Consider the following 71,557-nt stretch of genomic DNA (forward strand, 5'->3'; position numbering starts at 1 on the left):
CAAAGATGAAGGCACTTAAACGCCATCCACGTGCCTTGCGAACCGTCAGACACTGAATGCGACGCACGCTAGCCTGAATCTGAGAGCCAGCAAACCATGCTCAGTGCCGCGCAGCTGAAGTCCGGCGAAGCCGGTGATGTCTTCGGCTTTTCACCGGGTATATTCAGCGCTTGGCTTCCTTTTTTGCGTAGTATGGCATGAATAATAACGTTACCGCTGTATTCTGCATCGAAAGGTTGGTGAAGCAGCTTCGTACTACTGCGCAGGCAGTGCGCGAGACGCTGCCATGTGCCGGGCGGGCGTGCAGCTGCCGCGAGTTAGGAAGTTCATGGCGGACAGCGCTAGCAGACGACTCGAGAGGAGCGGGAGAGGGGTGGAGAGGAGGAACTTGTCGCTACTAAAGTCCCTTGATCGGCGTCTGCCCTAAGCTCCGAATGCCTCTGGCGACCAGCGAGGCCTGAGACTCTCCTAGTTCCAGTGCTCTTGCGCTTGGTATCGACTGTACAGTTTGGTACGCTCTTGCGGCCGCGTATGAGCTTTCACGTTTCCTGTATATTGTTCTGGTTTGGCGCATGACACCCTGCGTGCCGCATGTAGTTCTTGGACGCTTCTTTCTCGGCTGCGAACGTTGTTTTCGTGCTCACAAGCGACACATCATCATGGTGCTCTTTACTGTTCGAATTTTTAGGGGCGAAGCTCCTAAAGCCATGGGTCTGTCCATCCCTTGTGTCTCGTGGTACGTGACCGCCGCATGCTTTCGGAGATGTCGCAAAGTGGGCCGCGTTGCACGAGCAAGAACCGGCTGCAACCGGCAGCGCAAACTCGGCACCGGGAGCGCGAGCTTGTCTGTGTTCGCCAACGGAGGCGCGAGCGCACGTGCACTGCGAGGGGGAGATCACGCAAGAGATCACACCACGAACGCAGGCAGTCGTTCTCGGAGATCGAACGAGACGCAAGGACCTTTGCTCATTTCCACTCGTCTTGTTCGGGCACAAGTTCGCCCCAAATAAAAGTTCTTTCTTTACCGTTGTGTCCCATCCTAGGTGACAAATTGTGGTGTAGGTGCGGGGTAGTCCTCGATGGCGCGGGGTCTTTCACCAGGTCTGGGCCTGGGAGCATTGACTCCGAAAATAAAAGTTGATTTGTACAATGTACGCACACAGTCTTACGTCTTTCTTAATGATGTAATGGGCGAACTTTCACGGGAGAGGTACGGTTACCGATGATCTCCCCCTCTCGAGCTTCGCCCCACTTATCATCATTCATTCCGTGGATATGGCGTGATTTTTTTATCGATGCCTAATTCACTTAAAAGAACGGTGTTCGTGTATTCATGATTTGCACCCCAGTGAGCGTCTGGGGTTCTCTAAACCAAGCTCGTGTAGGTATTATGTTTTGGCTTGTATAAATAACATACGGCTTTTATATCTTGCTGCTTACTTTTCTGATATATTGCCGGTTGTTTATAAATAACTATTCACCACGAATTATCTTGACTTGATTTCGCATCGCATGTTGTACATTATGCATGCTTGTACAGACATTTCGAGGCCAACGCATTCAGTATCTCTGTAAAGCCTTTTGTACATTGCTCTGGTCGTCCGACGGGAGCGATGCCGAGCGAGAAGAGCGAATGAAATCACTTTTGGTTGCTCCAGTCGTAAGTGTGAATGAGCCTTAATATGGTAACAAAATAAGGCATTATTTTAGTACTAATAAGAATAATAATAGTTTTATGATTATAAATTGCTTTGTATATGTGAGGGGTGACAAATTTTCTGGGCCCCGGGTGCAATTGTCGCCACTGTTTGGTACGCCCCTCTCTTCTTTTGGACGCGAGGCTGCGATAGCAAGTGTTCGTCTTTAAGCATTCGCCGAGCACAAATGCCAACAATGGGCGCGCGTTGAGAATGCTGAGCTGAATACAAGCTCGGAACTGAGAATACGAAAATCGGCCAAACACGAATGGGCTACGAAAAATAAAAAAAGAGCACAGTAGACGAGGGCAGAGAAACGCAGTACTAAGTAGACTGGACGAGCGCTCGTCGAGTCCACTGCGTTTTTCTGTCTTCGTACATCGCGCTCTTTACTTTGAAGCCCTGAACCAACTCGCGCAACAAAGCCTTCCATTACAAATGGGCTAATTTGCTCCCAATTTTCGCTCGGCAAGATGAGACTGCCTCTGCGGCGGTGCTGTACCGAGGCGACGACGGTTGGCCAGGAAGAGCCTGGGACAACGGACGCATCACAACGCGCGCGAGAGAGAAACTGCGCCTAACGATGCGGAACACGCGAGCGTTGTAACGAATTCGCGCCAAGGACGACCGGAAGTTGCGTATATAACGCGCGGGTAGAATTACGCGCACCGTCCTCACCCTTTCGGGCTCGCACTGGACACAGCGCGACAGCGCGGCTAGGACGCCCCAGAAGAGGAAAAAAATGTGAATGGACCCCGTCGGGCTCGCAATAGGGTCACACACGACCGGCCGTCGTCGCTGTCGGTTTCGCGAGGCCGCCGGCCCTGCGCGGGAGCTTTGGCGATCGAGGAAGCGCGCGGTGTCCGAGTGACGCAGCCGACCGCGTGCCGCTGAATGGCTTCCCGCGAGTACGCGTTCATTGACGCAGCGGGGCTCGGCGTCACTCCATTGATTGGCAGCGCCGCCACGCGGAGGCACCGACGCCCACGCCTCCTCACTCGGCCGCCGGGGAAACGCGGGGGCAGCGGAGACCCAAGCCGCTCCCCGCCAGCAACGCGCCGTGAGCGAAGAAAACGAGCGCGTGGGCCGCAGCAAGCGCCCGCGCACCACCTACGCGCTCTGCGCGGACGCCATTTTGAGTTTCCGTTGAAGAAGAGGGCGGGGCGTGGCCTTTCTCTGCTTCCGCAGTCGTGACGTCGGCCGCTCTCGCTGGGCGCCCATAGGCCGGCGCGCCCGTGTCGTCAGCAGGAGCGGTCGAGGCAGCATCCGGCCGGCACGCCTAGCAGCGGCCGCAGCAATGGCGGCGGCGCGTTGAGGAGCGCGTCGCTTCGGCGTACCGTGTTCGTGTCTGCTGTGTTCGTCGCCGGCCCATGCCGTCGCGTGGTGGTCGGCCCCCGGCATGCCTTCCCGCGAGCTCTCGACGAGCGCCATGAGCGGCCCGACGGTGGGGCCCGACTGGGTGGCGGCCCGGGTGCGCGAGCCGGCCGATTCCTGCGCGTTGCTGCTGCTCGACTGCCGTCCGCCCGATCAGTTCGGCCGGTGCCGGGTGCGCGGCGCCCTGGGCGTCAGCCTGCCGGCCTCGCTGATCGTGCTGCGGCGCCTGTCCAACGGCAAGCTGTGCGTCTCCAGCGTGCTCAGGGACGCGCGGCAGCGCGAGGCCTTCGAGGCCTGCTACCGGCGGCTGCCCGTGGTGCTGTACGACGCGGACGGCAGCTACGCCGACGCGCACGTCACCGGGGTGCTCGTGCAGCGGCTCCGCCAAGATGGCTGTCAGGTGTACTGCCTCCAAGGTGAGGACACTGTTTCCCAGGCGCCGCGATCCTGCGCGCGTGCTCACGCGGGGGCGGCCAGCGTAGCGCGTTCCATTAATGAATCCGGCGGCCTTGGGCCGTCCGTCCTTGCCGCCTGTAAACAGTGCGTGGGTTGTTCCGCCTTTCCGCGCCTCGCTCACCTGCTGCTTGCTTGCGCACCCAGCGCGCTCGTTCGAGTGTGCGCCCAATCGCTGGCGCACCGAGATCGGAAGACCGAGTGGTGTGCGAATGAGACGTGCCAGAGGCTGTGTAGCAGCACACGCGGCGCAGCGCACTGTGCCGCACATTAAAAGGAGAAGAACGTAAACACGGGCCGGTTGCGTCACGGAGGAGTAGCAGGAGCTTCTAAAACAAGCTGGCGAAAACATCGGCGGCCGGAGGGGCGGCGAAAAACGGGGTGCGTGGGTTCTCGCATGGCCGCCTCCTCCTTCCGCGGCACCCACTCGTTCTCCGAGCGCTCCTTCCTGCCGCAGCCGGGGTGAACGGTCCCGCGGCAGCGCCGGTTTTTTTAGCCGGCCCTCCCCGGCGCTGTTCAGTCGGCGACCCGATGTTCGGCCACCTTTTAGACACCAGCCCGCTTCGCTCCCCCTCTTTTTTTTTTTTTTTTCTGTGCGCGAAACGGCACCGTTCAGGCCCCGAGCAGTTTTTCATTTTGTCACGCGGGCTACATTTCGCTACTTTCTAGGCTGCAGAAGCGGTGTTTTTGCGGCCCCTCTTGGAGTGTTTGGCTGAAACAAGTGTTTCCTGCTGATGCGCGCACGCCACACGTGACGCCACAACTGGTCACCCGTTCTTCGGTGGTTGTGCAGTTGGTGGTTGTCTGCTGTCAGAGGCTGCACTCCGGTTGGTGGCGGGAAACAGAGGGTGTGGATGTTGTGCCGGCAGCCAGGGATGATCCCGCGCCTGGCAGAGGCAGACGTAGCAGTCGCGATGAAGTAGGCGTGAACAGCCAATCACGAGACAGTGCTGGCAAAATATCCCTACCGGCTAATCTGCCGGCCACTTGCAACAAAAAGGTGTGCCTCAGTTCAGACAAACAGCTCCCTCCTCCTTAAACATAGCTGTTGGGCAAGTTGGTGCATTATGATTGAAAAAATAGAGAGCGACATTAAAGAGGGACGACGGGACAAGCGCTCTTGTCCCATCGGCCTTCTTTAGTGTCGTTGTCCCAGCTCACTCCTCCCCGTCCTGGCCAGTGCGGCTGGTCTTGCAGGGCCTATGCAAAGGGTCCTGCAACGTCCGGCTGTAGTTTGAGGGAAGTGGCCTTCAGGAAGCAAGAGCATGCCACTAAGTGGGGGAAATCACGCCTCATTGCTTTCTTCAAAAGGGAAGGGCGTTCCACCCCTTTGCGGCTGAAGGGAATGACGCCGCACGGGGGCTTTGTCCTTCGCACGCAGACAAAGTGCAAGTTTGGTTTATTTGAAAGATTGCCTCGTTAGTCGTACTGACACCACTTTCAACACGCACTTCGCTCGAATAAGCTATATAGTAAGCAAAAAAGGGAATGGCCACACGACCCACTAGCCCATTTCCCGCAACAGAACCTACGATGTCACATGCGCGGCTGTGCGATTGGCTGAGGCTGGCAAATGCAAATTAGGCAGGGCTTACGAACGAACACGTAAACACCGAAGCGCGGCACTTTGGCGGCTGACACTGCCTAACACATCCTCGGATGAATTGGACTTGTCTGACACAACAGTGACCAACTGATGTAAGCGGCACTTACATGACCATGTTTGCCGTGCATTTAGGGAGCGATTAGTATTACGTTTTAGGAAGCGATTAATATGAACCCTAATGAAAAAAATGGAGGGTATAGAATTGGGGCCAGAAGCTAAGTGCAAACACTGGCACTTCAGCGATACTGCAGCCATCTATGAAAGAAGTGTGCGATAAACAAGATAACCAAATGGCCGTCTGCTAGGTGGTAGCAGCCCTGGTCATTTTAAGGCCCTGCTCTGGATACGTCGTTGTAGACGCCATGAAAATATGTGATGTAGCGGGAGAATTGAAATTTAGGCTTAAAATGTTTAATTTCTCAGTTTGCTGCCGGACAAGCACTGAAGGCACTAAAAACACTGTCTTTCAAATAAAACAAACTTGTATTTTCTCTGCGTGGCCCCTTGAACTCGCCTCATCATATTTTTATGGGACTTACGAAATCATGACCCACAGGCTTAAAAGAAGCGCGTACCAATGCGGAAATACTTGCAAGTAATTTCAAATGGCCTAGTCTGTGTTTTTTAGAGTATATTACTTTAATGCAATAAACAAACACGAAACACATTTTGGTTTGTCTAGTTTTCTCTAAATGGTGCTAGCCATCCCGAAACCATCAAAGCATATCAGGCCATTGTGAAGATGTATAGACCGTATTTACTCGCGTAATGATCACACTTTTTCCCAAAAGGGGTGCGTTCATTACGCAGGGTAAATTTTCCGCCAAGAAAGTTTCCGCAGAAAACGCAAGCAGGTTGCAGCTCAGAATTTTCACGATAGTTCTCGTGACCATAATAAACGTATTACAATAAATAAAAGCACAATGCTCCACAGACCACCGCCAGCCGCGTTGCAAAGTGACGCAAAATGCGGTGTTTTCAGGAATTGCGGAACGCACTGGAAGGAGTTTGCTGCGAGGTGAGAAAAGGTCGACCAATAGTGGCTGCTGCTCTCACAGTGAGGGACATCAAAACAAGACACGGCTGCCGACGCAGCAAGTCTCGTTAGTACATCATGTGCATTTAGTGAGAGTTTCTTCCGTACCAATGACGAACTCATGCTTTCCGATATCGCTAATACCAGAGTCCTTCAATGCTTTTCTGGTCACGAAACTGCGCTGTAACGCTATGGGAGCAGTTTGCTATGTCGCCGAAGCCGCCGCGGGGCGGCGCTGAGTGCATAGTGGGGGACAGACGTATCCTGCGCGTTGCGTCGGCGAGGCTGCACTCCCACGGAATCCGGTAGTATGGGCGCGTGGTTTTCTGAGTTTTAAGTTACCAGTTGATGTGACGCCTTTGGTGATATTGTGCGAGGACACTGGGCGGAAATGCCCAAGACTTGTTGCGTACCGGGATGCCGCTCTGGCTACAGAGGTACGAGCGAAAAGGTCTCGTTGTTTTGCTTGCCAAGTAGCGCCGATAAGCGCGAGCAGTGGAAACGTGCAATACCGCGACAGGAAGCCGCCGGCTTTTCGTTTGACTCGCACCATGTCCGTGTCTGCGAAAAACATTTTGACACTGCAGACGTTGTTTGGAACGACACTTTTTTGGTGAAAGGAGACGTCGTCTCTTTGCGACGTGAGAAACCCAAGCTGCGGCCCGACGCCATTCCAAGGCGCTTCGACTGGCTGCCGGCGTATTTGCGCAAGCCGAAGCCGCGATCCCGTTCAACGAGGGTCCAGCCAGCAACAAAGATACGTCGTTTGTCGTCGCCTGATGCTATCGCAGAAGAAATTCTGCCGTGTTCAAGCACGGAAGCATCCCAAACAGCAGTGATGTTCGTTCTGTGCTATGTAACGTTCGTTCCTCGTTCTGTGCCTATGTAACGTTACTCTGTTGAATGAACCAACTAGCCCAACAGCAAGTTTTATTACCCTGTTGAAGTTCCATGAAAACGAACACAAGGTAGCTGCGAACTCGAACTTAAACTTGGTTAGAATCCTAGAGATGGGCAATTAATGCGACGAAAGCTTCATCGCTCGCACTTTGAAGCTTTGCTGAAGCTTTGCTGAATGAGCGCACATGAATGAGGTCAACTGTAACAAACTAAACAGACGAAATTTATAGCTTTAGCTTCGGTACCGCAGCCGCGGCGATCATCGGCGGCGTAGACGGTCGGATTGCATAGCGCGATCGGCGTCGCCGCGGGGTCTCACTGCGCGTATCATGTTTGCGAATTTCTAAATCTGAGGCTTCGCCAGAGTCGCAAGCCCAACTAGATAACCTTCGCTTAAACAAAGCACAATTTTACGCTGCCTTGCACGAGATGAAAGGACTGCTGCAACAACACGTAAATTCATACCTGCTGCGGCACGACTGGCTCCATCAAAGCGTTGCTATTGTGCAAAGGTAAGCGAAGAAAACCTTTTTACAGGCGAGTGCAGCAACCACATTGTACGTCAAGCTAAATATGAATGATAGCAGAATATTTTATGAGCTATCAACAACTGCCTCATACGGGTACCAGCTTCGGCAGAATGCTTGCGCGCGGGTGGCGCGGGCATGAAATGCCCCCGCGCTGACAGCGGCGACCCTAGCGGCAACTTTTGTCCCTGTATGAAATGGGAGCCGGAGTTGCGTGACCAGAAAAGCATTGAAGGACTCTGCTAATACTGACAAGTCTGCGGCAATAATGTAGCCATGTCCGCGTTGAAAGAGGAGGAAACAGGTAAGCACGACCATCGTCAGCTAGATTTGGCAGGCATACGACCGCGGCAAGTTAAAGGTGCGATCATTGTGCGGGAAATAAAAAAAAAAGTATTTTGACGACAAACTTCAGGGGTGCGATCATTATGCGGTGGGTATTTGTAAAAGCTTTTGCATTGGTGCCTGATCGTTCTTGAGCCCGTGGGTCATGAAGTAGCAAGTTCCTTAAGAATGCCAGCACACGAGTCCCCCTTACGTTGAGACGGACGGCATTTCAGGGGCTGTGCTAGGTTTTTTCGTGCTCGTACAAGCTTTTCCGTGTCTGTGCAACTTGCGGGCTTCTTCATATTGCATCCTGGCCTGACGGGCTGCCGTTGGTGGTGCTCGTAAGGGCGGCCAGGAAGCGTGCAAAGCCATGTCCCTGGGTAGCTTCTGTTGCCACCTGGCCAGCCCTAGGCGTAGTGAGCCTGCAGGGGGTGTGAGCACGATATGGCTGAAGCTGGGCTGTAGCTGTGAAGTTTGTGGGCCTACCCGGGTGGGTTCTGTTTCATTGCAGTGTGGCAGCCCTTGTTGCCTCTTGGCTGCATGGGTGCAGCTACATAGCAGCTGAATCGAGGGGTGTCTCACTTTTTTCAACTGCACTGCGGTTTAAGCTGACACAAATCCGTCCGGCGTCCCCAACAAAAATGTGGCTACAAAACCGAAAGCTTCCGGGAATCGAACCCGGGATCTTTACGCCGTGAAACCAGCAACCTGCAACCACCGGGCCAGCCCAAAGGCCCGAGTGATATGGTGGGGAAGAACAACACGTGCAGCCTATTGGAAAGAAAAAACAAATGCTTCCCGTGGTCCGAATTGAACCGAGGTCCCTCGTGTTATGCAACCACAGCTTTCCTTTGGGTTTGTTGCGCGGGCGTCGGCTTTGGTCTTGGCTGTGGGTTCTGGCATGTGCGAACGTGCTCCGCTAGGGGAGAGGTGTGGAAGCCTGCGGGTGGAACGATCCAGGCCTGCCAGTCCTGGAGAACTCTCAGCAGCCAGTCTAGAGATGACATGTGGAGCAGAAACTTGGCATCTTACTGAAAGCGTACTCGGGTCAGCTCAACAGGCCACGCAAGGAATCCAATGGTCGGAGTAACATTTAGAGGCGGGGGACGAGCTCCCTGGATGAGAGAGCAAGCGAGAGCAGAAGGCACAGCTTGAATAGCACAACTTGGGCTACGAGGGTGACAGAGTGGAGACAGGTCAAGGCAAGCTGCTCGATGGAGGGAATTGTTCGAGGTTGGTGGGAGAGGCCTTCGTTCTGCAGGGGGCTGAGGATGCAACAGCCAGGTCTCCAACGAAGGGACAGGGGCTGCCAGCTCAGCGGTTTCTTGTCGGCAGGCTTTTCCTGAGAAGCAATTTTCAGTCACGCGTGCGGCATGCAAGGCCATGAAACGGTCACGACCGTTTCTGACGTTACTGGCCGCCCTATTATTTATAGGTTTTCGGAACCTGTAAACAGTGCGGTGGCCAGTCTGCCCTATACTGCTTACCACGTGAGAGGGGTATCCGATAGAAGGCATTTTCTGTGCAATGGATGGAAGGATCTTTTTATTCTTGGGACAGCTTCAATGTGTATGTGTGTCTGAAACTGTCATTTTGTACAGGTTGACCTTTTTCTTTTCGACATCATCTTTTGCTGGATTTACTGGCAGCCTCAAAGCGTGAGCATTTTCTGTTGTTCACGTCGGGTCTGTACAGTGCTGTCGATGCTTTGTCTTCTTTCTTTTCCCACGTGTCAGTTTAAGTGCGCATAGTGATCGGATGATTCGCATATGCAAGAGCATCTGTCGCCCATTGAGCGGCCTCCGCCGGCGGATTTACTGGGAAGGCGAGAACAAGTGGCATCACGCACGAGGCTGCAAAAGCTAAGGCTGAAGAACTCAGTAGCATTAAGACGCAAATACGAAACTAACCAAACCTTCCGAATTTCTTCTATTCAAGTGAAACTGCACTTGGAACCTCCAGAACTTCATGTAGTTGAATCAAAGCGTACGTGCAGTAAGCGGAATTACTCCCAATGTTCTGTTGTTCTGTGCAGCAGAGGTGAAAAGTTTTCATTTTCACAGTCTTCAAGGCGACAAGCTTTCCAAATTGCTCCCATATATCTGTCTGCCTGTCTCCCTGTGTGTGTGTGGGGGGAGAGAAAGACAGAGGGATTCTTTAATAACAGTTGCACGTGAAGAAATTTCACGTGACCTTGAAAAGTTGTTCACTGTGGTGTAGACCTTGTGCGAGCACTTACAAGACCGCGTAATACGAAGCAGTTCGATTTCACGTGCGTCCCATCTCGTCACCACATGACAAAGGTATTCAGTTATGTTGAATTCCAGTGGCAGATCGGCAACGGTCACCGAGCTTTGCCGCAGAGCACACTGCTCCCTGGAAGGGCAGGTGCCCTGAAAGTACCTTTGGATCATTGGAAACCGCGATCATCATGTCGGCCTTTTACGAACGTTGTCGTTGGATAATTTTTCATGAAAAAAGAAATTCCCTGTAATGGTATTTAAAGTGTTACTGTTACTGTGTAAAAAGTACCAGTGTTACAGTTACAAGTTTCAGAAACTAGTTACCGCTAACGCATTACTGCTCAAGGCTGCATGCCGGCCCAGTCGTCGTTTGAGCTGGGCTGCTTGTAACTTGGTTCCGAGTTTTGGCGTCGCGCTCACTTTCCTTGTGTAGCGATCACAAGCGCGACGCAGCGTGCAGCATGTTTTAGTGAGTCAGCAATTTGGTGGTCGCTACTGTGGGACAGGCTCGGCGAAGACGGAAAGAAAACGGTGGAGCGAAGTGTGAGGGGGAGGGCGGCATGCGCCGCTATGGCTTCATGCCCCTCACACTTGCACTAGACGCTACTCCTCTGTGCGTGGGAACCACATGACGTTTGTCCGCAGGTTCAAACACGGTTTGTTATGACCTGGTGGCGGTGACGCGCTCCGTGGTAACAGCACAATAGCGTGCCGCCTTGCGTTTGCTCATCGTGCAGTCACTTCCGGAGACGCAGCAGATCTGCACCGCAACCGAGAAGACTGCAGTTCACTGTGCTCACAAATTTCGCATTAGGGAGTATAGGCATTTTTTCACTTCGTGTTGGATTCGCTGAGTGGGCGCTACAGGGGTTGGAAAAGGGGAAAATACCGGAAGCAGACAGCGACACGAGTGCCCCGCGGGTTCTGGCAGACTCGGCCGGCTTCGGGGGAGCAAATTTTCTTGCTCCACAGAGAGACCATGGCTCGGTTGGCACTCGCAATCTGCTTGTGCCAGGTCTGTCATTGGAATGCGTTTGCTCGAAATGGAGCAAAAAAAGTTGCCATTGGAATTCAACATTTAACCCGTCAATGGCACACCAATAAAAAAGCCATGTAACACTTGGGAAGGTTTCGTATACAAAAGTACAATCAAGAAATACTTTCTTGGTGAAAAGTCAATTGAGAGAATTTGAAATATTAACATCTATAAAATTTACACAATATTTCCACGGTTCGGCTCTCACAATTAACTAAACTGTAGTATATGAAGAGGGACGTCAGCATTTGATTTTTCACCAATGTAAACATACATTCGCACGTCTAAGTAAAGAAGAAAGCTTAAATAATTTGTGTGCATGTCGATCACACTCAAAATAAAAAATGGAGTACCGTATTTTCCGGACTATAAGTCGCACCTTTGCATAAGTCGCACCCCCCTCAAAATGACAGTTTTTCCGAACAAAAATGTATATAAGTCGCACCGGTGTATAAGACGCACCGGTATATAAGACACACTTGTTATTTAGGTAAACTCGTAATACCGTCCAAAGTCTAGACAGAACTAGCTTCTCAAAAATGGTTTATTGATACACTCAGATGGCATGTACTTACAGACAGCGTTTAGGCAAATTATCTTCTTCCTCCGACTCGCTAACAAACAATTCAGAAACTTCAAGTGGGAGTTCCTTCGCCACTTCGCTGTCGTCCTCCGACTCACTGACGTCTTCTTCGCCAATAACGTCGCCACTCGCGGACCGGATCACTCCGGCCTTTATGAACCCGGCTACAACTCTTTCTGTAGAAATGGAGTGCCATTTGGCCACCTCTCCAAACGTCGCGCGTCTCTTGCGTGCTGTCATCGCTTTCGTAAATCAGCGCAATAAAGGTGTCATGGCGGACGGAAGTGACGCAACCGGAAGCGGCCCGAAAATCTAAACTTATCAGCAAGCTGTCATTTTCAAAATTAGCAGCACGTTTACCTCCTCCACAGTAACTCACTGTAATAATTTTTAAGCTGCATTTTGTTTTTGCAACCTAGTTTGATATTACTTTGAATTTATTCTGAACTGAACTTACTGCGCGCGCGGTTGTCGGAGTCCATTATCATTGTTTTTGACTAGAAAAAGCTGCAAATTCTTTGGGTTAACGTCCAGAAGCGATAAATGGGCTATGCGAAACACCATAGCGGTGCGATTCTGATTCATTTAGACCATAGAGCTGTGTCTCTTAGCGTGCGCTGGCCATGCGCGGCCGCCGCGGACCGGATTTATTCCATACATAAGTCGCACCGGTGGATAAGACGCACCAACGAAAATTTCAGAAAAAAACCGCGACTTATACACCGGAAAATACGGTAATATTATAGGGGTGACGAAACCGCCACTGGTGCTCCCAGTGCGCTTGTCCTTTTATGGTCAGGATTTGAAGAAATGAATAATGCCTGTGCTTCCGAAGGTCGTTGAACCAACTGTCTATCGAGTGCCCCATTGTAAGTACCTAGGGTGCAGTTGTGGGCGAGAGTCAATTCGAAGTTACCGTGTAGCACAGGCGTAAGAAGTATGAATTGAAGGCCAAGTACGTTCGCACCAGCAGTGATGCAGTAAGCTTTTAGCTGCCATGAAATTTTTGAGTGGGAAGGTTGAGGTGGCTCAAAATAAACCCCGAGTGATGTAGGTAACAGAACTGTGGCAAGGACACTTTATTTTGGCCAGTGCAGCATCAGCATGGGAAACAGCCGTGGGCCTTGGAGCCCCCGCTTATCGGTGCTGACGCCGTGCATTAAAATTTATCGTTTCCAAAGGTCCTCGAAAGCCCTTGAATTTCCTTTTGTGAACCTGTACAACCACAGTGTCTCTCCCTGCAGGCAGTCTTCAAAAGTTTAGCAGCGTTCATAAAATTGTGGCTGCAGATGTGAAGCAGTTGGGCAGCTTTTCCTTTTCGCACTGCACGAAGAGTTCTCAGATTCACTCTTGGAGACAAACGACTCAAAGGCAGGACATTGTCATTTTTGAAAACTGTGTTTTAATGAAGCTAATACTCGTCGGCGACAAACGATTCTTTTTACAATGGTGTCCTGACTTAGTGTTAACTTGTGCAGGGTGTTTAAGTTGCTTCGCACATGAGAAACATTTTATCTGAAAGCAGTCGTAGTGCACATCGATACAGGGCCACAATTTCGTGGCAACCAGGTCCAGCAGTAAATATGTACATTTTATTCACGTTTTGGTGTGGATATATATGGTTTCAGTGGGATTTTACAATTTGATCCCCGATGTGGTGTGAGGGAAGGTTAGCTCTTCCTTAACAGTGCCAAGGATTTTTATTGCTCTGGAAGGTATTCTGGCATAAAATAACTACAGCACTGTGTGATTTGTTCTGCCCTGTTTTAATTGTTAGAAATGTGGTGTCGTGGTTTTCAGCACACTAATTCCTTGAGCTGGAGCGAGGCATTAATTATTTGATTTATTTATAAATACCGCAGTCCCTGTTTAGGAATTTTCGCAGAGTGTAAAGTTACAAGGCAAACAAAAACATTTCATGCAAGCTAACAATAAAACAAGCCAGTATATAGACACAAAAATATTCACCGCAACTCCAAGCAGTATGAAGCACTTACATTCCAGAGTGCAAAATGAAAACATATACGAGGTTACGCAGCTTATTTGGCTTATATATTTATACACTCTTGTTGAGACTAGACAAAAGTAGTGCTAAGGATGGCTGCGAAACTTTGGTGTTGCTTAGTTTGCTCCAATCATAGATAGTTCACAGTAACAATGAATATTTAAAGCAGTTGTTACGGATTACACAGGGCATTATTGGGAGGTCATGCCTTCGCCGAGCAGCATATCTGCAGAAAAATGTGAGTTCTGTAAAGTCAGTCTTGTGCTGTGCTTTTATTAGTTGATACAGAAATTTCTATTCTGGTAGTGTTAATAGATTTGTTCGAGCAGTAAGTTCTGTAATTGATGTGTATCTGAAGCTGGTGTAAATAAAACGAATGGCCCTTTTTTTTTGCACTCTCTCAATTTCATTGATATTAGTAGAGGATACCTACAATGGGTTCACAGCTACCATTGTCCTGCATAAGGAGAGCAGTGAAATACCTACAAGGAAGGGCGTCAGACAGGGAGACACAATCTCTCAATGTTATTCACAGCATGTTTACAAGTGGTATTCAGAACATTGGATTGGGAACAGGTGGGCGTAAAGGCACATTCCCACTGGCGATTCGCCTCGTCGCGCGACGAAAAGCGACGAGCCGGCCGTCGCTTTGCGACGGCGGAGCAGATCGCTCTCGGTTCGAATTCTCTCGTCGCGCGACAGCCCCGAAAAACCGGATAGCCAATCATGGCCGCGGAGTAGGCCGACGTAGCCGGAAACAAAACGTTTCTTTACATCCGGTAATGCAAACGGCTGCCGCCGCCACAGCCGGGCTCGCTCGGCCAGCGCTTGGCCCGCTTTCGCAGTACGCGCCTGGTCGGCCGGCAAGCAAATTCCTGTGCGCTTCGGTTCTTTGGTCAGTGGCTTCAGCGTACGCGTGCACTAATCAACGAATAACGTGGAACTGATCGGTGTGGAGAAGCGTGTATGGATTGTAAAAGCAAGTAATCATCGTATTGGCGGTGAGCGCGAACACGGGCGGCGCTACGAAGTGCGCCTCTGTGACGTCAGCTTAGGGATTCTCGCATTTGTCGTCTGCTTCACTCAGGATCGCTCTCCCTGCTGTTTCTTTGAGCTCGGTCAACTTCTGATGCTTGTCCGCACCAGAATTGGCGTGTGGGTATCTTTTTATCATAACAATAGGCTTAAAATCGCATACACTAGCTCATGGTGTGAGGTAAAGTTTACTTTTGGATACCGCTACGGAAGAAACATTGCCGGCATCGCCCCCTTCCTTGCGAAGCCAGTCCTGTGCGGAGCGCGAAGAGTCGGAGCTAGGCGTACGCTTCTGTATTAAGCAATCTTTCGAACAAAGGGAACAGTCAGCTGCTCATGACCGACAACAAAAAAAATATGGAAGACCAAAACGAAATCTAGGCCTTTAGGGCTGCCGGCTTTGGCAGAAAGCATTACGATTCCCGGTAATCATATGTTAGGTAAAACAGTTTTCGCAACCTTGCCGAACGCTCCAAAGTATTGTATCGCATCGCTATACGTTGTCATGGCATGAAAGTATGCCGGCATACACTATGGGCTGCAAAAACTGTAGGTTATTGAGTTCCAAATAACCCAGTGTGTGTATAGGCGCGTGCTAGTTTTATACCAAGCTTCTAACCAGTAGGAGGTTTATTGAGCAAAACGAGTCACGTCTACGTTAAAGATACAATGGCACTATGTTTGTTCAGACCTGGAGGGATATTTCGGTACAGTTTCCATGGCCATAGATCTTCCCGATATTCGGATATGTGTTATAGGAAAACTGCATTCAAAAGGAGGAGGAGTAGGGGGAGGAGTAGAAAACTTTATTTAACAATGAAATCGAGCTGGTTAGTGGGCCGGGTCCTCAGACCAAGACAAGAGAGTAAAAGTAATTTTCTTCAAATGATAGAACGCCATCCTGTGTGGAATAGGATTTGTTCTTTGCACCTGAAAGGGTTGGAAAGCAATAAAGACCTGCTTGGAAATATTCATAGGTTTCGATCCTTGTAATATATGCAGGTATACTATGTATTGCGTTAGTTAGCGAGTATTTAAGGCCTTCAACACCGTAATCATGTCATCATTGTTCGGGTTGATAGTCAGTTCGTTATGACAACGATGGTTACGATAGAAAGTCGGAGCACAAAAGCCGCATTCGTTGTTTGGGGCGCGATCGCGGTGGCGTAGCACAAACTTTCTCATTGTATTTTCATGTGAATAAACAAAGCACGCTGCGGATATGCACCTTCTTACACGCAGCCGTAATGAAAGCCACTTTGTGAAGATGGTGATGTATGCCATACAACCTGAACAAAATATCCACAATGTGAGACTCCCAAACACCCCCAAACCTCCTAATAAGACGTTTGCGACGCTGCAGAAAAATTAATTCGTTGGGAAGAAGAAACAAACCAGAAACATTCATCTGATACAGGACAACGAAAGAAATAGAAGACAGCCGTTTTATTTCCTGCTGGGCGATGTGCGTGTAGGGGCTCGCTGCTTGGTACGTAGCATTAGACTGTTGAGTCTTCATAAGAACATCTCAAAAATACTGCAGGAAAGCCTACGCATTTTGGATACTTATCGAGGAGCTCTGAGCGCTGATCCTTGCGCGAATAAGCTAGAAAGGACAAGGTACTCACGATCTTCTGACCGATGCTCTGAAGAAAGTTGTTCTCTATTTCGTCGTTTGTTGCAAACTTGTGGGGGATGCAGCTACAAATTATTCAGATGCGTCAGAAGCTGGCAAAATAACTGAATCACTAGAAATACGCTTGTTAATGCACTACAGCAACAAAGCGGGCGATTTCTAGCACAGACACTGCTGCCCCTCACAAGCGGAGTGTAGCAGACGACAGGCGCGAGTCCTTAAGCCGACGTCAGAGCCAGGGGGCGCCACTCAAACATCTCACCGCCAATAGAGCTAGGTGGACAGCGAGACGGTAGGTTGACTTGCAGCCTCTTCGTGCTTCTATTGACGACTGGTAAACACGCGTAGAGTTCGGAGGCGTCAGAGCTTTGCGCCTGTGAAAAGAAGCGAAATTTGTGGGCCTCGATGCGGGTGTTGTGGCGTGAAAGCAAGCGTGTGCATTTCTTCGTGCAATAATATATGTTGAAAAGAGCCTTCTTGAGTTTGTTATTTTCTGCTCCTCCCGCAAATGCTTTCGGCATTTTTCTAGGTTAGTAGCATGTGTTTTAGTTTGATCTCTACCTCATTTTGTCGCGTAGCATTATTTTCTTTGACTGCGAATGGTTGACGCACCGACGAGGTCGTACAAGTCGGGAAGCGACTGTGCTGAATGCAGTAGCATCATCGCTTATCGCAAGTGCGAACACCGCCTCATGGCCTCATCGCGCGACGTGAGCCGTCGCGCGACGAGGCAAATCGCCAGTGGGAATGTGCCTTAAGGGTTAATGGAGAATACCTCAGATTTGCTGATGACGCTGCCCTGCTAAGTAACTCGGGGGACGAATTGCAAAGCATGCTTTCCGCACTGGGCGAACAGAGTAGAACCGTCGGCCTGAAAATTAATATGCACAAGACTAAAGTAATGCTTAATAACCATGGAAGAGCACAGTGGTTTGAGATAGGTGGCGAGGCAGTGGAAGTAGTATGCGAATATATCTACTTAGGCCAAGTAGTGACCCCGGATCCCAACCGTGAGGCAGAGATATTTAGAAGGATAAGAATGGGGTGGGGGGCATTCGGCAGGCATTCTCAGATAATGGATGGCAGCCTACCATTGTCACTGAAGGAGAAAGTGTATGACAGCTGCATGTTACCGGTACTCACCTACAGGGCAGAAACTTGGAGGCTCACTAAGAAGGTTCAACTTAAATTGAGGACGACTCGGCGAGCAATGGAACGGAAGATGATATGTGTAACGTTGAGGGACAAGAAGAGAGCGGGGAACAATTAAGGCATAAAGTTCGGCTAGTTGGTTATCTGACTGCATTTTACTAGCGAAAAATAGACGCGAGTGGCCTGTGTAATTCTTCTTCGTCCGCGTCTATTTTTCGCTAGTAAAATGCAAGCAGGGAACAAACGCGTGTTAAGGACGTATTAGTAGAAATTAAGAAGAAACGGGTGTGGGCAGGGCATGAATGCGAAGGCATGATAACCGTTGGTCATTAAGGGCAACAGAGTGGATCCTTAGAGAAGGCAAGCGGGGCAGGGGGCAGCAGAAAGTTAGATGGGCAGATGAGATCAAGAAGTTTGCGGGGATAAATTGGTTGCAGTTGGCACAGTACGGTATTATTGGAGATCCATGGGAGAGCCTTTGCCCTGCAGTTGGCGTAGATTGGCTGATGATGATATTAGTCTCAGAGAGGAGATCACACATAAGACACAATCCAAGGTCGGTATAATGACAGATTGTTATTGCTGCGGCTTCCTCTCGTGACCTCATATCTACACCAAACTTAGCGGAGAAATTTGGCAGTATTGTTAGCTCCAAACTTTCAGCACCTCAAGCCCAAGAACTACGCGAGCTTCTCCTATCGTATTGGGGCATTTCTGACCTCCAGAACTGCCCCTTGGGTCAAAGCATACCTCGGCAAAGTTGGCGCGGCTCACTCAAACTCACTCACAAATTCTTTTTTCGAATCGCCACTTACTCAAACTCAGACTCAATGCTGAGCAGCACATCTGCGCTCACGCAAACTAAAATTCACATTGAGCGCAAAACTAGGAACTCACTCGGACTCAAAATGTACCCAGAACTCAAAATGTACTCAGAACTCAAAATGTACTCAAAACTCAAAATGTACCCAGAACTCAAAATGTACTCAGAACTCAAAATGTACTCAAACTCAAAATGTACTCAAAACTCAAAATGTACTCAAAACTCAAAATGTGCTCAAAACTCAAAATGGTCTCAAAACTCAAAACATACTCAAAACTCAAAATGTGCTCAAAACTCAAAATGTACTCAAAACTCAAAATGTAGTCAAACTCGAAATGGACTCAAAACTCATAATGAACTCAGAACTCAAAAAGGGCTGAGAACTCAAAATGAATTCAGAACTCAAATGGCCTCACAACTCTCTCGTGCAAGGAATTTACTCGGGCTCAGATTGACTCTGATTTCATTAGCATTCAGTGTTTTCAAGTTCATGCGTGGTAAAAATATTACGGGTGCAAATTCGTGAGCTTAAACTCGTGCATTCGGCACGACATGACACCGTAGCTCCTGTGAGGTCGGAAACAATTTTCATTGCTGTTTTAATACAGCTACACCTGCTGCCCATGATGACTAGCGCTGGTTGCAAGCAATTGTACCAAACTCTTGATGTAGGCTCCGTGTTCCTGTTCATGACAGAGGCGGTCCAGACTCGAATGTGTGCTGGGTCCCTGGGTCGAAACAAGCAATATTGGGCGATGGGACGTGCGCTCACTCCTCCGTTCATTTACGTCGAAGCTGTTTCTTGCTCTGCATCCTGAAAAAGCGCCTTCTGTCCAAGCGAACTGTCCCCGCGAATCTCTGAAGCGCGAGGTGTTCATGGATATGCCTTTGCTTTTTTAATGCGTAGCATTCTTTGCCGAGTACCCCCTCCCCCCGCCAGGATCGTGTAACGCCCTGCATTTACACAAAAAGCAGATATCATGGAAGTTCAACCTGTAATCATTATAAAAGCGTAAATGTAGAGAATTGATCAAACTAAATGATAAAACTAAAAAAAAGAAATATTAAGAAAAAATATAAAAAATGGTGAACCGTGTAACACGGAAGTCATGGATAGTCTCAGATTGGGTTAAAATTCAGAGAGATGTGGCGCTAAAGATTGTGGGGTATGAAATTGAGGGTCTCGAGGAGGGAAATCACGTGGGACAAACAAAAAAGTGCCTCGTTGTTTGCGGAGTCACTTGTATTATTTTTTATTAGCATTTACTAGTGGGATGAGCTCCCGTAGCTCGGAAAAGCACCACACTATCGTTGTAAGCAATTACCGCCACCCTACCCAGCTAACTTCCGGCATGCACGCGTGTGCGCATGCGAGTGCGCGTGCGTGTGTGTGTGTGTGTGTTGCATCAGTCATCTGTTCTTTCATTGTGTTTTACATGTAGTCGTTGGAGAACTGCAGAGCCCGATTTAATTCTTTTCCTTTACATTGTTATCATGTGCTACTTTTGATATCTTGCGCTGATTTCTTATTGTAATAAAATCAGTTTGAGGGCATACACAAACTGCGCTTGCTTATTTTTCTGAAGTGTTTTCTTTCTGTCGCAATGTCTGTTTATGTCTTGGCGGCTCTGTTGCCTCGCAATCTCCTACACTTTAGCAGGAGTTAATGTCTCACATGTAATTGGCCAATTCTGGATTCGAGTGCACGTTGATACGCTGCGGGAAGAAAATTACGGACACGAAATGTGGACGCAAGGCTTATTCATAAACAAATGTGAAATTCGCCTTTCTGATAAGGTCTGATGCCCCCTGTTACCTATGGTCGTCCACAATTTCCACGACACCAGAATGTGTCGAAGGATTTGCTTGTTTCTTGGTACACGGGGAAATGGAGGAAGTAACTTTTGAATGGCAGTTATTAGCAGAGAGTTTTTGAGTCTGGTGATTTAAGTTCGAGAGCCTGGCATGGCTTTTGTTTTTACCCCATACCATCCTGCCTCGATGATTCAGCAATTACACGCCAATATTTTTATTACTATATACCGCATTGATGGACATCTCTGGCAAACCTTCACATGTATATAGCACAACTGCCTTACAGGTTGGCAAGGAATTTTGGTTAAACCAGACCCAGCAATTTAAGAAAGATACCTTTTGCTATATCCTGATAACTATAACCAGAAAGCATTTTTATTTGTCCCACGTTATCCCCCTCGATGAGACCTTTAATTCGGTACCCCACACACCCTAACAGGATCATATGGAATTCATACCAGTCAAACTAACCATGACTCTCATGACTGTAACCAGGACGCATTATTTAAATGTCCGACGTGATTCCCCTAACTGAAACCTTCAATTTGACTGACACGCTACATGCTTTAGCAGCCTCACCTTGAATTTAACCCATTCTATGACTCATAATGACTATCCCATGATTGAAACCACGAAGCCTTTTTTATTTGTACCACGTGATTCCCCTCGTCAAGACCGTAAATTTGATACCCTACACGCCCTAGCGGGGACACCACTTCGAATTTTAACCCAATATAAGACTCCCCATGACTATCTCATGGTTATAACCAGGAAGCATTTTTTTTATTTCTCCCACGTGATTCCGCTCATCAAGACCATTCATCTGATACCCATCACATCCTAGCGGAATATGATTTGAATGTTAAACCAATCAATGACTAACCATGACTATCTCATGATATAACCATACCGCATTTTTGTCCCACGTGATTTCCCTCATCGGAGCCTTCAATTGGATTGCCCCTCACACCCAGTGGCGTCATTGTGAATTTTAACCTAATTTATGACCCACCTTGACTATGTCATGATAATAATCAGGAAGCTCGTGATTACCCTCATCGAGACCTTTATTTTAATACGCCACACGACCTAGTGTCATGAACTTGAATTTTAACTGAATCTATAACTAACCATGACTACGTATGATATAACCATAACGCATTTTCGTCCCGAATGATTCCCCACATGGAGACCTTGAATTTGATTCCCCACATGCCCTCACAGCGTCATTTTGAATTTTAACCCAATCTATGACTCATTATGACTGCCTGATGACTACAATCAGGAAGCATGTTTTTTATTTACCCCACGTGATTCCGCTAATTGGGACCTTTCATTTGATACCTTACACGCCTTAGCGTCATCAGTTTGACCTTTCACCAAATCTAATGTGGTCATTATTCTGTCTAAAGGAGCATTGCCCAGTCAATTCAGCTAATTTATTTGAAACAGCAGAAGGGACAGCCCCCGCCCCCTTTTACCCCTGGATCTCACCTCGTCCTTTGTGACCCCTAGTATATCAAGCCGTTAACAGCAGCAGGCGAACAACCAGCAAGCAAGCGCCGCCGTGTGCTTTCCCACCCTCTTAGTGGATCCATCAGGAGGAAAAGTTAAGACAAGCCTTTTTTATGACCTCACCAGTCAGTTATCACTGAGGCACCCAGCCGCAAAAACTTGGTATACAGCAAGTGCTTAGGGTCATGAAAATTCAACGAGAAACTAAAAAAATATCAGACACCCCCTCCCTCCCAACCGATCATGCGGATCGCGAATGGTGCCGTACCCGCAGGTAACTTGAATTCCGAGCCCACAGCGACGCATGAAACTTGACAGCCAACTATAGCTGCCTGGTAGGCTACTCATATATACTCAAACTCAAAATGTACTCAAACTCAAAATGTACTCAGAACTCAAAATGAACTCGGAACTCAAAATGTATTCAGACCTCAAAATGGACTCGAACTCAAAATGGACTCAAACTCAAAATGTACTCAGAACTCAAAATGGACTCAAACTTACGATGTACTCAGAACTCAAAATGTATTCAGAACTCAAAATGTACTCAGAACTATGTACTCAGAACTCAAAATGTACTCAAACGCAAAATGTACTCAGAACTCAAAATGGGCTCAAACTCAGTCGGGCTCACTCGGCTCAAACTTACTCAAGCTCAAACTCACCATGCCACACTAGCCTCTCTCTCACTGAGTTTGAGTCCAAATGAGTCTGAGTGAGTGTACTCATGAGTGAGTTCGCCGACCTCTGGGTCAAACACATGAAGTGACACAGGCGATGCCAGGCCAATCTACAGGCAACCTTATTGAGTGTCCCATGCGCAACGCGAAGTTATCCAAAAATAAGTAGAAAAAATGCTCGATAAAGACATCATCGAGCCTTCCTGCAGTCCGTGGGCGTCCCCCAGTAGTTCTGGTAAAGAAGGAAGACAGCACCTGGCGCTTCTGCGTCGATTACCGCCACCTCAGTAAATTTAACCAAGAAGGACGTATACCCACTGCGAAGAATAGACGACTGCCTTCACGGGGCTAAGTACTTTTCCGCCATTGGCCTCCGCTCGGGGTGTTGGCTGATTTCTGTCGAGGAGATGGACCGGGAAAAGACTGCCTTTGTCACACCCGATGGTCTTTACCAATTCAAGGTGAGGCCGTTTGGGTTGTGCAATGCTCCAGCGGCCTTCGAAAGAGTGGTGGATTCTCTACTTCGCAGATTCAAATAGTCGAGGTAGCTTGTGTTACTTGGATGACGCGATTGTGTTTTCACCATCATTCGAAACTCGCCTATCTCACCTTTCGGAAATCCTTTCCCTTTTCCGACGTGCAACTAAATGTCGATTTGCTCGCCGCCGCATTACGATTCTTGACCATCTTGTCGGCGCTGAAGGAGTTCAGCCTGACCCAGACAAAGTCTTTGCCGTGAAGAACTTTCCGGTTCCGTGTTCTATAGACGCCGTCCGTAGCTTTGTCGGGCTTTGTTCTTATTTTAGACGTTTTATCAAAAGCTTTGCTGATATCGCCCGTCCTGTCACTGGCCTTCTCAAGAAAGACGTCGAGTTCTACTGGGATATCGACCAAGACGAGGCCTTTACACACACCCTAATATCCCTCCTTACGTCATCCCCAATTTTAGCCCACTTCAACGCGGCCGCTCCCGCCGAAGTGTGCACGGATGCCAGGGTGGCCACGACCGCGTTATCGCGTACGCCAGTCGCCTCCTCTCCCCCGCCGGACGCAACTACTCTATCACCGAGCGGGAATGCCTTGCACTTGTGTGGGCCATTGGAAAGCTTCGCCCCTACCTGTACAGACGGCCCTTCACCATTGTCACAGATCATCATGCGTTATGTTGGCTCTCTTCGGTCGCTGGGCCTTCAAGACTATTCTTTCTCCGTCGTCTAGAAATCTGGTCGCCTTCACCATGATGCTGACTGTCTGTCTCGTTATCCGGTTGACCCTCTGCCCCAATCCTGCTCGCTATCCATTTCGGGATTGCTCCACATGGGTGATGAGCAGCGTCGCGATCCCTCTTTGCAATCCATCATCGGCAGTCTCACCATCCGCTCCCCTGCACCTAGCACGCATCTGCTTCGACTCCAGGATGACATCCTTTACCGCCAGAATCTCCGTCCAGATGGCCCTGAGCTTCTGCTTGTTGTCCCTGACCACCTTCGTTTGGACGTCCTCGGACAACTTCCCGACCCACCTACGGCTGGTCACCTGGGTGTTTCTCGCACTTATGACCGTGTGCGTCGTCAGTTTTTTTGGCCTGGCCTTTACCGTCCTGTAACACATTATGTGGCCACGTGTGACCTATGCCAACACCGCAAGAAGCCCACCGCGTCACCCACAACCATTAGACATCCTCACTGAGCCCTTTTATCGTGTTGGTGTCGATCTCCTCGGTCCCTTCCCGGTGTCTACCTTCGCTGCGCCATTACCCGTGCTCTTCCCACCAGCTGTGCATCCGACGTTGCCGACTTCCTTATATGCGATGTCATTCTTTATCATGGATGTCATTCTTTTTCATGGAGCACCTCGCCAGCTTCTTACTGATCGAGGCCGCTATTTCTTGTCCCGAGTTGTTGAGGGCCTTCTTCGTGTGTGCGCAACACAACACAAGGTCACAACTGCTTACCACCTGCAGACCAACGGCCTCACGGAGAGGCTCAACCGGACGCTTACAGACATGTTGTCTATGTATGTCTCCACCGACCATCGCGACTGGGATGTGGCGTTGCCTTGTGTCACATTCGCTTTCAATTTGTCCCGTCACAATACAGCAGGCTCGTCCCCATTCTACTTGTTCTACGGCCGCGAGCCAGCTGTGCCGCTTGACACCCGTTTACCGCCTTCTCAGCCCGCAACTGAGTATGCCGAAGCCGCCATCGCTCGTGCCGACCGCGCTCGCCAACTTGCCCGCTCTAACCTCCTCTCCCACAAGTCTCCCAAAAGGCGCGTCACGACTCCTCGACACCGAAACCTTTACTTTCCGCTGGGACCACTTGTCCTGGCGTGAGACTTTCTGAAAAATTCCTCTTTCCCTATTCTGGTCCTTACCGACAAGTGACTGATGTCACGTACGAAATATTGCCGGCCATGCCATCGCCAGCGTCCCCCCCGTTCAACAATGGACGTTGTTGAACGGGGGGGGGGGAACCGGTCCACACCCGGCGTCGCCATAATTAGCACCGAGGCGACGCTTTCCGCCAATGTGTTATGCTACGGTGTCTTAGCCGAAGAGGCAAAGCAGAGGAAGAGCTCGTGCAGAGCCTCTGTACCACATTGGGACATGTGCCAGGTACTAGCCTAAAGAAGATGACGGTAGCACGCTTGGACTCGGAAAACGAGTCCAAGAAGTAGAAGAGGATCTTGCGCCTTGCCTGCGCGGTATTGTAAATACACTGTGTGGATACCTCTTGTACCTCTTGGCTTCGCGTCTTCCTTCATGTCACCGTAACAATATGAAAGAAGATGGATTGAGGGGGTTGAAAGTTTTAAAGCTCTTCCGAGGAAAACAAGCTTTCGAATTGCAGTGTATCTATATTTGTAGTGTGACTTTGGAAAGTTTGGTGTGGTGACTACAGTAATCAAACTTTAATGAAGTCTTCTTACTAATTACTTGCATAAACAAGTTTTTTTTTTGCCGGTGCGCGCCGTCAAGAAGACCTATAACATTGTTTCACGGTTTCACCGATAAGCATTTCAGCTTTGCCTCTCTCATCATCATTCACCTCGTAGAGATGGCGGGATTTTTTTTTTGTCATTTGTCACACCAAGAGGCCACTTTTGTAGAGCACTAGCATGTGTGATGGTCAAACTGCGCAATGCACCGTCCATAATCACATGCATTGCACGGTATCAAGGAGCCGTCGCCACTACTGGCACGCCCATTTTCATTCTCCCAGAAGAAGATATCAATTTTCATGAGCTTTTCGCGGTTACTTTGCGTATTGTGAGATAACTAATTTTGCATTTTCAAGAATTTCGATGCAGTTGGTATGAAAAAGGGTGCTGAAGAAGTGAATCAGCCAGCTTGCGTAATTCTTATTGGGAGATTTAGCTCAAGTATGGGGCCTTGAATTGTAAATGGTTCATGGTGTATTGCACTGACATAAAAATAGAATACACATGGGATGTTACCAAGACAAGTGCAAGGTCCCCTGTGTGTTTTATTCATCTTATGTAAACAGTCAGCCAACTTCGGCTAAAAGAAGTCTGGCCATCCCTTGTGGACACAGTCACCTGGAATGTGCTCCGACATTCCCCAAATGCCCGAAACTGATTTTGTGTGATACATGATAATATTGTGGGATACCTCGAAATCGCCCTGCCATCCACTGGGCCCACTGCCCCCTCTCATTCTCCTCCGTTCAAGGGAGCGGCTGATGACGTTCACTGGGACCTTGAATTCTGTTCACACCCACAGCTCTGTCGGCACGCCGTGAAAGGGCAACTGTCCGTGGCATTTTGCCTAATCGGGCCACCGTGGCTATAAAAAACCAAGACTCTGGACGCCCTGAAAATGGCGCAATGCATCAGGGATGCTAGGGCTCTCTCCTTTTCCTCCACGCACCCTGACAATTCCATCTAGCCATTACCGTACACATATATATATATAGCATATCAGAATTGGAAATGAGGGAGGCTCGTTGAATAAACACACAAAGTTTGGCAGTCGAGAACACTGGGGAAAGGCAGAAGGGCTTGTAATTTATTTAGTCTTCTTGAAACGTTGGACAGAAGAAAGAAAGCAGGCGGAACCCGAACCCACAACCTTTGCAGTACTGGTGCGATGCCGTACCAACTACGCTATCAGGGAGGCTTTGCAAGTATTTACGTGAGTGCAATGGTTTCCTGCACCTGGGGGGGGGGGGGGGGGCAGTGCCCCTCCAACTACTTGGGGTGAAGGGGAGCTTCTTTTTAACCCCTGGGCTGTGACTCCAGTGGGGAACCCTCTTGCGCTTCCTATGGCGCGACGACTGCCAGAACCGAGGCCCTCATTGTGCATGTAGCGAATCAGAATTACAAATGAGGGGCTTGTTGAATAAACTCACACAGAAAGAAAGGCCAGCAGTCAAGAACGCCAAGGAAGGCCAAGGAGGAAAGGGTTTGTCATTTATTCTTCTTGAAACCTATATTTCATTATTCGTTTTGAAGAACAGAAGCAGTATACCACTGTAACAAGCAGAATACTGCTTCTGTTCACACTTCTCTGGGGACAGCAAGCTTTTACATTGTTGTAGCCTGCCCACCAAGATCGTTACACCACTGTGGGAGCATTGTTTGATTGACACTCCTTCTTGTCATCACTGGCAAACTGGGAACATGTGTTTTTAAAAATTTCTTGCTTCACTTCTGCTAACGGCACCATTCGGTAGTTATATTTGCTCCTCATATCACATTCCTCACCACCACCTCATGCACTGATGCATTGTCTGTTAGCAAAAATATCTCTGTCACAGAAGTCAGCATGCACTGTAATCTTTTCGTGGAAAGATAGTGTCACACATTGGCCACTTGGGTTCGTGCAAATCATTGCCCGAAAGTATGCTGTGAAAGATTTCACGAGCCTTTGGCACTGGAAACTGGCTGGGAGTTGCTGTTTGACAAGAATTGCCATATAAAATTTGCTGTTTACAAAAGCGTCAAAGTTTAGCCAAAGTGTCAAAGATAGAAACGTGGTGAGTGTAACAAGAGCACTGCATCATTTTTCTTACAAGTGGTGGTGAAATGTGGCAGCACCATAAAGAGGCTGTGCGCTTGTGTTGCAAAGAAGCTCTAGGGCTGCTTCCCTCGGGTGTCTTTCTGGAAGTGGCACGATCGGAGATGAGGAGAGGAAAATGAACAAAGCCACAATGATGTAGGGGGCTCACATTGCATCTACAGCATGAGTTTGCTGTTGCTGAACATCGCACGATCATCTTCAGAGAAAAACACCCGTGTTCTGTGCTGGATTAGCGAGCTGCTACGCTCACAGCATCTACGCATATCAACCGCCTGCTGCACCGGTTTCGCTCAGCACGGTATTGCCTCACTGTGGCACACACTGTATCGTCGTGCAGGAGCCACTCTCTGGCTGCGTTTTCAAGCAGAGTGCAGGGTCGAAGGTAGCAGTCTGTTGCAGCATTGCAAGCACACCAGGGGCAGGCCTTCATGAATTATTGACAGCTCTCGTGGACAGAGTGGGGCCAAAGGGCCCCACTGAAAAGGAATGAGTGGCCCACTCACCTCTGCGGCCGCCATTGTTTGGGCCAGCCAGCCACTGCTTTGTAGGCAGCAACGCGCAGCCCCGTGATTTGCAGTGCAGGCAGGTGTGGCCATGAGAACGGGAACGGGTCGCTCAGAGCTGAATATATAGTGAGAACTGTCTCCCCAAATAGTGCGCTTGAAAAACGCCTCTGTTGGCGGTCACAGGCTGAACTTAAATTTATTCGGGCAACCATGGGAGTGCGAGCACCATACTGAATGTATGGCAGAGCTGCACATTGATTTCTTCCGTGTTCTGTACTGTGTCAACACAGCAGGCTGTCCACGGGAACTCGGCGTGTTCAAAGTGTAGTGGGAATTTGCCGGAGGGCCAGTTTGGTTTGTCCGAGAAAAACGTCCAGCAGTTTTGCGGAACTCACTGGGCCGCCTTCTCAAGAAATAATTTCATGAATATTGAAAGCGGGTGGACTTTCTTCTCGGATTTCTGGCAAGATTGGTAGTGCCCCTTCGGCTGCAAAGTACCAAAAACTGGGAAGGTCCTAGGTTTTGGGTGTGCTATAGTGAAGGTGAGCGAAAGCTCCCAGGGCCATGATGAGTGACTTCAGCAGAGGGGGTGCCCATGACGGGCAAGGACTTGGAATAACAAAAAAGCTGTTCTGGGGACCTTGTCACATCTTTTCACATCAAGCAAAGGCTGCCGACCTATAGTCTGTCCTGTTTATGTGGTATCTACAAAACAAGGAAATAAAAGCAACTGCCGCTCGAAGGATTGCGTCTGTCACGATTTAGACCGGCGTTCGTGAACCTGTGAGGGTAGGGGTACCCTCCAGCCGAGAGACGACATGCAGCGTGCTGGTGGTGACGGTGACTGACCCCCGAGCAGCCGTGCTCGGCGGTGTTTATTGCCCGGCCACACACAAGGTTGCCCACCGAGCCTGGTGGGGCCACTGAACTTAGCGGCCAACGAATATCAGGGATGGGGGGCGCCACACACTTGTCACACCCCTCACCCCCAAGTTTGTTTGTCCTACACAAACACCAAACAACACCTGTCACCCCGGCGAGTAACGGTTCGGCGGTCTCCGCTGTCTCTCACTCCACCGGAGCACAGGTGTCGAAGCCGTTGTGGCAGCATTAGGTGCTGCCTGGGTCACACTCGCACCAGTTGTTGGCCTTGCAGGTGGCCCCGGGCTTGCAGGTGGCGCCACAGTTGCGCAAGTAGCACCAGCCCCTGGTGCTGTGCTGGCAGCGGTCGGTGTGGTTGGCTCCCCTGCCTGCTGGCTTCCTGAAGGGGCGGCTGGGGTCGCCAGGCGAGGCCTCACATGGCCAGCGTGCCGGTGCCACGCGGTCCCGTCCGACATGCGAACGAGCAGTGACGATGCACTGGCAGGAGAGACCACGTGCCCGGCAGACCAGCGTGGACCAGGCCGGAAGTTCCTGGCGAAGACCGGAGTAAGGGCCCAGGACGGCAACCTCGGTCAGCCGCCAGCTTCTGCTTCAGCTGCTTCAGGAGCGCTGTGGACCGGAGGTCGGGGTGTAACACGTCCAACGGTGTCTTCACCATCCGGCCCAACAGGAGCTCACAGGGGGCACGGCCCGTGACGTCGTGGGGTGTGGTCCGGTACTGGAAGAGGAACCGGGCAACCTGTGTCTGGAAATCCCCAGCCTGGCTCTTCTTGAGCTTGTCTTTCACTGTTTGCACCACCCGCTCGGCAGCACCATTCGACGCAAGGTGGTACGGCGGAACCATCATCCGACGGATTCCGTTCTTCGTCAGCCAGGCCAGGTACTCCTCGCTGGCGAAAGCGGGACCGTTGTCGGACACGATGACGTCCGGCAACCCCTGGGCTGCGAAGACTTGCCGCAGCGCCGCAATGGTTGCTCTTGCCGAGGGAGTGGTGACCGGCAGCACCTCCACCCACTTGGAAAAGGCGTCCACCACCACCAGGAAGTAGTGGCCCTTGAAAGGGCCTCCGAAGTCGACGTGCAGGCGGGACCAGGGTCTCTCCGGGAACGGCCAGGGGGTGATCTCCACATGGCGCGAGGCTCGCTCGTTCTCCTGGCAGACTTGGCAGCTCTGCACCATGTGAGCAATGTCCTGGTCCAGCCCAGGCCACCAAACGTGGGACCGGGCCACCATCTTGGTCTTCTCCACGCCTGGATGACCCGCGTGCAGCAACTGCAGGACCCTGGACCGCAGGCTCTGCGTAATCACCACTCTGGAGCCCCACAGCAGGCAGCCCTGCTGCAGGCTCAGCTCGCCGGCTTTGTGGCTGTACGTCCGCTCAGCCAACTCCTCCCCTCGGGACACCGCCTTGACCACCTGCGACAGGACTGGGTCCCGGCTGGTTGCCTGCGACACTGCCGATCTGGACAGCACCTCCGGGTAAGCGTGCTCCAGCATGAACACTTCGGCAGGTTCAGGAACTGCAGCAGGCACCTCCGGCAGGGGCAGTCGGCTCAGGGCGTCAGCAGGTACCAGGTCCTTTCCCGGACGGTAGACCAGCCGGTAGCTGTAGGCCGCGAGCCTCAAGGCCCAGCGCACCACTCGAGGCGATGCCTGCACTGGAACCGCCTTGTCAGGCCCCAGCAGTCCCAGCAGCGGCTTGTGGTCCGTGACCGCCTCAAACTTCCGGCCCCACAGGTACTGGTGGAAGCGCTCGACCCCGAACATGAGGGCCAGGCCTTCTTTGTCCAGCTGGCTGTAACGCTGCTCTGCCGCATGAAGCCGACGGGACGCAAACGATACAGGGCGTTCCTGGCCATCCTTCTCCCGGTGGGCCAGGACGGCTCCCACGCCGTACGGTGACGCATCTACGGTCAGGACGACAGGCTTGGCCGGATCGAAGTGCACCAGCACCGGAGCCTTGGTGATGAGCTCCTTGCTGCGCTGGAAGGCCAAGTCCTGCTCCTTCTCCCAGGCCCACTGCTGTCCATCTCGAAGCAGAAGATGCAGTGGCTGCAGATGCGATGACAGGTTCGGCAGGAAGCTCCTGTAGAAGTTTACCAGGCCCAGGTAGCTCTGCAGCTCCTTCTTGTTCTGGGGCTTGGGCGCCTTGAGCACCGCCTCAACCTTGCGGGGTGCCGGGGCTAGGCCTGCCTGGGAAATGATATGGCCCAGGTACTCAACGCTGGGGGCCAAGAACACGCACTTCTCCAGCTTGAGCTTCAGCCCAGCATCCTGCAGTCGTGCCAGGACGTTGTGTAGGTTCTGCAGGTGGTCTTCGTCGTCGGTACCGGTCACCAGGATGTCGTCCAAGTACACCGCCACGTGCCTCATGCCCCTGAACAGGTTGTCCATCTCTCTCTGGAAAATGGCAGGAGCTGAGGCCACGCCGAACGGTAGGCGCGTGTACTGGAAGAGTCCCAGCGTTGTCGAAATGGTGACATACTTCCGGGACGACTCCTGGAGCACCAGCTGCTGGTATGCATCTCTGAGGTCGAGCTTGGTGAACTTCTGTCCCCCGGACAGCGCCGACCAGAGATCTTCAATGCGTGGCAGCGGGTACTTCTCGACCGTAGCGACGGGGTTGATGGTGACCTTGAAGTCCCCGCAGATCCTTACACTGCCGTCTTGCTTCAGGACTGGCACGATGGGAGCAGCCCACTCCGAAGATTTGACGGGCACCAGGATCTCGTCTCGCTGCAGCCGTTGCAGCTCCTGGGTGACCCCGTCCTTCAAGGCGAATGGCAGCGGGCGCGGCTTGAAAAACCGGGGCTTGGCTCCCTCTGGGACATGAATGCTTGCCGCCGTGCCGGTGAATGTGCCCACCCCGGGCTGGAACAGGGCCTTGAACTTGGTCAGGAGGCTCGGGACGTATTCCACCGCACACACTGCTTCCTGGTACTCAGGCAGCCGCAAGCCCAAAGCCTGGATCCAGTTCCGGCCCAGCAGCGTCGGTGACGACCCCTTGGTCAAGTACAGGGGCAGGGTGGCCTCCCTGTCGCCAAGGCGGACGCTGACCTGGGCTTGACCCTCGACTTGGGCGAGCTGTCCGGGGTAGCTGCGCAGCATGACGCCCGACGCCTCGACGGCCACGCCAGGGAAGGTGCGCTTGAAGGCTTTTCCGGCCATGACCGACACACTGGCCCCCGTGTCCAGCTCCATGGGAATGGGGCGCCCGCAGACTTCGACGGTCAGCATGTATGGTGGCACCGACGGCTGCACTGTGCCCGCGTGCCACATGTCGAAAATCTGCGAGTCTTCGGCCACGACGTGAAGCCTAGCCGCTGCACCCGAAGCTGCTGCCGCACGCCCCCGCCGCCTACCCTTGCGCCGACTCCCTTGGCCGTGGGCTGGCGTGGAACATGTGCTCGACGCCGGCTGCTGCTTCCGTCCGTCCGCCGTCGTCCCCCCTCGGCACGCCCGAGCAATGTGCCCAGTTCTTCCGCACGCAAAGCACTCCGCTTGCACGAACTTGCACTGGGAGGGGGGGTGGTCACCACCGCAGCGAACACACCTGCCATGCCGTGCCGCCATCTTGTTCACCGCCGCCTCCGCCGACGGTGAGCCGGCCGCACGCGCTAGCTCGCCCGCGTCCTTGGCCGCAGCCTCCATCGGCAGCGCTGCCTTCACGGCGTTGTCCAGCGAGGCCAACGAGGCCAGCGAGGCCAATGAATATCAGGGATGGGGGCGCCACACACTTGTCACACCGTCATCTTCAATTGAGCAGGCACCATTTGCCTCACATCTTGGGCCAATGTTCTTGATTGACTTGTTTTCCTAATGCTAATGTTAGCGACATTGGTGCAGTTTTTCGTGTTAGTATAATATTCTGTTTTTACGTTTAGAATATTGTGGTCAGCAAACCTACTCGACAATACCGCTAGTGGCTGTCACGCCTCTCATGTACAGCATATTCTGGTAGCCTCCTGGTCATTTTGTTAGCTGCACTTGAGATTACAGAGCTCTACATGCATGCATAACCTATTCTTCATGTTTCGCAGGCCTAATGAACATTTTGAGTTTGGGGAGAAAGGACCTTTTCCCATTAAGTAAGGCATGCCGCCAAGGAAGTCTGGTCTCGGAGAACTCGCGCACAAAATATCCTGGTTCTGCAGTCCCTCCCGCACTCATCCATCACTCATACCTTTCACATGAATGTTACGGTAGCAGGCGAATGTTCCCCTGACTAATCTGCAGTGGTCGAAGCGCCCATTTTTCTTTTTTCTTTTTTTTTAAGTTTTCGTTTGTCAGCCTCAAACGTCTTTGCCCCGTTCCTTAGAAAGCCTTTTTTGTGTGCACGTACAAACCCACCACAAGCTGTTGCAAGAGAAAAAGTTAGAGCGCGCAGCAGTGGGCAGCATAGCCGCTCCCCAAGCAGAAAGCTGAGGGGCACCCTTTTGTTTATTTTGCCGGGGGCGCTGGCCAAGAATGATGGACCGGCAGTCCGCGCACGCGCAGATCGCTACTGGAGAAAGGTCCATTCTGGGAGTAAGTAGCGCTGCAAAGTAGCGCCGCGCAGCATGTCCAACTAGAGATGGATGACTGCAAAGAGTGTTTATCTTCCCAACTTTAGAGATAAACCCAGGCTTGTGCTGTGCAGCAAAGTGTGAGGGTACATGCAGTGAGTACTAGACAGTGCAACCACTTTGTGGCTCAGCAGCACTCTTGAGCACAAGGTTGTGTGTTTGAGCTCGGTGCTGCAGGGGTGGGTTTCATAATGGAGGTGAAGACCAAAGGGGGCAGGCGCTTTGTAGCCAGTTGTGCTGTGGCTGGGCTCGGCTCGCTCCATTTGAGTGTGAAGCTGGACAGTGATTGGGCAATTGTAAGCTGGGGCCATTCTTGGTGTGTGGTGAAGGATTCTGCTGCCATAGTGGGCTCAGACTACATGGGTCGTAGCGTGCAGTTGTGCCGGTCCACCTGCGAAACTTGGACGGGCCATGATTGTGAGAGAGAGCGACCTTTCACGTGCGCAGGCGGCTTCTCCGAGTTCCACTCGCGCTACCCGGAGTGGTGCGACGACCAGCCGGGCGGTGGCAGCGTGGCCGCCGTGACCCTGGCGGGCGGCGGCGGGGGGGCCGTGTCGGTGAGCGCCACGCGGGCGCTGCTGGGGCTGGAGACGCTGCGCATCTCGTCCGAGTGCCCGCCCCCGCGGGGGGAGGAGGAGCGGTGCTGCGACAGCGGCCTGGCCCGGGAGGAGAGCCCTGGCGGGGGCGCGGACCCGCCCTTCCCCGTGCAGATCGTGCCCTTCCTGTTCCTGGGCAACGAGGAGAACTCGCTGGACCGGGACTCCCTGGAGCGGCACAACATCCGCTACGTGCTCAACGTCACCCACAACCTGGCCAACGCCTTCGAGGGCCACGGCCTCAAGTACATGAAGATCCCCATCGAGGACCACTGGTCCCAGAACCTGGCCAGCTTCTTTCCCCAGGCCATCGCTTTCATTGGTGAGCCAATGCTGGCGGCCTTTGGGCCCAGTGCCCACCATTGCTTCCAAATTCACTTAAACTGGAGGGGAATGGTGCCGGCCTCCTTGAAGGCCAATGAACCAGATGTCCAGATTTTCAACAATGGATATTCATTATAGTGTTTAGTTTCTGTAGCCGGCTAACCGGGGGAATATTCCAATATGATAACACACTATTTGATTATTCTGTTCGATCATATGTATGGTGAATCCTGTGAGAAATGCTCAGTCATGCTCTGTAAAATATGTTGTTTGATACGCAGCCCTAGATTTCCCAGCAACTCCTACGTTGAAACAATTCCACCTTATAGACTCACTGGAGTCTTTTAGTGCTTCTTTGTGAGGCACCCTTATCAAGGCACAATTTTTGGTCAAATCAAGACCCACGCTTACCATAATTGCTCACCTGGGCATGCAAGCAAAGGACTTCAAATATTACCGTGCATAGTAAATGGTTATTGATCTAAAAGCCTTATATGTCTTATTGGAGGGTGACCTTTGAGTGACCCTGCGTCGACATGAATGACACAAAACCACACGTGGCCCAACCGAGACCAGAAGCAATGGAAAGCATGCCAGCAGCCGTGTATAAGACACGATAAATGATTAACAAAGTGAGAAGGGGGCACAAGTCTTGAAATACCAGAATTTGGCCAAAAAATTAATTTTTTGAAATGGCCATTTTCGGAACGTTGAGCTATTTTTCTTCCGGTCAGCCAAATATCCAGGCCTTGTATTAGAGCCATAATATTGCTAAGTTGTGACAAGACTATTAAGATGAGCGATGGTTAGTGGTGAAGCGGCCTATTTACAGAGAGCAGGAGTCTATTTATAATGCGGCCATGACAGCCCGAGCTGAGTCGTCGTACTTGCACCCCTGGAGCCATGTTCGAGGGTCCATGTCTACTTCCCGTAACGTTTCTCCCCGGTCGAAGGCGACTGTCCCAGTCGAGGGCGCAATACTTGGACGTGTGCGATGTGGACGAGATGAGATGGGAATATACAGGGAAGTCCTTGCCGCCACGGATGATGGTGAGCGTGATAAAAATCTGCCTCTTCCACAACGCTACTGCGCATGCGCATGGCCCTAGCAGAGGAGGCTGGAAACGGTGTGGCAGGGGTCGGCCGATCGGCTCTGCAGTGACCCTGCTGTTGCTGTCATCTGTTGCTGAGCCCGTGTAGGGAAAGCGTGCAAGTGGGTTCGGCCCCTACCAAGCAATGCAGTGCGTTTTGCGAATGCGACTTTTGTGCAAACCATAACATGAAAGGGGCAATTTTTGTTTCTGTTGACACGCGCCAAACCCGGAACGGGAGTGGAGAAGTCCTGAGCTGTCCATCATGGCACCATTCGTTCTGCGTCTTGCCATAGTCATGCCAGTCCAACACGCCGCTGGTGACCATCGACTAGAATGCCGAATCTCGAGATTGCTTTCTGATAATACGCGAACAACTACACGAACACACGGGCCGATTGAAAAGTCAACGTAGCACGGCAAGCTCTTTGACTGAAGACAACCAGTCAGCCCAGACAAGATTCGTGCCACGATGAATGTGTGTCTATAGTATAATCTTGATGATACGAATCTCGCGGGACCGCGAAAAATATTTGTATCATCCGAAATTCGTATGAACCAACACAGCCCCGCACGGGGCACCTTGAGTAATCTTGGGGACGGTATTGGCGACACCGCGGACCCCGAGCCCCGAAACATAAGCTGTAGTCAACCATGGCGATGTGTTTATAGGTGGAGGGTGAGAAACTATGAACGGTGGCCATCACAGTCGTGGTCAAGGTGCGGCGGATGGGCTCCCTGTCTGTTTACCAGGCAGGGAGCTCCGGGACCTCTTAGACCATCAGGGTAAAGTCAAAGAAGAAAGTACGCCCATACTATGCTGGTATGGTGCATGGTATTATCTTTATATTATATTATCTTTATATTATATTATATTATTACATGGTATTATCTAAACCCTTTCTTCCAAATGATCGGGCCCCAAAAAGGGCCAGCACCGAAGCAATCTTTAAACCCCTACCCAACCTCGTTTTCAACAACCCTGACAGCTTTCCTCGCTTCCTAGTCATGAAGGCTGCTGACAAAGCCGGCCCAATAACTTCGAAATCTGTGTTCCTGATCGCCAAGTTCATGGAAGGTATAGTTGGAAAGAACTATGACGCAAAGAAACTTGCATCTGGTGACATGCTTATTGAGGTCAGAACTAAGGAACAATCTGCTAACCTTCTAAAACAGACAAGCATGGGTGACTTACAGATCACTGTAACACCTCACTGAACCCTCAACAGCTGCCAAGGTGTGCTCTCGGAAACTGAACTCATAATTGAAACTGAGGCAGATATTCTTGAGGGCTTGCGTGAGCAAGAGTGACTCATGTTAGACGCATCACAATGAGGCGTGACGGAAATGAGATCAAAACCAAACAAATCATCTTGACTTTTTGATCGTTGTACGCTCCCCGAATCTGTCAAAGCCGGGTTTCTCCATGGTCAGATAAGGGCGTACATCCCAAACCCGCAACATTGCTTCAAAAAAAATTCAAAGTACGGGCACAGTAGCAACAACTGTCAAGGGCAAAACACACGTGCAAAATGCTCGAAGCACGACCACCAGACAGATGAGTGTAATGCAACACAATTTCACTGTGTTAACTGTGAAGGACCCCATGCCGCGTACTCCCGTTCTTGCAAAGAATTCAAAAATGAGAAAGAAATCATAAACCTCAAAGTGACCCACAACCTGTCTTAACCAGAAGCTTGGAAAAAACATTCGATGCTTCCCTCGGGAAGTTACGCTTACGCTGCTCACCGGGGGGAGGGGCGGCGTCAGGTTTCGGTGGCGACCCAGTGCAGCAACGCTGACCTGGTCCCACCCCCGCCCCCCACTGGGCTGGCTTCTGCTGCCCAAAATGTTGTACCACAGCCTGTGGATTCCACTGCGGCTGAGGTGGCAACGGACACCGTAGGTGGAGACGGCTTGCTTTCCGCTCCTGCCGCGCCGTCGGCCTTGGGCACAGTGGGCAGCGAGGTGGGGAGCCTTGCATCCACATCTACGCGCACAACACCGCTACAGCCGCCATTGGCTCGCGCGGCAAACACCAGTGGTGCTCTCCGAGGTCCACGGCAAAAGGAGGGAGATCCTGCATTTACTCCTTTGCCGTCGGATGAAGAGATAGATGTTACACCCACACCAGCTCGCTCAGCTGTTCAGCCAAACGAGCAGCGTGGCAACATCGGGCGCGGGAAAAAACCAGCTCCGCGCATAACTGGCCCTAACGCAGGCTCAGTAACATAGATAACACCACTTGTCTGCAACACAGAGATAGACACTGCACTCTCTCTTTAAAGGGGCACTGACACAAAATTTTGAAGGCGAGATAACTTCGGAGATAGATTGGTGGGAACACACACACATCATCTGCAAAATATCAGCGGCGAATACAGCCTAGAACATATTTAAAATCAGTTTTGAAGTGTGCGAAACGCAACCGAGCAGCCAGCAGAGGACCACGCGCAATTGTAAATAAACAACATCCAAACACGTCACGAGTTTGTGTTTGCGGCTTCCGCACTACCGGCGTTTTGCGCCGGCTCGCGCGGCTCGCCGCTCCAATCGGAGGGCCGGAGGGCGGAGCTTCTGCTCTCGAGAACGAACGACCCGATCGTTGGCGGCGGAGGCGCCGTGATTTCGTCAGCTAATCGGGCAGCTGGCCGCGACCAAAGTTCTACAGCGATTCCAGGCACTCTGTTTCTATTACTGTTTATTACCATTGGATGCAAAAACGCGCCGGAGGCACGAAAAGCTCACTGAGCTAGCCGCACGGTCGCTGTGCAGGCGGCGGCCACGGCCGCGAAGTGGCCCAGGCCGGCGCAGGTAGCTCGAGTGATAGCTTGTTACCGCTGCACGAAATTGTCCCCAAGTCCCGACCATGGTGGCTTACGTGAGAAAGGAGCTAATGATGCGATGGCGGGTTGCATTAAAAATTGTCATCTGCACCGCTTACGAGAGCGGCACTCGAATATCCGCCGCAGTGCTGAGCCGAACACATCTGTAGGCGGACCTGTAGGCAGACCGGCCGGCTGCTCCCAGCGCGCGTCTTGCCTCCGTGGTCTTGCCACCCACCGTCTCGAGCGTCGCGCGTCGCTCTTTAGCCGCGGGTAGCATTTGCACTCGCAGCGCCTGCGTCACATCCACGGTCACTTTTTAATTAAGCGCCTCACGAGATCAGTACGTGGGGGCATTCGCAGAAACTGCCGTCGATGCGGATTCGACAGTGCTACGGCGGCTCTGCTCTGTGATATCCCTCCGACGGTCACGTGGTCAGCTTTGTTAACACAAAATCCACAAAATCCATCGTTTCGCGGCACTCGCTGAAACCGAAACTGCGACTGGCCGCATTGAAAATGCCTCTAATTAAACAACCGTCGCACGCTGAAGCAAATGAGGTTTCTACAGGTTATAAGTAGGTCACTAGCTACTTATCGCAACAAAAAAAACAAAATGCAAAATTTTTGTGTCAGTGCCCCTTTAAACACTTATGGTAGTACAATGCATTACACAATGGAACTGCAGGGGCTTAATGAAAAACTTGGATGACATATACGAAATTCTTCAGAAAAACCAATCAACCATCTTATGTCTTCAGGAAACACCCTTACAATCAAAACAAACAAACTTACTGAAGCGCTTATTCTGTGTTTAGGAAAGATAGGGACGACTGTTCTCACTCCTGTGGGGGTGTAGCTATAGTTATACAACATTCTATTCCCTGTCAGTTTGTTCCTTTGACCACAATCCTCGGAGTGGTTGCTGTACGTGTAATAATCGCCGGCAGGTTAATAATGATAGCTTCAGTTTTTATTCCTCCTTACTTTCGCCTTTGTAGTCCAGAATTTGAATCCCTGATTAACCAGCTACCGGACCCATTCGTACTGATGAGCGACTTTAATGCCCACAGTAAACTGTGGGGATCTGAACGCGAAGATGGCCGCGGCTGTTTAATTGAAAGATTTTTACTGTCCTCTGGTGCCTGTATATTTAATAAAAAGAAACCAACATCCATCACACCTACTCACACATCGATTTCGCAATAGGTTCATCCATTCTCTTTCCTTCGTTCGAGTGGAATGTGGACTCCAACCCTTATGGAAGTGACCACTTCCCTGTCACTCTTAAGTGTCTAGATACACTCTCTGACAGTTACATTCACAATAAAAGGTTTAAGGAAACCTGTGCAGACTGGGTGGCGTTTAAGCAAAGGTCACAGCTCTCCTACACATTCATAAAACACTTACAGATCGATGAAGCTTGTAGAATTGTTACCGCCCACATTATAGAGGCTGCCAAGAGTTCAATCCATGGCTTTACCGATGCGCAAACACACGAGGACGAAGAAGGAACCAACACGGACACGCGCACTCTGACAACTGAAATTTTATTGAAGAAAACGAAAGACCTATATACCTACAAACCTGCGCACCATCATCCCAAAATAGTTTTCACATCACGCATAGCACACGCATCAATCACATGTCGGAATCAGACATTACAAGATAGCATCTCTATTTCTTTGTCCAATAAGGCCACAGAAGGGTGACTAACACACTTGGTTTTATGCTTTGATATGTGAAATGCTTCAACAATCTCTCTGGAAGTTTGATTGTGATGAGTAAACAAAACCACTGTTTTATCGAACAAGGGTGTGCAACCACATTCTTTACAATGTGTGGCCAAGTGCGTGAAAGGCCTTCCTTTCAAGCTCGACGCATGTTCCATTAATCTTATATTAAGGCACCTTCCAGTTTGACCTATATACACGCGCTTACATTTATTCAATGGTATCTGGTAAACAACATTCTTAGTACAATCAACAAACGGACGCTTGTGGGCGATAGTGCAGACTTTCATTACTTCATTCTTACCCTCAAATTTTCTTTTTACACTAGGACAAACACTACTGATTTTGTTTTTAGCCGAGAACACAACTTTCACTTCAAAGTTCTGGGCCACCTTCTTTAGTCGGTGGGAAAGACCATGTACATAAGGGATTACCGAAATTTTAGGGCGGTCTTCTGCTTGTTCTCTTTCTGCCACTACTTGTGTGTTATGCCTAAGCGTTTTTAGTACCCTTTCACAAGATGCTCTCAAAACACTTAGCGGGTATCCAGCCTCCTGCAATCTAGATGCCTGTAATCTGAAGGCCTGGTCTACCGAATGACAGCACGATTTTAGCAAAGCTGCTCTGAAGCATGCAACAACAATGCCATTTTTTACTAGTCTAGAATGATCCGAGGCGTAATTCAAAAGAGGCTTCCCAGCTCTTGGCGAATAAGACCAACACACATGATTGGGCTCGAATTTCACCAGAACATCAAGATACTGCAACCGATCTTCACTAGGTATTTCTGACGTGAATTTTAGCCCTTTTCCTCTGGAAACAAACGCCTCCATTACCCGATCCCGAAAGGCATCTATGTCAGATTCTGAGAGTTCAATCCCTTAAACCTCTGGTACTCCTCAAAATCCCAGGAGGCCCTGGTGGAATGAGGAGTGTCGAAACGCACGCAAAGCACAAAACAAGGCCCGGGGTAACCTCCTAAGGTACCCAACGGCACAGAATCTTATTGCGTTCAAGCGTGCCAAGGCAGTTGGAAGGCGTACTCGCCGAGAAGCCAAAAGCAACAGCTGGAGAGCTTTTGTGGGTTCTATTAACTCTTACACCGGCACAAGCAAGGTGTGGAACCGAATAAGAAAATTCAAAGGGCGCAAAACAACCTTACCCCTTGTTTACACCACTGGTAACTCGTTAGAAGACCAGGCAAACACACTCACACTAGCTAAACACCTTGAACTTATATCAAGCTCTTCACATTCACAGGCAAATTTATGAGGTACAAAACATCTGCTGAGTGCAAGTCCGTTAGGGACATCAAGAAATCGTCACAAGACTCTTACAACTGTCCATTTTCTATCTACGAGCTTAAAGTTGCCTTGGCGACTTGTAAGACATTGGCACCAGGTGCAGACCAAATCACATACACAATGATTCAACACCTTCACGCAGACACCCTCGAAACACTCCTTTATTTGTTTAACAAGATATGGAGTGCAGGACATCTTCCATGGGCTTGGAAAGAGGCAATTGTGTTGGTACTGCTTAAACAAGGGAAAGATGCCTCTTCTCCGTCTAGCTATTGGCCAATAGCACTTACCAGTTGTTTAGGTAAACTGTTCGAGAAGATGATCAATAGAAGGCTCATGTACTTTTTAGAATACCACGGTATTCTAGATAGCTGCCAGGCAGGTTTCCGTTCAGGAAGATCTACAACCAACCAGCTTGTGGCATTGGAATCGTACGTTAAAGATGCTTTTGTCCACAGGCAGCACTGTATGTCTATTTTCTTCGACTTGGAGAAGGCGTACGATACTGCATGGCGCTATGGCATCCTGCGTGACCTCGAAGCTTATGGTGTATCTGGAAATATGCTCAATACTATAGAAAGCTACCTGTCTGAGCGAACTTTTCACATAAGGGTCGGAGCATCACTTTCTAGAATACACATTCAAGAAAACGGGGTCCCGCAGGGTGGAGTACTGAGTTGTATACAACACTTTTCACTGCCAAAATGAACTCACTCCAAAAGGCACTGCCACCTGCAATTTTCTACTCAGTGTACATTGATGATATTCAAATCAAATCAAATCTCTCAATCTGCGAGCGGCAGTTACAACTTAGTGCTAATAAACTTGAAAAGTGGGCCGATGAAAATGGTTTTAAGATTAATCCTGAAAAGAGCACGTGTACTGTTTTCTCGGAAGCGTGGAGTCCGGCCTGACCCTGCAGTCCGTATTAATAATGTAGAGATTCCGTCAAAAATGAACACAAGTTTCTGGGTATTCTGCTGGACAAAAGGCTCACATTTATCCCCCACATTAAACAACTCAAAATTAAGTGCACTAAAACTATGAGCATTATTAAAACACTGTCCAACCAATCATATGGTGCAGATAAGACATGCTTGCTCCGTCTTCTCAATAGTTTAGTGCGATCGCGCATAGACTACGGCAGCGTGGTGTATAGTTCTGCTGGGAAAGCAGCTCTAAAAATGCTCGACCCAGTGTTGCGTTTAGGGCTCCGCCTTGCGTCTGGGGCTTTGGACAAGCCCTATAGAAAGCCTGTATGTTGAAACTGACCAGTGGTGCTTAGAGCACCAACGCACATGGCGGTTCTGTACTGCGTGAGAGCAGCGTCGATGAGGAATCATGTGTCAACACTATTATTCAAAACACATAATCTGAAAGGTTGTTTTTGAGCCTTCCGTCACTCCCTCTGCCTTTTTCTCTCCGAGTGAGAGCCGAGGCAGAGGACCTTGGTGTCACCCTGACCGACACCTACAAAACAAACATCACCGAATTTATTGCACCTTGGAATCTGCTCCCTTTCATCTGTGACGTGTCTTTCAAGGAAATTGACAAAAGACATGCACCCAAGGAACTCATTTTGCAACACTTTCTACGCTTACAATACAAGTACTCATGCACTGCTTTTTATACGGATGCCTCAAAGTCTTCCACTGCAGTGGCATGTGCTGCACATGGTCCCCACTTTTCCAGCACAAGAACGCTAAACAGGAACACAAGTATATTTACGGCAGAGGCACATGCTATTTTAATAACTCTGGAACACATAACACAAACGAAAACGCAACAGTTCATTATATTTACAGACTCCTAAGTGTTGTAACAGCGTTATGCTCAGGCAAAAAGAAGTAGAAATGCGATATTGAACAAGGTCATTAAAGAAATAATGTCAGCGTATGCTTTAAAACAGACCATAATACAGTCTACGCTTGTTACAACGGACCCTCTGAATCCGGAAAGAAACGTCCGCTGTAGCCGAAGTATGCAGTATCTGACGAGGGGGCAGAGGGGGGGTATGAGCCCTGAAGTGGGTACTTTGATCGACATCGCATATGCATAGTACATACACTTTGGTCTTTCTAAACGCCTGAAACACCTCTGCACAGTGTTCGCGCGAGGTCAAAGAATCGCGTAAACACCGTTTTCAAAGCTTAGCCCCGGCACTTGGAGAAGGCTTAGCGCATGCGGTCAAGAGTGTAAAGACGCATGATAAGCTGAGCAAAGAAAGCAAGAACATAACTAGGCGCAATTATTAACCAGCTATAAAACGTCAGTCGTGGCCATCGACATTAGCTAGGCTCTTTTAAATCCCCTCACGTCGAGGCAGGTTTTCCCGAAACCGTTCGTCAAACAAATCGGATTGCTGCCTGACGTTCCCTCAAGCCAGCTTCCACATTTTTAGCGATTTTAGTCTGGTCATTGAAACAGCTGTAATGAAATAATCTGATGACGGTCAGCTGTAAAATCGAAAGTTAGACCAGTCGGACTGCGCACGTTTACGGGCAGATTGCGCACAATGGATGGGGAACAACCTCCCTACTTGAGGCATTTTTTACCTTTTTCACCGAACGGAATGGGAACGATGTATGCGTGGGAATAATAAAAGCTGAACTTCGCTGAACCCGAGTTTTTTATTACATAAAAAAACTGACGAGGGCAGACTCTCCTTCGAGTGCACCACTTCGAGTATTCGATAGCCCTGTTTTCAATCTCACCGGAGTCGCGTTTATCGGCAGCGGCCTTGTTCTTGGCGGTAGAGCGGACTGTCTCCTTAGATAGGCAGTTACTTCTGGCGATGTCGGCCTGTTTTTCCCCATATTCAACAGCGTTAATTTCGCTTAATTTATCCGACAGTGAAATCAGCTACCCTGCTGCTCAGGCCGCTAGTCGCACAAAAAAAAGCCACTGGCACTGGCTTGGCTGCGCCAATGATCCGGCTGCCAGCAATGTTGCCAGACATAACAGTTTTCTTGCAAAAATAAACAAAGAAAAAGCACATCAGGTGCCGGCATCGCGGAAGTCCACTATAAACTTTCAGTCGAAACAATTTTCGCCTAAAATTTAGTCTGTTGTAGCCGATAGTCTGCTCTAGCCGGGTCCGTTGTGAGCGGAGCGGACTCCATTTAAAATGCATGGGGACCAGACAAACCAACAGAAATAGTCTGTTGTAACCGAAAGTCCGTTGTTGCCGGATCCGCTGTAACGAGCGTAGACTGTAGTGTGCCGAGTGCCTGGACACTTCGGAATTCCTGGCAATGAGCTAGCTGACCAGAGCGCCGCCGCAGCAGCACTCCGCTGTGAAATCGATGTCCCTCAGCTGTCCTATCTTGAAATCGTAAGGCACTACGAAAACGCTGGCAGCAACACTGGAACACACAGACAGAAAACAAACTGCACACTATAAAACCCCAAATTGGCAGCTACTACACAGAACAACAGAAGTGTACATGAGCAGACTACGCATAGGTCATACATATGCCACTCATTCCCATCTTTTAAATGGAGCCCCCACCGCCACGATGCAACAGTTGGGCACGTCGTCTGTCAGTAACGCATGCTCTCGTTGAATGTCCGCACTTCCACAGTGCGAGAAAGAAGCATTTCCGGGAACTGTGCACTCAAATGATTCCACTCCATCCATCATGGGCGATAAACCCGTCATTGCTAGTAAACGTCTCTTTGCTTACCTTGGAGACGTTGGATTTTTAAAAGGCATCTCATACCACATACGATAACAAAGTGGGGTAGCTTTGATTGAACATTCACTCTTTACTCTAACGTCATAATCATCTGGCTCACTCCAGAGCTTGTTTTAAAATAAGGGGCTCTATACACCCCGCAGTAACCTATCACATTTCTATTTCACTTAAAATTTTACACCAGAAACGACACAACCATTGTGTTAGCGCTCTTTGGCCTTCGTTGCCCTTGCACCAGAAAACAAACAAATATCATCATGAACCAACACAGACCAAAGAATTGAGTACCAAAAAAGTTTTCATTAATTTCTTTTCTTACTTTCATGCAAAGAAATCCGTGACGTTTTCCTGCATTTTTTTAACCTCCATGTCGCTGAGCTGTCCTCGTCTCCTCACCCGTGGTGCCCAAGCTCACTGCACGCCACAACAGTGAAGGCGTGAACCGCATGCCGCGTGTGTGCACGCGATTCGTGCTCGTCGGCGTTGCGCGAGCGCTTTTTCCACGCCGCGTCCCACGATTTTCGTGCCCGTGGCCTCCTGTGCCTCGGTCAGAAAATGGCGCCTGACGACTTGTGCCAATGGGGAGGCGTGCATCTCATGGCGGCAGTTTCAAAGCGCTCGAGACAGCCGGCTGGCTGCGCCCATAGAGTTTCTTACAATATACACTGGAGAGGAATCTGCCGCTGGCATCTATGGGGCTCATACCAAGGTGTCGTCATGTGCCTCCATTATACCATACGCCCACTTTGGTTTCGTCATTGGCTTGGATACAAACGTTAAGTAGCCATATAACGGAACACATGGCACAAAAATGCAAAGAATGGTGTGTTATTATATCAGTGGGAAATAAAACAGGCTGTTTCGAAGCTAAGAAGGAGAGGACGTAAAGCATATTTTTTGTGGAACGGTTCTGCAGACCAAGCTTGTGGTTAGCAACAGTGTTAACATATCTTGTGGGGAAGCTCATTAGAGACTCTCATTTTGCTATTTTACCATTATTTCAAATAATAGGTTGTTTAAAGAGCTTGGAAATGTCGCCTTCATAGTGAACCGGTGCACCGTTACCTACAGTTTAATAAAACTTGTTGCTGAGCGAGTTATTTTATACTTGAAGAAAAAAAAATGTGGCATTAAACAGTCGTGGACAAAGACAAGATAAGATGGGTAAAGTTGCCCGCATCTGTTGTATCTTGTCTTCGACGAAGTACGTTTGGTTTCTTCTTTTTTTTTTTCCCCGTCAGCTACTGCTTTCGTGGCGGCATATTACCCGCTCAGTGATGCATTCCTTCGGCTCCGGCATGACCAACGTTAGGTATGATCACGCACTGCCTGCTCTTTCAGCGAACACGCAGTTGCCATGGCTCACAGCTAACGCAGGATTTCGGATACTTCGTAGCTCGTAGACGTGCTAATGCATAGTTAAGAAACCAAATCCAAAAAACCGCTTAAGAATCCAATTGTCAAGCCAAGCCCAAGCCAGAAGCAGGGGCCTTCCTATAACCCCCACGACGACATGAATTCCCAGGTGCAGTTTCCTCTCTAGCATACTCACGAAGGAACTTTATGGCTCTGTCGGAGATGATTAGGCTTACCACACCGGCAGATATTTCATGGACGCTTTCACTAGCGGCGCAGATGATGTTTTATAGTACCGTTTTCGCCCACAGTATTAGCTCATTTACCACACAAACAACTTCATGTGTGCATTGAGCGGCACTTTAAAGAGCGGTTAGAAGCAGTCACTCGAGTGCCCCTCACCACTTCGCAACTGAAGCCGCCGCCATGTTGCCGCCGCCAACCGGCATTAGCGCGCCTGTGGAGTGCGGGGAGCGTTTTCGCGAGCAGAAAACAGTAGCCCGGCCGTTCCTGAAGATAGGGCGACAAAGAGGGGGGAGAGAGCCCGTACGTCGCCATGGCTTGTTCACTGGGCAGTCAGGTGCCTCGCTGGCTCGTTCGTATCAACCGCCGGGCTGCGCAAGTCCGTTCGTAAAAGCTGAAATTTTTCCCATCGGAATCGATGCAATTTCGCCGGGACTTTTTAGAAATTTGTATCATCCCAAAATTCATATCACCCAGGATTGTATCATTGAGATTCCAGTGTATATAATTTTTCTGTATGGCTTCATAACCTTCGTAAGGTTATTGAAGCGAAAATAACTTCACACTATGAAAGCAATCTGTATTTTGGCTACTGGCACATCGCTGACTTCGCTTGAGTGAAGCTGCATATCCGTGCACGGCATGTACAAAGAATATAAGGCATTTTAAGGCCAAAAGAGTTACCCACGTTAATCTAGGAAGCAAGAAAACAAAATCGGCCAAATTTCTGTCTGAAAGTGGGAAAGCAATGTGCCTGAAACACTTGATTACGAGGGTGACACAGTCTGCTAGCAAGCTAAGATTTGCAATCGTATATACTGGCTTGAGTAGCGCAGTCGTTGTGTATCAGCTATCCATGGGGGCTCGGGGGAAGCTTAGTGTACAAGCGCTGTTCAACGAATGGCCAGTTTCTGTGCCAGCAATAGTACAATGGAACGTATTCACAGCAGTGCTCAATGTCAAAAGCCGGGCCCCAGGAAAGGTGGGGTGCGTCACCATGGCCGAGAGGTCTAGAGCATCAGAAACGGCAATCTGCTCAGCTCTGGGAGTTCGATTTGTGCTCGCAATTTTTTCTTGTCAGCTTCTTTTTCTCTATAGCATGCGTGTGGAAATTGCTACTGTTTTTTTTTTCCAGCGCAATCTGCATTCAGTCTTTCACTACTGGGAAATGTTTTGATCCCAATGATGCGGGGCTAGCGATTTGAGTAGAGAAGTAGGTACTGTGTACCACTTTTTTAGATGCGAAGCAGCTCATGCTCGGTGCTGTGTCCCTCTCTCCCTTGTCGTTGTTGTCCGCCGTCCACACTCCACTGTGCATGCACGTCTCTTCAGCCCTGTCAGCATTTGGGCTGATGTCAGCGCAGTCCACTATAAAAAGAAATAGCCCGGCTTCGATCCCACGACTCTCTGGCCGCAACGGGAGGTGCGTGGCGCTCTTCCCACTGCGCTACAAACTGAGACGGGAGCATGTGCTACGAACGTGCCTTATGTCCTTCACTCATTCAAACTACGTCAGGAAGCTACTGATACAATGAAGGCACGCGAAGCTGAACGTCAACGGAAACGACGAACTGAAAGCTAATGGGAACTTCAGTCGACCCCATGGCTGCTTCGCATACCACTCAGGGTTCCCTACGGGAAGATGGTGTAATTTTTTTCCTTTGCTCGTCATCTTGCTGCTGTTTAAGCGGAATGAACCGATAGTAACTTTCCGAACTGGATGTTCTTTTTTGAGAAAAAAGAACAATCGTGCAACGAGGGTGGAAAGTGGGGTTACGAATGAAAATGTGCCATAAAAAGAAATTTTCTGATATGTTGGGGTTATCTTTGATTCGCGTTCGGAACGAAGCCAGGAAGACAAGCTGAGACTACTACCACAGTTGACCGACAGGAAAAGCATAAACAACAAAATGGCGGTGCCCATGAACCGGCGCAGTGTGAATGAATCTCGCGTGATGCTCATGGTGGGGGCACGGTCCAATGGGAGAAAAGAGTGCCGATACTCTAGTGACACTAGGTGCCACCACCCCAGAGGCCTGTCCATTCTGCTCTCCAAACAGCCCCTTGCAACAAGTGTATCCCACCAAAGGCAGTCGTGTGGTTAACTTTGCTTCCTGCAGCCAACTCAGCACTGCCAACCCGCAGGGCCTGCCCGGCCCTTTGGGAGAGGTGTGTGCGGCGGCTGAGTGTCCTCCCTCCCTCCTGTCGCAGACGAGGCTCGCCAGAAGCGGGTGGGGGTGCTGGTGCACTGCCTGGCTGGCGTGTCGCGCTCGGTGACGGTCACCCTGGCCTACCTGATGCAGAAGCACAAGCTGCCGCTCAACGAGGCCTACGACCTGGTGAAGCGGCGCAAGGCCAACATTGCGCCCAACTTCAACTTCCTCGGCCAGCTGCTGGACTTTGAGCAGCTGCTGGACCTGCGGCCCCAGCAGTGCGGCTGCTGCCACACGCCCTGCCAGTGCCGCCGCCGCACCCTGCACTTCACCTCGCCCACCCGCACCACGCCCGACTCTGGCATCGACCTCGACCGCTGGACGTAGCACGAGGCCCGCGGGGGACAGGAGCTGGAGCGCTTCCGCTTCGCCCCCGCGGAGGAGTCCGTCAGGCAGGAGGAGGAGGAGGAGCCCTCTGGCACCCCTCCGGCCCCCGCACTGTAGCCGAGGCCCAGCTGTGGTGCGCACATTACTGGGAACCTACTCGCTGCCTCCAGAGCACCACTGGGGAGTCGGATGCGTAGCTGGCCGGGACAGCATAGGCTGGTTCTAGGAGCAGGAGTGGCGCCAACCTAAGGAAAACTCAGGATCGCCTTCAGTGACGTACTCACCCTCGGGAAGGAACCAGAACACTGCGTGGGTACTGAACCAGTTGCGAAGCATGCACTTTTTGCGGTCGGGATTTTGTTAGCTGTTCGGCCTTCTGGGAACCTGCCCCGTGATGGAGGCAAGTACAAAGTGACCACTCAAATGCTCAGGTGCCCCGAACAGGCAAGCCTCCTCAGACGTGCGAACTGACCGCACTGTCAGCCGGGTCGTCCACTCGGCACGTGACTGGCGAAACGGGCCTGCGCCCTGTTCTGCAGGGAGCCGAAAGTTTGGTACTGTTGAAAGAGTGCTGGCATCTGGGGTTCTTAGTGCGGCTTGCAGCAGTGTTGGTATTTCAAGTTGGCCGAGACCAGAGAGGTGGTGTCCAGTGGAACGGAAGGTGGCAGGAAGTCTCTCTTATAAATGGCTGTGCTTTCCAACTGACTTGAGTATGTCGTGTTCCCGTGGTTGTAGGCGTGGCAGTGCAGTTTTTTTCATAGTGTAGCCTTTTTAGTGGGGCCACCAGGTTCCACATTTCGTCCTTTTTAATGGGAGCATAGCCATGACTGACTGTGAGCGCTTCCTTAACAAATAACTTAACTGCTTGCTTTCTAGTTATGCACACAGTGTCTGAACATAGTGTATTGAGAGCATACAAATGTTTAAGATGCACTCATTTTGCTTGGCTGAATGCAAGTTTTTGTGAATTATGGGCAGTAAGGAAAACGGCATATGCAGTCAAACCTGAATGTAACCAAATTTGTAATTTGCGTCTTTACATTGAAATTTCGCTGCATTGCAATTTATGACTAAAATTAAGCTTTAGCCACGTGAAGGAGTTCGTGCAAGTGAAAATATACGGTTGGGGCACTGTGGTCGCCGTGGGTACTACCTGCACCGTGCAGCAGCCATGAAGGGAAGCGGGGGGCTCAAACTAAAGCTCCTTACCGATTACCAGAGCAGAACTCTCGGTGCAATAAAAAAAAAGCCAGCCCGCTGCCAGTGGGAAGTGGTATACGCAGGCAGCATAATTAAGGAGGTGCACGCAGTGCCAAACCACTCCTCAAGGGACTTGGTTCTGGGCGGCTCTGGACAGGTGAAGGGGCTTCATGCGGTGCTTGCATAGTCAGACAGCCCTTTGTTTTGCCGGGTGCACGCCGTCCGCCACCACTTCACGGCTGCTGGGCGCATCGCAGGTGTCTGGCTCATCTATCTCGTCGCTGTCGTCGTCGTCTCGCAATCCCGCCAGCAGAGTACAGGGGCAGCGTTGTGGAGGAGGGCCCGGCCATCGCCCTGGCCCCGGTGGCAGCTGGCCCGTTGGGAAAGCCAGCTTCACGCAAATAGCTCTCACAACTCTTTCATTTCCAACGCCTGAACATTGTCCGCTTCAAATGAGGGTCCAAGAAAAGCTTGCCCAGGCATGCCGTCTGCAATGCCCTGAGGCATGCAGTTTAGCAGCGGCAAAGCAGCAAGGGGAATTGTAATGCGTATTAGAATAGAGCAATATCTGTTGAGGCATACATATTTAGGGAGATTACGGTTACACCAAGTTAAATGCCCGCCGCAGGCGCCTAGTGGTCCAGCATTTCTGGCATCTCTCTAACAATCCATGATGCATCGGCTGACAGCGATCCTCCTCTCACAACTTTTGCGACAGTCGCATGCCAAGCCTTGAACCTAGCCATCCAGTGCTTGAGAATTGCTGTGGCCGATCGCTTTCACTTTCTACTGGAGGGTGGCACCAGACACGGGAACATTCTGCGCCCAGGTGGACACAAATTACAGTGAAGAACTCAAAGGAAGCGGGAAAGTTTGTTCATATTATCAGTCTTAAAAGTGGACATTGTGTTTGCTACAAGAGCAGCAGGGTTGTGCGTCTTGAGTACGAAATTCGTCTTAACGGGCGTCTGCTGAATGCGAAACCATCTGGTCCACATCTTTATAGACTTCAGTGGCCATTCTGTGAACCATGCTTGCCAGACTGGCACACTCGTCCCCAGATTGTGGGCAAGAAACTTGTAGGCACTGCATCTGCGGCTTTAGGGCGGCCTACTTCGCCGTTTGCGTTTGATAGGGACCCCAATCGAGCCTGTTTCTCAAAATCTACTTTTACAGCGGAATTTTCGGGCCTTTCTCGTCCATGAAACTTCACTACATTGAAGTTTGGGCTAATGGGACTTTGTTAGACATAGGTTGAAGATACATGGAGTGCATACAGCTCAAGTAAAAAAGAAATTACATTGTTTGTTGAGGGCAGAAATACGAAAGAAAGACAAAAGCGCATCCAAGAAGTTTTGGAACCATGTAAAATTACGAAGCTCAAAAAACGATGTCCATCAAAAATACTTGATTGACGAGGAGGGGAAACACTGAGAAGGAGAGCGCGTGGGAGTGTAAAGTTTGGCTTGTTGGTGATGCATTCTTGTAGGCAAAGCGCGAGGCAGACACAGGACGAGAGAAGAGATGGGACGAGGACGTCTCTTCTCTCGTCCTGTGTCTGCCTCGCGCTTTGCCTACAAGAGAGCACGTGGTGGCGCACATCTGTCGAGTGATTACTGAGAAGTTTAGGGCAGTAGAGGCAGGGATAACGTAAGCGCCACAGAAGACTGCGGAAACGGAAAGAAGTTTGAGCAGCCTTGTTTGGAAAAAAGCAGAGCAAGCAGTTTCCCCCCAGACAGCAGTGGGCCCGCACGGGATACCAGTGGAACTGATAAACCTGCTTGGGCCTGAAAGTAAGACATCGTTTATGAGGGCAATAGACAAGGTGACACAAACCAAACATCAGCCAGAGGACTGGCTAGAAAGCAGGATGAATGTAATATATAAAGGCAGAGGCAGCAAAGCCAGTATTGATTCATACTGACCACTTACATTAACGTCAGTGGTGTATAGATTCGTAATGCATGGATGGAAGAAAATGAAATCCTAGGGGAACTGCAGAATGGATTTAGACAAGACAGGCGGTTGGATGGTAATTTGTTCGTGATAACGCAATGCATTGAAATTGCGAAAGCGCAGAATTGACCATTATGGATTACGTTCTTGGACATTAAGGGGGCATATGACAACGTAAACAGAGGACTGCTGGTGGAGAATGCTGAAACTTGAGGGATTAGATGATGAGGTAATACAGTTCCTTGTAGCAATCTATAAAGACAATAGAGTGCACCTTACATGGGAAGGACAGAAATGTTCCCAGCAGGTCAACACCCATAGGGGACTGAAACAGGGATGCCTTTTGAGCCCAGTACTGTTTATGCTTTACATGGCAGGGTTAGAAAAGAAACTGGAAGAAAGTCGAGTAGGGGTCAACCTAACCCATATGCTGCAAGGTGAAGTGGTACAACAGCGTACTCCGGGAATATTATATGCAGACGACATTGTTCTTTTAGCTGATAACCAGACCGATATGCAACGGCTCTTTAATATTAGCGGCCAGGAAGCCACCGACCTTGGTTTAAATTTTAGCGCAGAAAAATAAGGAATAATGGTTTTCAATGACACTACCATTGATGCAGTGTCTATCCAGCATGGTGAACTATGCGGCACATAGTGTTGGAATGGAAGGGTATCCATCGAAATTTACCTGAGGGAAATATTCGGCTTCCAGGAGCCCTAGGATTTAAAGGTAGCTCGGAGGAAGTTAACTTCGAGGCTGTCGAGATGGCGAAAAGAAGATTAGAATGCTGGTGGACGAAAAGCACAGAGGGACCTGGGACAGTTACCACCTGTAACAGGGAAAGAAGTATTTTGTGCCGAATAAGTTTTTTGTGCCTGCCCTAAGCAACGCTAGTATTAAAGCAAGAGTATAAAACACAGGTATGTTAGTCCTTTTTGTCACCACCCCGCTACAAAGGGGAAACCAATAGCAATCATCAGCATGAGGAATTTCGTTGCTTTATAGTTTGCTACATCAAGGTTTGACTGTAGTGCTGATTTTGTTCAAATTTTGAAAGATAGGAGCTGTTTGGTTCATTGAATTACACTAGCTAGTTACAGATAAGCCCAGGCTAGACAAAAGAAACAAAGATCGCTGAGCGATATTTTGATGGAGCAGGTTATTTCTGCCTGGAAACCAAATGAGCCAGGGATGAAAGTGCCATCACATGGGCAAAGTGCCATCACATCAGCCCCCTGCTGTTCCAAGCTTGCCTGCACACTTTCCGTCTCCCGCTTTGGCACGGCCTGCCCACCACTGGGCGTGCAGGTGTCAAGTTGGGGCTTTCTCGAGTGCCCTCCTTTGCCGAGGCCGGGCAGGTTGTTTTCTCAGTGAACCGTTTTCAACAGCAAGCGCTATTCCTGCCTCTGGCACAAATGCCGCCCATTTCTCTGTGAGCGAGCACGGGAGGCAAAGCGGACTGTGTACTTTTGTAGCCTTGCACAGAGAAGCCCGAACAAAACGGCATTTTCGCTACTTTAAGAAATGCCACCGCCGCCTGTTCTGCACGCAATGCTGCTCAAGCGGGCTCTGTTTCCACTGTTTAGGGAAGGCTCAGCAGGAAAATACTTAGTTTTGAAAACACGGATCCAGCATTTAACAAAAGAGCAGAGTTGACTGCATTGTGGGTTTCTGTCACCAGACACCGTAAAGCTCGCTTTCTCAATGTGAATGCCAAGTACAGTTACGGCATTAAAAAATACCCCCGCCCCTATGTTAACACCAACCTTTCTAAAAAATTGTATGTCAATGCCATTGGGGAGCTCTCATTACGGCAATGTCCAATGGGCTTTCTTTCCTTTAGAAACGCTTTCCGTGACCTGTCAAAACAGACTATTTGGTGCATATAACCCGCACCAATAATTCACACATCTTAATGGTCAGTGGCGCAGGTAACATGCCGGGATTTCTTTTTTTCATTTTGTCTGGGGGGCAGGTTATGCGCGCAACAACATGGCAACTAGGCTACAACAAATGAGAAGATACTTTTGCATTTGGGCAAAGTAGCAGTGAAACCTTTGCAGTGCAAGTGTAGCAGATTTCGCTGAATTTTTGGGCACCTGACGTGGAATGTTTGCTGTGATGTGAGTAGCTCGGAAGGGTGTTTTCCGCGAACTTCCAGTAGGGTGGGCATGCACTGGCAGCCATGGCTGGCTTGCTATCCGAGAAGGAATTGACGCTTTAAGATGTGGAAGCTGGCTCTGATATGCACTGCGTCTCGGAATGTAGCTCAACGGCAAGGAACTGGATTTGCAGTGATTCCCCCTTGGCATGCACGGGCACTCCAACCTTGCAAGGGTTAAGTTGGTGCATGATTATAAAAGGGGAAACAGCGCAAAGAAGGAGGAGGTGACAAACACGAGCGCTCGTGTTTGTCACCTCCTTCTTCTTGTGTCTTGTCTGAGTTTGCGCTGTTTCCCCTTTTACACTCCAACCTGCTGGCAGGGAGGCGGCCCATAGCCCTGCGTGGCCGGCTTCTCGTGCTGCCTGGAGGGCTGTCCTGTGTGTGCCTTTCTGTGAACTGGCCTGTGTGAGAGGCCCTTGCCTGGTCGGCAAGCGCAGTGTTGTGTGGGGCCAACAGCGGTGTCCTGGCAATGCGGCAGCAATGAGGGGGCAGGCCATTTTCACAGACGTTTGGGTTCTACGGGGGTTCGCCGAATAGGCTTGTGCAGGCACTGGAAGCGCACTGAGTAGAGGGAGCTTGTGCATTGGTTTATTTATGGGTCTTGACAGCCCTGCCAGTGAAGTCAGTCTGCTGGAGACCGGCGCTCTTTGTTCTCTTCCATCTAGTGCTGCCGAAATGTTTCACAGTAGAAGCGGCCATATAACCTAGCTTTTCTGTTGAACGTGTGCTAACATGTGGGCCCTGCATGTCCACCCAATGGCTTCCTTTACCCAGCTCCCTTAACGGGATGGACCTTTGTGACCCTGCCCGGCTCGGTGCTCTCTGGCACTCGGCACGCAAGTTGGGGTCCCGTCCTGTGCATTTTGCTCTACGTGCAATCATGAGTCGTCGCAGACGGTGATGAGACGTGCCCTGCCGTTGGGCAGGCCTCGGCAAGAGAGAACAATTCTTACCCCTGTGCCCAGTGTGGCCAAAAGGAGTCCTCTCTCTGGGTTTCATTGGGAAGAGACAGGCATTACTTAAGTGTTGCCTTGCAAATTGTTTCTGTGATCTGTGTTGAAAGCATCAGATTTGCTGCCACGTAGCACAATGGGGAGCCCTGCAGCAGTGATCCTGACATTGTTTTTACCCTGTACATAGACATGGATTGTTGCTTTACTTCATTTGTGCATAGTGTACATAGTGGGGGAAGGGCAGTGCTATATTATATGTGCGTGTGTGTGTACATATATGTATCCTGTTTTTTGTTTTTTTTTTAAGCACGTCAGCGCATTCCTAAGAAATTTGTTCAGGAGCCTGTTGAGCTCACACTGTTGATTGTACAAACCCTTTTCCTGAACAGCACCTGATGCGTTGCTTTGTTGTTGACAAGTTCGTTCCTGTTGGCTCTGGACCTGGGGTGCAGAGGAAGGATGCAGCAGCAGAATATGTTGGCAGGGTCTCTCTCACCTGGCCGGGGAAATTTTGCAGTGTGTACAAGGACATGCCTCTGAAGCCGGCTGTACAGGCCTTTGAGCTGTGTACTGCAACTCAGCTACCTTGTATGCAGCCCAGGTGTTCATTTATTCGTGTGCCAGTATTCTAGCATTCTTGGCTCTTCAGCACACTGTGCAAAATAGGCCGGGCTGGTTATTACAGGAGGGACGTCTCTGTCCGACTGGTAGCTTGTTCACAACTCTTCGTACGGATGCCACTGTAGCAGCCTCCACTAAAAATGGGGCATTCGTTTTTAACTTTTTATGGCGCAACATTTTTACTCACCTTGTTGGGCCTCTGGTGGTGTTTCCTTTGTTTTTTTTGCCTCCGCCACCACTCGCAGGAGACAGCCTCCTGTGATGTTGCCAAACCTCTCTCTTGCAATACAGCACCACCTAGCTGTTAAGGGACTGTTGCTGTGCAAAGGCTGGGCCATCAGTGCTTGATTGGAACATTCTTGAGGAGCCAAGCATTGTAACATGATATGCAAGCCAGATTTTCATCGCCTCGTGCAACGTGTGGTTGAGGATTGGAATCCTGCAGTGTGCATGTTGGCCCTGCGTCTCGCACGGTGTGCTGCGCCTCCTGGTGACGTGGGGCACAGCAGGCTGGGTTATGATTGGGTGCCTGTTGTCGAACGTATCTGAAATGCTCCAGCTGCCAAAATATGGGCCAGTGTGGATGCAGCTGTGTGCAGAAGTCATTTTCTGGCGCTGCTGACACTGAATTCTTCCTTTCGCAACGTACTGCAAACTGCCTGTTGTTTATAGGTTCACCCTAGCACCACCTGTGCAGAAATTGTGCCAAAACATTGCCCCCTGCATCCTGCCTAGGTGGCTCCTGTGATGATGTGGTGCTTTTGTGTGCTCCTACTTAGCCGAGTAGAGTAGGTACTCTTTGTGAATGTTCTCTGCTGTTAGCAACCAGTGGGACCAACAGTTTTCTACTGCTTGTCTTAGTTAATGTTAGTCACCCATAGACCCGACCCAGACCTGCACCCCAGGCAGATTAGCGGAGCACAGGAAAGCTACTCACGATCATCAAGGGGCCTCGGTCGCTTCCCTAGAAGGACGCGAGTGTGGTCAGCAGTATGGTCTTGTTGGTTTGACCCTTGCAGCCCAAAATTTTGCCTCCTCTTTGTGAGCTCACAAAGGGACACGGCTCCAGGGTATTGCAAAATACTGTGGTATGGTGGCACAGTGGGCATCACTTTCAGCCTTGTCATAAAATAGAGGTGTTTGATACTACATAGCAACTTTAGGGCAGTTTTGGCATTGTGCTGCCAATGGCAGACTGGGACTGATGCGCTGCACTTGTCACGACCCTCAGATTTGGCCAGTGTTTTTCCGGTTTCAGTGGGAAGCTGCGACAATGTGACGATGTTTAAGTTATGCCATTAATTGTCCCCGTGTCCTTCATTTCACGCCTTCAGTGTCTAGCTGCTGCTCTGCTCTCCTCCACATGGCGATAATGCTTCACAGGTTCTGAGAAGAAAACCTTGACTGCCAAAACATTGAATTTTTAAAGAGGAGGAGGCCCTTTAAATCATCTGAGACGAGGAACTGGTGTGTGCTCTGCCCTTTTCGATGTCCTCTGTGCAAGTGTGTGGCTGTGACGGCTGTTGTTGAGCGAGCGTTGTTTTCTGCAGTGGTGTGAGGCTACGAGTGAGTGAAAACTGTTATTTCGGAGATATTTCCATATACATCCGGAAGGCCAATAAAACGTTCATATTTTTTATGAATACCTTGCGTCACATCTGCCTTCTTATCCGGGCGTTTATTTACTTCAGCAAGAGACGGGCGTAACGGTTACAGTCTAGCCACCAAGCTGCTGCTTTGCAAAAACATGAGTGCAGCTTTGCAAGCTTTTTGTGCCCGTGCAAGTGGTTGAACCAAATTCGACCGTCTGAAGCGAGCCAGTAATGGGGAAGACTTTCCTTACAAAACTTGTTTAGGATGGGTAGCGGCAGAGAACGTGCAATGGTCCCCAGCGCATGGCACAGTCCACAGCTGAGCCGGTTCGCACTACCGACGTGCAGATAGTGACTGGTGAAGGAAAACCACCTGGACTCCTGTGTAGTGCAGTTGTGACCTCACGGGCTGCAAGTTGATGCTTGCTGCTGGCTTAGCAGAGTAGGAATCACACACGTATGACCAGAGAAATCTTGCAGTCACATGCCTGTGCTCGAGTGGTGCCTTCTCGGTAAAAATCTGCTGACCTAGGGATTGACCTGTGCTCTAAATAATTTACTTGCACAGCTACTAACGCTAAATTTAAGTGTCTTTGAGTAGAAACATCATGACTTTGTTTTGTTGGGAAGGACAGACATCTTGCACTTGGTGCTAACTGCTGTCTTTGGAAATGAGGATCAGGTAAGTGTAATACACAAAGCAAAGTAACGAAGAGAAATAACTTGTTTTGCAGAAAAGTTTTGAAGCCTTTAGGGCATAATACAGACTACAAAGATCCTAATTACACCACAGTTCAAGCGCCAGCAACATCACCAAGCAGGTCGAACTGGTTTTGGAAAAGCAAGACGTCTTCCTTGCTTTGGCTCCCGTTTGCCGTTTCTCTGCACTGCATTGTGCCCATAAACCGAGCTCTGCTTTGGAAACTGCGGCCGCTTGTCTGATGCAGGTGAAAAGCAAAAACGCCCGTGTGTTCGAGATTTCGGCGCACGTTGAAATTAATCCGGAGCCCACTACGGCGCGCCTCATCGCCTGTGTTGCGTCGGCGCGTTAAACTTCACAAAACTGCGCCTTTGCCTTGTGGCAGATTGGTACTGATGCTGGGTGCCAGGCCATGCACTCCTGCCCTGAAGACCTGCTTGCTTAGGGAGCAAGTGGGGTGATTGGTAAAATGCGAGGAAGACGCGCGCTATAATGGGATCCAGAGTAGGAGACACACACACAGTCTTTTACTCTGTGTCCATGGAGGAAAAAAAAGCTTTTCTTTCCTCCATGTCTGTGTCCCATTCATCATCATCATCAGCCTATCTACGCCCACTGCAGGGCAAAGGCCTCCCATTATTCTCCAATTACCTCGGTCCTGTGCCAACTGTGACCAATTTATCCCCGCAAACTTCTTGATCTCATCTGCCCATCTAACTTTCTGCCGCCCCCTGCAACGCTTGCCTTCTCTAGGGATCCACTCTGTTAACCTTAATGACCAGCGATTATCTTGCCTTCGCATTACATGCCCTGCCCACGTCCATTTCTTTTTCTTAATCTCTACTAATATGTCCTTAAACACGTGTTTACGTCCATTTCTTTTTCTTAATCTCTACTAATATGTCCTTAACACGTGTTTGTTCCCTGACCCACTCCACTCTCTTCTTGTCCCTTAATGTTACACCTGTCATTTTCCGCTCCATTGCACGCTGAGTTGAACCCTCTTTAAGTTGAACCCTCTTAGTGAGCCCCCAGGTTTCTGCCCCGTAGGTAAGTAACCGGTAGGATGCAGCTGTTATACACTTCCTTCTTCAGCGACAATGGTAGGCTGCTATTCATTATCTGAGAATGTCTGCCATATGCACCCCACCCCATTCTTATCCTTCTAATTATCTCTGCCTCATGGTTGGGATCTGGGGTCACAACTTGGCCTAAGGAGATATATTCGCTTACCACTTCCACTGCCTCGTCACCTATCTCAAACCGCTGTGCTGTCCCGAGGTTATTGATCATTACTTTAGTTTTACGCATATTAATTTTCAGGCCCACGGTTCTACTCTGTTCGCCCAGTGCGGAAAGCATGCTTTGCAATTCGTCCCCCGAGTTACTTAGCAAGGCAAAGTCATCAGCAAATCTGAGGTTACTGAGGTATTCTCCATTAACCTTTACTCCCACCTGTTCCCAATCCAACGTTCCAGAAGCGCCAACTACGGGGGGGGGGGGGGGGGCAGTGGGGCTCGTGCCACCCCCGGACGGCTTTCCCCCTCCGGCCCCGGCTGAGTATTTTTTTTAAGGGCTTGGCTCGGCTCTGCGCCCGTCGACATCGGACTGTTGGCCGCCCTGTCTGCCAACTATTGTTTACAATAGTAGTTGGGATCTTGAAAGACAGTTGCGTCCTCCCGATGGGCAGGGGGTAACGCAGGGCCGTGTCGGTTTTCTTCACGGTGAGTTAGATGTGCTCAGTGGGCGGATTGTTGACAACAATGTAGCGCTGCGCTTGGCTATGGTGGCTAGAAGGGTGGCCCTTCTAGCTACCATAGCTTGGCTTCAGCAGCACGCCAGCAAAGCGACATTTTGTCGGTAGCATAGGTCGGCGCACTCACTCGTGAGTACACTCATTTGTACTCAAACTCACGAGTGAGTGCGATGATGAGTGAGTACACACCCAGATTAAAAAAGTGAGTATGATGACGATTGAGTACAGGGGTAAGTCCACTACTCGTGAGTACAGAACTCATGAGTATGAGTGCTCATGAGCACAATACTCATGAGCATGAATACTCATGAGTATGAGTACTGGTGAGTATGGTACTCATGAGTACACAGTACTCATGATTACAATACTCATGAATACTGTATTTTCGAGTGCTTGCACTCGTGAGTACAGCAGTGCAAACAAGTTCTATCACAAACTCAAGTCTTGACGCACACAGTACTCATGATTACAATACTCATGAATACTGTATTTTCGAGTGCTTGCACTCGTGAGTACAGCAGTGCAAACAAGTTCTATCACAAACTCAAGTCTGGACGCACGTGTACGAGTTTCAGACATTTAGCGGTGGCGCTGTGCTGCTTAACTCTCAAGGATGGTAAAATCAGGCAACGAAAACTGCACCTCCCTCCTTTGCCTGTCCTTGTTTGGCGCTGTTAGCGTTTATCGGCGGTCGCTCGCTAAGGGGTCGCGGTGAAAAGGGAAAAACGAGGGGGTTAGGTCCCGGTGGGAAGCGCGGCCACAGTTGCTCTGTTTCTACGGCACCTGTTGATTGGAGCAGTTATTTTTGTTTACAAATGCGCAGCCTGGGAACGCGTAGCTGCTTCGTTCCGCTTGCTTCATTAAAATTGTTTTAGGGGAAGCCATGGGGGCTGCTCACAATGGATGTACTACGCGCACAGAAGTCGGCTCTTTTCCGGTCTTAAGCAGTTTCATAGATCCATAGATGAGCGGAACCGCTTTAAACAGCCGCAGTTAGTTTACGTGATTCGCGTCAAATTGACTGCATGGTTTGTGTCAACCACATGGTTTTATTAGGCTCCCGTTTTGAAACTTTTTGCTCAGGTTTGGTAGGACTATATCCTCGCGCTGTCCATTTACAAGTGAGCATATAGGCTCCGGACAGCGCCCAGAGGGCGACACGGAGCCCGCGACACCCAGCGCCCCCTTCGGCAGTATGCGCAACACTGGGTCGGTCCCCGCAAGCCGGTACGCTGCTGGCTCGGGGGCGCTCTTCTTTTTGCAGCGCGGACTAAGCATATTAGTCGCCCCCTATGGGCTTAAAACGAAATAAAAGATTGTAAAGTAATCCTGCCACATAGTGCATGTGAATGGAGAAGGATTTATTCGGTTGAACTCGCGTATGAGAAGGCATATAAAGGCCACATAGGCGTGATTCTCAGAAGAGAAACGCTTGTACAGCCTGCCTGCGGGGCAAACCTTTCTCAAGATCAGCGTGTTTCGCTTCAAAAGAAAACGTAATTTATATTGTTGACTCCACAAAAGAGGAGGCTTTGTCTGCAAATATATCAGACGTTGCGCGATGTTTCCGCGCGGGGTATTCCATCCATGTGAGTGCACTTGCATGCAACTGCAGAACTACTAACTGTACCACACGGGAGTTACATATAGGTCTTTGATCCGAATGTGATGCTCCATACATGTACCAGTATGAAATTTACGTTTGTTGGGGTATAGCGAAAGTGCGGACGTTAATAAGTGCCCGCTTCGCCGAGAAACATTTGGGCTTCCAGTTGTAGCCCAGTACGTTAGTTGCATATAAGTAAACACGCCCCCAAAAAGAAACTCATCACGAGAAGGCTATCACAAGAAATTCCTTTTGGCAGGGATGAGATGGGGAGGGGTAAGCAGAACATCTAATAGGCGTATCGGAATAAATTACGGAATATTCATATTCGGGTATTTTTTTTTCTCTCCGCGCCAACGGGTTCGGCAGGAGACCTCCGTTAGGAAGGAATAGTAGCGCTTTTATTACCGTCAACACTTTTGCAACAAAAGTCACGGGAGAAAGAATTTAGTTCCCTGAGTACACCCCTCACTGGTCCGGAGTGACCGCAATCACAACGGATGGGATAAATAAAGTTTGTCCTCCTCCTGCTCCTCTCCGAACGCGAAGTTTTTTTTCCTGTGTACATATTGTTCCAACTTTGATTGCGGCACGTCTTAGCTCTATTTTTCTTTGCTTTTCAGTGGCTTAGACAACAATTTCATTGTTTCTTTTGCAAGAAGAGGCGGTGATTTTATGCTATCCAAATGCTCGCGAAACATTTGGGAACATTAACGCCTATAAGTGCCCGCGCCCAATATGTGGTTATATGTATTTAATTCGGCGGTATAAGCACGTGGAATATTAGATGAAGCAGAGTAGAACCCCTGGGTGATCCAGCTACAATGCTATAACTGTGCTTGGGGGCCCTCTTTGTTACCAAATTCAGAGCGCAATTGACCGCCTATAACCAGCCTACTAACAAGCGGATCGTACACCACGGCAGCATGTAATCCGCTCGCTTAATGTGGGTCTTTCAAGATTCAGTAACCATGCTCGGTATCTGCGAAAAAAGAACAAAGAAGAAGAATCCGCTGGAGAATGCAAAGCCTTGAACACATGCTTCCCAGTTGTGCTAGCATACGGCTCGGCAGCGAGGCGACAGCATTTTATCAGTGCCCCGTTTTATTTGGAGGCTTCCCCCGACTGCATAACACTTTGCATGACTTTGTTGCACTATGTAGTACATATACGCGCAAATAACTTTATAACAAACGTTTTTTGCTAAGTTGCGTTCACTGGCGCTGAAGGCGGTCGGCGCGGCGGGACCGACCCAGAGTTGCACGTGTTTGTCGCGGCTAGCGCTGCGCTCGCGCGGAAAACTTCGCTGTCCGGAGCCTTATACCGTGCAGGTTGTGGGTTGTTAATCGGACATCATAATGCCCAGTCGAATGCGTGTGACGCCTTCTTTCGCCTCGCATATTTTGTCGAACAGCGCTGGCATCTTGATGCTGGAGGAGCATTTTGCTTTCGAATGGCAACCCGATGCGTTGCTTCTCGTTTTTGCCACCGTGTAATGATGAAGCTGACGACGACGGTGAATTTCGGTGGTTGTTCTTCCCCTACCTTCATCTGCTGTTTACTGGCGGGGCGACCACTCCTCGCTAGCAACTTGTGCCGAGTTTAAGCTCACACTGTGGAATGCCTCGTGAAAGGTCCGTGAACGCCAACGCTAGACGTTGGGTTTTTACCTTTAGCTCGCGTCTTGGAACGTCTCGTAAGACATGTTGCTTGCCCATAACGACGCCACCGCACTTTTTTATCGATAGCTCTCAGCTTCATCAGCGCTTCTCCAACCAAGAGCTACAGATTTCCACTGTGCAACCAACGCACCAACACGGGAATACAGTGACGTCAGTGCAAGCTATCACGCCTCCGAAAAGCCTGTTTGCAAACTTTGTTTTCGAGGTAACAAAGCACGCCAGAGCAGTTGGACAGTGCTGTAACGGCTGCCAGGCACCGGCAGCAACTGGGTGCACTGCGGCCGTCGACATGCGAGCGATACCCGCTCCAAGCCTCCAAAACACATACACATACACTGTTGGGACTGGACCATCCCAGCTCGGTCACTACTGTTGCGACGTTGCCCTGCCCAGTCCGCTATCGACGCGGCGCAGACCATAGCGACGAAGTAGCCGAGCTGACGGTTATTTGAAGCAGCATTTAAATACAATATATACAAAGGTAGCAAGAGCGTTGCATGGCTAAGACAAGCGCGATAGCACTTCTCAACTCAGGGCCTTCGATGAAATGCCGCCGCACCACCGCTGCTTCCGGGCTGGTTCTATACCCCCAGGGTTTCGTTGCAGCCGCGTGCAGTTCCAATGCCTCCAGTCAGAGCTATCACTGAACGCATTATGAATCTGGCGAATGGAGGCGAAGCGATTGCGTCAGCCGAGCCGCCACGACCGGGAAAGGGAAGGCGACTCTGCGGCGGCGTCTCCAGGCGCTACTTGCTGCGTGTCTGCAAGTTCGTCGCAGGCATGATTTGGTCCAGCCGTCGCGATGGGAAAGGGAGAGCAGACTGGGCGGCGCCTTTCCCGCCAAGTCGCGGCACGTCTGACGCGGGCGGTTTGGCGTAGGCGCGAATCAACCCCACCATCGGCACGTCGCCAGGTGCAGCGAATTTGTGTCGGGCGCTCTGGCACAACACACACACGGATACAAAAATGAGTGGTGAAAGTCAGACCCGTTTCGGGGACTCTTAAAGGAAATGAACATAGCAGCGCGTAGCGCCCCTGTCGTGTCCCTTTCTCGTGTCCCTTTCTTTTACTCCCGAACTGCCCATTAAAAGAAAAACAAATTGACTCGTTTTTTTGTGCTGATGGTGCAGTCATGCAATATTTTTGAATAAATGTGACCAGTAAAACACGTATTCAAAGAAATTTCTACTGGATACGTCAAACCGCTGGAGTTCACGGTTCATATATTTGCGGGACGTCTTATTTGGGGACACCTCGTAGTTAGCCGACAAAATGTAAAAGGCCCTCACTGCCGCAGGTGCTTCTTATGATGATGATGATGATTAGTGGTAGCCTCTTTGTAGGGGGGTGATGACGTGTCATCTCATAGGGACCCCCCCCACAGCTTCCTCCTCCCTCCCTTCGCTGTTTCGAGGTGCACTCCAGGTCTGCCCCCCCCCCCCCGGAAAAATAAGAAGTCTACGCCACTGCAACGTTCTGAATACTTCTTGTAAACATGCTGTGAATAACATTGGAGAGATTGTGTCTCCTTGTCTGACACCCTTCCTTGTAGGTATTTTACTGCTCTCCTTATGGAGGATGGTGGTAGCTGTGGACCCATTGTAGATATCCTCTAGTATTCTTACATAATGCTCATCTACCCCCTGGTTCCGTAATGCCTGAATGACTGCTAGGGTTTCGACCCAGTCAAATGCTTTCTCATAATCTATGAAGGCTATATATAGGGGTTCAGTATACTCAGCGCACTTCTCTATCGCCTGATTGATCGTGTGAATATGGTCCATGTGACAAGTGTGTGGCGCCCCCCATCCCTGATATTCGTTGGCCGCTAAGTTAGTGGCCCCACCAGGCTCGGTCGGCAACCTTGTGTGTGGCCGGGCAATAAACACCGCCGAGCACGGCTGCTCGGGGGTCAGTCACCGTCACCAGCAGCACGCTGCATGTCGTCTCTCGGCTGGAGGGTACCCCTACCCTCCCAGGTTCACGAACGCGGGACTAAATCGTGACACTGGCGACGAAGATGGGATGAAGCCCGCGGAGCGACCGAAGCCACCGTGAAAGCCGCCACCGAAAACGCCGAGACACCGCCCCCTCAAGACAGCCGCCATTACGCCATGCCGCTGTACGGGAGGCTCGAGCCGTTCGAGGGTGAAGGGTCCGCCTGGCCGGTCTACGAGGAGCAAGTCGGCGTGTTTTTCCTGGCGAACGACACACCCGAGGCGAAACAGCGCGACATCTTCCTGACCAGCTGCGGGACCCGCGTCTTCGCTCTCCTGCTCGACCTGCTCAAGCCGGCCACGCCGCACGACAAGTCGCTGGGTGAGCTGCTCGCTACGCTACGCTCGCACTTCAGCCCGGCTCCGTCGACGTTAATGGAGCGTTTTCCCGGAGCCGCCGAGACGGAGAGACGCTCGGGCAGTTCGTCGCAGCGCTGCGAGGGTTGGCGAGCGGCTGCGCCTTCGGGGAGCAGCTCGACTCGCTGCTCCGGGACCGTTTCGTCTGCGGCATCAACGACCCCGCCATGCAGACGCGACTCCTGGAGCTTCCCGACCCCTCGCTGGACGACGCCGTGAAGGCAGCGCTGGCGATGGAGGCTGCGGCCAAGGACGCGGGCGAGCTAGCACGTGCGGCCGGCTCACCGTCGGCGGAGGCGGTGGTGAACAAGATGGCGGCACGGCATGGCAGGTGCAGTCGCTGCGGTGGTGACCACCCCCCTCCCAGTGCCAGTCCGCGCAAGCGGAGTGCTTTGCGTGCGGAAGAACTGGGCACATTGCTCGGGCGTGCCGAGGGGGGACGACGGCAGACGGACGGAAGCAGCAGCCGGCGTCGAGCACAGGTTCCGCGCCAGCCCACGGCCAAGGGAGTCGGCGCAAGGGTAGGCGGCGGGGGCGTGCGGCAGCAGCTTCGGGTGCAGCGGCTAGGCTTCACGTCGTGGCCGAAGACCCGCAGATTTTCGACATGTGGCACGCGGGCACAGTGCAGCCGTCGGTGCCACCATACATGCTGACCGTCGAAGTCTGCGGGCGCCCCATTCCCATGGAGCTGGACACGGGGGCCAGTGTGTCGGTCATGGCCGGAAAAGCCTTCAAGCGCACCTTCCCTGGCGTGGCCGTCGAGGCGTCGGGCGTCATGCTGCGCAGCTACCCCGGACAGCTCGCCCAAGTCGAGGGTCAAGCCCAGGTCAGCGTCCGCCTTGGCGACAGGGAGGCCACCCTGCCCCTGTACTTGACCAAGGGGTCGTCACCGACGCTGCTGGGCCGGAACTGGATCCAGGCTTTGGGCTTGCGGCTGCCTGAGTACCAGGAAGCAGTGTGTGCGGTGGAATACGTCCCGAGCCTCCTGACCAAGTTCAAGGCCCTGTTCCAGCCCGGGGTGGGCACATTCACCGGCACGGCGGCAAGCATTCATGTCCCAGAGGGAGCCAAGCCCCGGTTTTTCAAGCCGCGCCCGCTGCCATTCGCCTTGAAGGACGGGGTCACCCAGGAGCTGCAACGGCTGCAGCGAGACGAGATCCTGGTGCCCGTCAAATCTTCGGAGTGGGCTGCTCCCATCGTGCCAGTCCTGAAGCAAGACGGCAGTGTAAGGATCTGCGGGGACTTCAAGGTCACCATCAACCCCGTCGCTACGGTCGAGAAGTACCCGCTGCCACGCATTGAAGATCTCTGGTCGGCGCTGTCCGGGGGACAGAAGTTCACCAAGCTCGACCTCAGAGATGCATACCAGCAGCTGGTGCTCCAGGAGTCGTCCCGGAAGTATGTCACCATTTCGACAACGCTGGGACTCTTCCAGTACACGCGCCTACCGTTCGGCGTGGCCTCAGCTCCTGCCATTTTCCAGAGAGAGATGGACAACCTGTTCAGGGGCATGAGGCACGTGGCGGTGTACTTGGACGACATCCTGGTGACCGGTACCGACGACGAAGACCACCTGCAGAACCTACACAACGTCCTGGCACGACTGCAGGATGCTGGGCTGAAGCTCAAGCTGGAGAAGTGCGTGTTCTTGGCCCCCAGCGTTGAGTACCTGGGCCATATCATTTCCCAGGCAGGCCTAGCCCCGGCACCCCGCAAGGTTGAGGCGGTGCTCAAGGCGCCCAAGCCCCAGAACAAGAAGGAGCTGCAGAGCTACCTGGGCCTGGTAAACTTCTACAGGAGCTTCCTGCCGAACCTGTCATCGCATCTGCAGCCACTGCATCTTCTGCTTCGAGATGGACAGCAGTGGGCCTGGGAGAAGGAGCAGGACTTGGCCTTCCAGCGCAGCAAGGAGCTCATCACCAAGGCTCCGGTGCTGGTGCACTTCGATCCGGCCAAGCCTGTCGTCCTGACCGTAGATGCGTCACCGTACGGCGTGGGAGCCGTCCTGGCCCACCGGGAGAAGGATGGCCAGGAACGCCCTGTATCGTTTGCGTCCCGTCGGCTTCATGCGGCAGAGCAGCGTTACAGCCAGCTGGACAAAGAAGGCCTGGCCCTCATGTTCGGGGTCGAGCGCTTCCACCAGTACCTGTGGGGCCGGAAGTTTGAGGCGGTCACGGACCACAAGCCGCTGCTGGGACTGCTGGGGCCTGACAAGGCGGTTCCAGTGCAGGCATCGCCTCGAGTGGTGCGCTGGGCCTTGAGGCTCGCGGCCTACAGCTACCGGCTGGTCTACCGTCCGGGAAAGGACCTGGTACCTGCTGACGCCCTGAGCCGACTGCCCCTGCCGGAGGTGCCTGCTGCAGTTCCTGAACCTGCCGAAGTGTTCATGCTGGAGCACGCTTACCCGGAGGTGCTGTCCAGATCGGCAGTGTCGCAGGCAACCAGCCGGGACCCAGTCCTGTCGCAGGTGGTCAAGGCGGTGTCCCGACCCAGGTAGCACAAAAGAGCTTAAATACTTCTACTACCGCGATTTTTCAGGACGAAAGAAACGGCTTGCAAACATCCCAGACAATCCGATCACGCATTCGCGACGTTTTCGAAAGGTCTTAAATCGCGTCTAATGTCCAGCGGGTGTTACTATTTCTAGACGATTTATTTACTATCTTTAAAACATCCTCAAAAATCGGTTTAGAAGTTGGATTTTACAAGAGCTGTATAAGTCTGTCAATGCGACTTTTCAATCCGCATTTTAGATGGTTAGAAGACGTTCTGATAATTCTGGTCTAGCAAAGGGCTTTAGAAAGATGCTAAGAATCCCTTTCTTGGGATATTTAGAGCCGCTTTTTAGACGTATGAAATACGGCTTTATGAACCCCCCTGCCATACCCCCTTCCCCCGGAGGTGATGCTGGGGGCGAATGCAGCGGCTTTGCTGCATGCATTCGCCATTAAAAGCCATTTGGCTCGAGCAAACATTTTATTGAGACCAAGCAATGGGGGTAATGTACTGAGGAGAAAAATACCGTTACAATTCAGAAAACATTGCGGTGAAAGCGTCCTTTCCACCTGCCAGAAGCATCTTATATAAAAACGTCCAAATAAAACACTTAACAAGATAAGAGCAATGCAACAAACTTGTATCAACAAGTTTAGAACTCTACACTTTCTTATTTTTAAACAAAGGATGGAGGGCAAACAGAACTCTGAAAACAAAAACAAAGTAAATCAATGCAAGAAACTTGTAAAATCAGGTCCATAACTCTGTGAACTTGCTTATGGATATTGGAAGGTACGAATGCAGCACAAATAAAACACTACAAAAAAGGCACACGCAAGAAACTCTCACCATCACGTCCACAACTTGTACAGTTGTGTATGATTATTTGAAAGCAAGTATGCAGCACAAATAAAACTTTCACGAAAAAATATAAATAGAAGAAAATTGTACCATCAGGTCCACAACTTTGTACATTTGTTTTTAAACTTAAACAATAAGATGCAAGGACAACTTGTTCTACAAAAAATGATAGTCACTTAGGAAAGTGAAACAATTGAACTGCGTTTATCTGAAAGATCACATTGTAAAAATGTACCACAAAATGTGTTAAATACTTTCTTCCAAATAAAAAGCCACGTGCAGCATGACTAACAGAGCATCACCAGCGGGAGTGAACATATCTTAAATGCAAAGCTTTTCTTCAGTACACATGGTTCATACATGGTTGAAAAAAAAAAGAAAACAATGCACAATTTTTCTAAACAAATAAAAAGCCATGTGCGGCACGACTAGCAAATATCACCAGTAGTAGTAAATCTATCCTAAATGCCAAAACGTTTCATCAATAGTCATGCTTCATACATGCTTGAAAAAAAAAATACCCTCAGCAACCACAACAGATAATGGGGTCCTCTTGTCTGCACTGATGAGGGGCAAATCCTCTGACCTTTCTGTCGACGACGCCTTTCCCATTTCTTGCACTTTCCTTAATTAGCTGTGCTGTACTGGTCGTACCTCCAGCTGTTCAGGTTGTCTGGATGAACTGCAGAAAAAAAGCCAATAAAAACCCTAGGTGTAATCCGTTTAAAATACCCTGTTATGTGTTAGTCAATGTGGGTCTTACGTTCGCGCCTTTGCATTCTTGAGCTGGATTTCTGCGTCCGTGGCTCCTCGTGTTTGCATATTCGCTCTCACAGCCTCTTAAAAAGAGTTGTACACGCACGCATATTTCAGAGAACATCCCTTTTTTACGGCCTATTGTACGTACCACATAAATTTAACTAAACTGAGCAGTTGCAATAAGATAATAAAAAGTTGAACCAGGGCAAGCTGAAGCAGCAAGCATGGTGCTATTTCATTTAACACTGCAGGCTTCACAGCCCAAAAAAGGAGTTGACTACCTATTGACTAACCTCTGACGAGGTGGCACAAGCTTGTTTTTCTGGCCCGAGTTTTCTGTCGCGAGCTGCCTAATTATTTGCCAGCTGCTTCGCTGAGCCACGGCACAGCGATCTTCCGTCAGGTGAAGGGTGCAGGCCTTTTGGGCTAGAAAATTATTTGCCGGCAGCTTGGTTTAAGTAAAGGTCCTATTCTAGGTCCATTTTAAAAGCGCTGTGACGGCCAAATGACCGAAATAACCCACGTGGTCGTACTGTCACGGAAGTTGTCCTTCGCGAGCAAGGAGTGCCGGCATTTCGTGTCAGAATAATTATTTGCCGTGAGAGCACGGCCGGGTGGCTTATTTCTGTTATTTGCGCCGCCACAGTGCGTTAAAATCGGGCCTAGAATATGACCTTTAGTTAAACCAAGCTGCCGGCAAATAATTATCCTAGCGCAAAAGGCATGCACCCTTCACCTAACGGAACATGGATGTGTCGCGGCTAAGGCAAGGAGCCGGCAAATAATTAGGCAGCTCCGACAGAAAACTGCCAAGAAAGCTGCCGGCTAATAACAGCTTACAGCGCGGAAGACCGGCACTCTTCGCTTCACGGCAGCTTGCGAAAGAAAACTCTCCAGCTGTCTGCCGGCAAAGCGCGTTCTCATACAGCATGCCGGCACTAATCATGTGACCGCAGCAAGCCAATAAGGGGAGACTGCCGGCAAACTTCCGCTCGCGCGGGTAGGCCGGCTGCCAGCCGAATATCCACTTCCAAGAATTGATGTTTCAAGCTGATATATTTTAAAATTTGCTTAAAATATGCAAAACTAACCATCGCGCGACATTTTTGCACTACTTTAATTTAACATTGCCGAAAGAGCCTTATCTCTAACCAGGATTTAACATCTTGCGACGCTTACCACGTCTATCATCTGGTTGGGGCGGCATGTTGCGATGGCAACAGTCGGGACGATTCCGAAACAGATCGCGATTTGAACCTACGTAGATTTTAATTGCGGCAATACGTTGATATTAATTGCTGCGAAAAAAAATAAACAGGCGCCAGTAAAATCGCAGTGCCGCTTCGAGCAGAGGCACCTGTGTTGGAGGCGGTTTGCAGAGCTTTATCGGCATCAAAACACGGATATCTCAGGCGCTGCGGCTGGCTAAACGTTCACCCACGACGCCCTGTCAGGCAGGCACTGCGTCATGGCATGGGACGACAGAATTCTCTCATAAGGAGTGAAACAAACCCACTTGTTCGCTTACGGCCCTCCTGGGTTAGTGCAAAAAAGATGCCGCAAAATTCTGACGCCGGCTTTCTTAAACATTACGGTGAAAGCGCAGCTCAGCGTTTCCGACCAAGGATGCCAAGATGCAGCACAAGTTGTCACGCAAGTAAACCAAAATATTTAATAAATGTTACAATGCCAACAACATATT

At 50.3% G+C, this 71,557-nt stretch overlaps 1 protein-coding gene across 3 annotated transcripts; it reads left to right on the plus strand.

Moving 5' to 3' along the window:
• The first annotated feature begins 2,496 nt into the window (after nt 1-2,496).
• Mkp3 (Mitogen-activated protein kinase phosphatase 3) lies at nt 2,497-57,692 on the plus strand. 3 transcript variants are annotated; one of them, XR_013317195.1, is made up of 4 exons: nt 2,512-3,487; nt 33,889-34,359; nt 48,823-49,460; nt 55,250-57,692. XR_013317195.1 is itself a non-coding variant. In XM_077675578.1 (3 exons), exons 1-3 carry the CDS (start codon nt 3,097-3,099, stop codon nt 55,357-55,359), a joined length of 972 nt encoding a protein of 323 aa, XP_077531704.1. In that variant the 5' UTR covers nt 2,497-3,096; the 3' UTR covers nt 55,360-57,692. The 3 variants fall into 3 exon arrangements, 2 of the variants coding, with proteins under 2 accessions (XP_077531704.1, XP_077531702.1); XM_077675578.1 differs by lacking the exon at nt 48,823-49,460 and having other exon boundaries at nt 2,497-3,487; XM_077675576.1 differs by having other exon boundaries at nt 48,823-57,692.
• The last annotated feature ends 13,865 nt before the right edge of the window (nt 57,693-71,557 follow it).

This window comes from Haemaphysalis longicornis, unplaced genomic scaffold (assembly GCF_048455015.1).
Source record: "Haemaphysalis longicornis isolate Haplotype H1 unplaced genomic scaffold, Haemaphysalis longicornis Haplotype H1 scaffold_66, whole genome shotgun sequence".
Classification (NCBI taxonomy): domain Eukaryota; kingdom Metazoa; phylum Arthropoda; class Arachnida; order Ixodida; family Ixodidae; genus Haemaphysalis; species Haemaphysalis longicornis.

Excerpts from the sequence above, each read along its gene's own strand:
- Mkp3 (XM_077675576.1), top strand. The coding sequence starts at position 3,097 with ATGCCTTCCCGCGAGCTCTCGACGAGCGCCATGAGCGGCCCGACGGTG. Across the intron at positions 3,488-33,888 it reads TCAGGTGTACTGCCTCCAAG|GCGGCTTCTCCGAGTTCCAC; the intron begins GTGAGGACACTG and ends TCACGTGCGCAG. Across the intron at positions 34,360-48,822 it reads CCAGGCCATCGCTTTCATTG|ACGAGGCTCGCCAGAAGCGG; the intron begins GTGAGCCAATGC and ends CTCCTGTCGCAG.